The sequence below is a fragment of the Scaptodrosophila lebanonensis genome, unplaced genomic scaffold, assembly GCF_003285725.1.
Source record: "Scaptodrosophila lebanonensis strain 11010-0011.00,11010-0021.00 unplaced genomic scaffold, SlebRS2 tig00000131-arrow-arrow-pilon, whole genome shotgun sequence".
Lineage (NCBI taxonomy): Eukaryota > Metazoa > Arthropoda > Insecta > Diptera > Drosophilidae > Scaptodrosophila > Scaptodrosophila lebanonensis.
Window position 1 is genome coordinate 633,461 of NW_022060584.1, and position 72,089 is coordinate 705,549.

General features: G+C 37.0%; 1 protein-coding gene and 1 pseudogene across 1 annotated transcript; one reads left to right on the top strand and one right to left on the bottom strand.

Moving 5' to 3' along the window:
* Nucleotides 1–13,380: 13,380 nt before the first annotated feature.
* Nucleotides 13,381–28,820, top strand: LOC115629064 (developmental protein eyes absent). The gene is made up of 6 exons (XM_030525380.1): nucleotides 13,381–13,514; nucleotides 20,230–20,276; nucleotides 24,918–25,425; nucleotides 25,666–26,858; nucleotides 28,084–28,328; nucleotides 28,418–28,820. Exons 1-6 carry the CDS (start codon nucleotides 13,443–13,445, stop codon nucleotides 28,597–28,599), a joined length of 2,247 nt encoding a protein of 748 aa, XP_030381240.1. The 5' UTR covers nucleotides 13,381–13,442; the 3' UTR covers nucleotides 28,600–28,820.
* A 5,866-nt stretch (nucleotides 28,821–34,686) lies between these two features.
* LOC115629036 lies at nucleotides 34,687–35,702 on the bottom strand (annotated as a pseudogene).
* Nucleotides 35,703–72,089: the final 36,387 nt, after the last annotated feature.

Genomic DNA, 72,089 nt, shown 5'->3' on the forward strand with positions numbered 1-72,089 from the left:
GCAGCTGTTGGCACTTCAGCGCGTCGCTTTAATTTAAGCCCAAGGGTGCCATCTATACACAAACCTCAACATTAATAAGTGTTAATAATTGTGTTTTGAGTTGACACGCCCCAATGTGCGTATCCTCGCGCAACTGTTGCCAGACGAGGTTGCATCGCAAAGTAATGCGAGTCCGGATCGTGCTTACACGGAGCATTTGAAAATTCGAGGTCTTAGAACTTTCTGAACAACTTGAAGATATGTTGATGCAACTTTAGAATTGACTCAGTTCTATTTAAGATTTTGGAGTAACTGATTCTAAGAAGTTTTCCATATGGATAGCAGCAAACCGAAGAAACTCAAAATCAAGGCACAAGCTTCAAAACAATTCCACCAGTCTTTTAGTCGTGTTCTTGTTATTATTCTTCTCTGTGATGATCTCATCAAACTATAGATTTTTAAATAGGAATACTAAGCCGTCATCAATAGTATGTTTTAGTTTCAAATTTTTAAAACCGCACTAATTACTTTGTTTCATGAATGAGAGAGGCGCTCTATAAGTATATCGATATCTGATATACTCAAAAATGGGTTCTAATACTTACAAATTCCCAATTAATATTTCAAAAGCATTTAAGTTTGATGAATAAGCATTCTACATTATTTATGGATAATACCATTAATTTAAGTGATTAATAAGAAAAGTATCCTGTTTTGGAAATAAAAGGTTGTCTGAAACATTTATACCATATTCTTATTCTTAAAAAGATACGATTACTATGAGTACTGTACTATGTCTACATGAGCTCTAGTCCACTATCGTCACCATCCAACTATTTCGGAAGCAATCCTATTACCTCTAAATATACACTAAATACGAATACGTGGCTTATTCATAGGTTTGGTTTCAACTATGTATCTGGATATCATGACATTCTCTTTAATTTAAAAACAACACGTTTTCTTTCAATTGAAAGTTTTGTTTGTTAATCTACATATGATGGAAATAGGAGAAAAGAGCGAGAGTTCGTCGTATTTTTCAGTATTGTTAATCAATTATGAATTATAATGAAATTTCATTATTTTAAAGAATATGATTTTATATTCTTTATTTGGTGTTAGAGCCCGATGAGCACACAATCTTTAGAAGAATACATATTTTATTGAGAGTCAAGGCTTCGCTTTTCAAATTCGTTCAGAGATCGGTGATTTTTTTGTCCCCCCCTTTGGTAAAAGCTGCCTACGCCCTTGTTCTTGGATGCGCATGAGCTTGACTTCCCAAGAGCCAATAATGCTAGCTGCTGTTGATGTCCAGCTCGATGTTTTTAAGCTCACATTTCTGGTTACAATTTCTATTGCAATTTAAATATAAACCCAATAGTGGATTTGTGATAATAATCTATTAAAACCAAATTAGTCATCGTTTATCTAAATTGTGGACACTTTTTTGCAGTTGAGATAATGGCTTATAAAGTTTCCATCGTTGAAGAAGTACAAGTAATTGCAAAAAATAAAATAAAATTAAACAACTCTTGAGGAATTCAGTTTTGTGAATTCAACAGCAGTCTTTTGGAATTCAATTGAATTGGATTGGAGTTATAAACAAATGCGAAACTTGAGCTGCGGCTCTTCATCTTATTAGCATGCATTATCAAGCGATTGCCTTTAGTTTATGAGCAGCCCTCGCATTTCGAACAGGGCTTGAATTTCACTTCACTTTCACGAAAGTCAAATCAAGCCAAGCACGGCAAAGTTAGAAAGGCGCTGCGGCCCGCCAGACGAGCGTAACGCGCCACTGTCTACGATTACACACTTAGACGGAGCAAAAGAGAGAGAGAGAGAGAGAGAGCGAGAGAGAGAGAGAGGAGTGAGGAGAGAGGAGAGAGTGGAAGCTAGGATCCCTGGGGGAGCGCTGGCTGGCGTTGGCAACGATAATTTGTTATTGTAACTCGGCAAGTTTACAAATTCAATTTGTCAGCATTGCGGATACGGATGCGGATGCGGCTGTGGATGTGGATGCGGCTCGACTGTGGCTTTGGCAACTGTATAACTGGAGCTCAGTTGCTCTCTCCAGAGGGTTGCTGGATTGCCAAATTAAACAGCAAGGGTGCGAGGGGTGTTGGTAGCCCAGCAACACAGCATCCCAGCAACCCAGCAACCGGCCCTGCTCGAAAAGCATATGCCACTGGTGCTGCATACTTACAGGCTAAGCGCCTGCATTTGATTAGAGTGCGACGAGGCGTGAGTATTTAATATGTTGTTGTTGTCACGCGCATAATTAAATTAATTAGAGAGTGTGGTTGTCGAGCGGGGGGCTCCCAAAGTTTTCCCACAGGTAGGAACAACGCACACCAGCTTTTGACACCAGCACTCAAGAGGTCGGCGTGCTCGTCCATTTGTTGCTGTTGCTGTTGTTTTTTGTTATTGTTGTTTTTTTTTTGCTGCTCTAAGGATTTTCTGATGCTCATGCCAAGTGACAGCTGACACACTTCACGGTGGGTGGTGCCGGCTGGTTGCCCGGTGAACAGCCGGAGTCGCCTTCGGTTTTAATGAAATTCCCAACCGATGTTTGTTTGTTTGCTCGCTTGTGTTTTTCTTTCTGCTTAGGTCACCATGGCAATGCGCTCCCTTTTTCCATTTTTTCATTTTCAAAGCTATTTTCATTTTTTGCTCTTGTTTTTTATTTCGACTTCTGCTGGCGCGTGCCTGAAACACAAACAGCAGCTACGGAGCCGGTGCTGGGGCTCTTCGGATGCGCCTGCAACTGCGATCACAGACCACAGACCACAGGTTCCGCATAATTTTCATCGGAATGAAAGCATAAACGAAGGCCGCCCCGGTGGTCACTTCGTGTAATTCTTTTGAAGTGTGACTGACCGCCTAGGCAAGTGCACCCAAGCCGGGGTCCCCCAGCCACATAGACGGAGTTGCAATTTGCTGCTCGGTTTGTGGCAGCGGCGATTAACGATCAGCGATCAGCGATCAGCACTCGTAGTGTGAGGGCAGAGTCTTTGTTTTTCATAAGCATTCTCTGCATTCGATTCATAAACTGCTTATGAAAACGTTTTATGGCCCACCAACTAACTGAACAGCAACAATTTTTTCACATTGTTGTTGCTGCTGTTGTGTGGTTGCCCTTCGGGCTCATACTATTTGCAGTGTAAACAGTTAATGTAATGAATGAACTATATGCGAGTGCGATTTTAATTTAGCTGCAATGCAGCGTTAAAAAGAATATAGATTGTAGAATTGATATTTGATAATGATACTTCTATTTTAGAATTTAATTTGCAATGCATAACTTTTAAATCACATTTCATTAAATTCCAGAATTTAATTGCTTGTCTTGATTAGAAGTGACGCGTTGAGCCAAAGAAAATTTCTTAGGATACATAATCGATGATATACTCTAGCGCATCCTCATTAGATATTATGTAACATAAATATATAGCAAGTTACTACTCTTGAGTTCTTAGCCACAATCGAGCATCAATGCACTTGTCTTGTCAATGGCTTTCAACTTTCTTGACAAACTATGGATTTTGTAGATGTTTTAAAAGCTATTTCAAAGATATTTTCTGTCTTTCTCGAAGGCGTTATAGCATGCTTCTTCTTTGTCGATAGCTTCCAAAGGAAATCGAGCCACGTGCTTTGGTAGCATGCTTCTTAAATTATAGTCCGTCTGTTTTTAGTCGTTGATGAATAGCCTTTAACTCCATTAAATATTATTAGCAAAAGTAAAGGTTTTCTACCATTAGGGCACTTTTCTTACTTCAAAGGCAATTGCAAGTCCTTTTTTTTGCATCTTGCTTCACTTTAAGGAAGTAAAGCCATCCTCCAATGATGTCCTTCACACTGATTTGTCTCTCTAAATATTTAATTAACACACTCCTAAAACTTAGTTTACGCGATCTACTTCGATGTTGGTGCCTATCTTAAGTTTCTTCTATTAAAATGCTTACATTAAAGGTACGAAGGTATGTAAAGCTGCTAATAAAAGGTGAAGATATATAAAATTATATGGGAGGGAGTACAAATTGCCCTTTGAAGTTGTTTATTTATATATAAGATATACTTTGCAATGTCAATTATCTACTATTTTGGATATACAATTTGTAGAAATTAAAATCAAAGAATAACTTTATTTACTTTTTATGTTTTCCATTTTCCCAAATGATTATGGAACTGAAAGCCCAAATAATAGATTTGCTTCAATAAAGGCGTCTAGGTGAGGGTTTAAATGAAACCAAATAATTTAAATTCAATTAAAAAGTATACATAGTGTCGCATTACTGAGAATTTGAGACATATATTTAAAAAATGAATATAAACAAGGGAAAATACAAAAATGTAATTAAACAGGAAAAAACATTGTAATTAAATCAACATTATTTAAAGCAAAAAATAGATTCAGCTTCTATCGGCAAATAAATAATTCACTTTTGTTATTGAAGAATCTCTAATTGAGAGAGGAAGACTAATTAGCCATATTTAAACAAGGCAATTATTTCAATTACAAGGCGCCAAATCGTGTACGGCCCCGATGGGAGCGATGGGAGCAATGCCTCAACTGTTTGGTATTTGCTGACAGCGGATTTTGAATGGCACTGGGAATGGGACTGGGAATGGGGGCTGGCTTCCATTTTATTGATGTCAGCACAAATTTGCGACTTCTTGACCCAATTCCTTTATCGTTACTATCATGACGCATGCCATGGCGACATTTAATTTGCATAATTCGAATGCGAATTTCAACTATTTGGCGACAAGCTGCAGGCACGGCACTCGGGTGTTGCGCTAACAAGACAACTAACAACAACAACAACAACAACAGCCAGAACAGGCCATAAATGACAAGCGACAACAACAGCAACAGCAACAGTAGAGAGCAAGGCTTGGGCGGGGAACGTGTTTCAGGACGCGACCCATCGTGTCAGTGCGTGCTCACGCATGTGCCGGTGTTGATTCAAAATACCACGAGAAATCACGAGGCTGGCGTTAAATTTACAGAGCCACTTCAATTAGTTGCTATTCATTTTTTTGTCCAACTATATCTCTAAACTTAATTATGATATTTTCAACAAAAGCCATACTGGCTGTGTAAATGCATTTAAAAACAGTCTTTAAAACATAAACAATGCAGTTAAGATATTAACAAACAAGAAACACATTTTTCAATCACAAGCAAATATAAATTTCTGCTAAAAAAGAGTTACCTTGTTTTATAAATTTTATATAAATATAAATATAAATACATACACAAATAATTTTTAGAAGAATTAAACAATTTCTAAATATATAAAAATGTTTGTGCATCATAGTATATTAACATATAACAGATAGGCTCTATTTAGCTACTGAGTTCATACTGAATTTGCAAAGGCTTTAAAGCTTATCTTTTCAATTTTTAATATTTAATTTAAACCTTTTTATTGAAGTATATTTGAGATTTTTAAAATAGGAGCATATTCACAACAAACTCAAAACTTTAATTAATTGCGAAAAATAACTCTCTTTGCTTGGTATTTTATGAATAAAGTTTAATATTTAAGCAAATAAACAGTTTGTCGCCTTTGCGCTTCTGGAAACATTCAACAAGCAATGCAACGTTGAGAATAGTCAATCGAATAGATGGATACATATACACGTAAACGTACGTACATACATATATGGATGGATGGGATGATGGATTTTGAAAAAACATTCATTTCACAATAGTTCTGAATAGTTAATCAAATATACTATAAGTAGATATATAAAGATTCTTATAATCATATTGTAATAGCATTATTAATATATTTTAACTAATAATGAAAAAATAAACAAGTATCTGATTAAGTCACTCACCATTTGGCGCTCTTCAACAACACAACATTATTCGCCTCATGATGGAAATTCTGCCAGCTTTTTGAAAGATTTCACCACAATTTGTGGCCAAATGTAAATATTTTCGCCTCAGAGCTATTCTATGAAAATTATTTGTACCTACTTGTATATACACATATAGTACAAATATAAAATTACAATCCTCTCCACTATCTATTATTGAGTGGATTTATATAATTAGTACAAGTACAATTTAATATAAACCTTTTCATGTTTGGCTTGGCTTGCCAGTACAATAGTCTGCGGCTGATAGCTCTATCGAGGAGAAATATTGAAGATATTGGACTTACTAGGAAGGGTGTATGTCCCAGGAGACTATATGGCAAAACAATGATAATATTTGCGCAATTTTTGCTATTTTGGAAAATTTTGCTATATTTTGAAAATCCCACTTTTTGACAAGCAAATAAATAAATACATAATTGAATAAAAAATAATATTCCTTTAATATCCATATATTATACAGTGTAAGGTGAAAATACTGCCAAAACAAAACACTGTCTAAAGAAAAGAAACCTACCATATTTTTGTTTGCAGCAAGCACTTTAACCTCAAGAAAAACCACAAAAAGACTACCTATGTAGGTTTGTTTTTTGAATAGCTCTGGAAGTGAAACGATCTGAATTATTTCAAAAGTTATGGGAATTCTTTACTTGTTTCACAAATTCAATAAAATGTTACGGAAGTACAAGCTAAATGTTATACTTATAATTTCCATTCAATTTGCAAAAATTCTAAAAACAAATGTAAGCAGCACAAAGAGCAATGATCGAATTGTTTATGAAAAGATCAAATTATTTCATGGTCTGGTGTAAAACTCTCGGATGGAGAAACTTTATATATGGCTTATAATAAGATTTGCTGCCGTTGTTAATTTAGTTCTGGATTCGGAGCCGAATTATGCAAGAAAGAGTCTAACTCCAAAATTATTAGATCAATCCTCATGCGGCAAGTTTCCATTGCATTTTTAGTTACTGATATATACTATTTCCATTTTAATAGAGGCTGTGACAAAACAGAAAATTGAGTATTCGCAGTTCGTATTTTTGTAAGTCTATATCGTGTGTTTAGCCATTCTGGGCCGTCTTATATTAAGTCTGCTTCATGCCCATCGCTAATTCAGCGCTGCACAAAAAAGGAGGCCTTATCTAGATGTAATGCTCTCGCTCGCACCAACAACATTTGCCACTTGCCTCAGATCAAGTTGTAAAAATGCAACATACAACATGCCAGACCCAATTCAAACTCTACAGCACCAGAGTCCGGACTCCAGCTTTACACTCAGCCTCGGGCTGAGCCTCAGCTTGAGCCTCAGCTTGAGCCTCAGGTGTTAAAGGCTGCACAGCAAAATGGCGCCGAGTGGCAGAGGCCTGGCATTTCGACTATTTGTTGCTGGCCCCTGGCTACAAAGTGAGGTCTCCTGCAAGCTGCATGCTGCACGCTGCACGCTGCAAGCTGCTGCATAAAATTAATACAACACTCGGGAGGTCCAGGCCGATCAAAACTGAACGTAAATCTTAAACACTTCGCTGCCCAGCCTTTTGTCTCTCTGCCTCTGCCTCTGTCTCTGTCCGCCTGTCTGTCTGTCCGTCTGTCCGTTTGTCCGTCTGTGTGTGTGTGTTTGGCGATCGTCGCCAGATCGTGGGCTGCGCACGATCAGCACGTTCAGGGGCCCAGACTTCTCCGAGTCGTTGGTTGGGATCGTCATGAAAAAATGCAAAATGTGTGCTGCTCAGCGAAATGCCAGCGGCCGAGTGTTAGGGACAGGCCGTGGGCGAGGGAGAGGGAGGGAGGGAGGGAGGCGAGGGACACACAAATATCCGCAAATGCAGCAAATTGTGCGCAGATTTGTTTACAGCATCCATCGCCTTTATGGATGATAGTCTGTCGAGCGGGGCAGTGGGGGGCCAGGGGGGCAGCAGTGGCTGCTGATCGTCGTAGATATAATTGACGACATGTTGTCTCACGATCGTGCTAAAGCGATTAAGGCAAATTTAATGCCCCGACAGCGTTGCCAGCAGCAGCAGCAGCAGCAGCGGGTGAGAGTGTCAGTTCAAGAGTGGCTGGGGTGGGGGAGGGGGAGAGGGGGAAGGGCGGAGAAGCGACAGAGATAGCTTGAGATAAGGAACGAGGATATGGACGTGTGCGGCTTCATCTTTTACGTCATTCTTTTTTTTATGCCTAAACTCGAGATGCTAAAGCATCGATGGGCGATATGAAACAGATCGCCAATTCGAAACTGTTAAGCCTAGTTGTGGCCTTTTGACACAACAACACTAAATACTAGACTCATTTCTCGAAATATTGATGTGCTGTTTAAGCAATAGAGGCGATCTTTGCTGTTTAATATTTAAGTAGTTGCTAAGAGATTTAACAAAGGTTTTCAAAAGGCCCCCTAAGAGGTCGTATATTAGAAGCATTTCAACTCTTCTATGGAGGCAAATACTTAAGGCTTGGCTGCTGCTTTTAAAGAGCAGATATGAATAGATATTAATATAATATATTATATGATATTTATAAGCCAAAAGTTGCATTCACCCCACCCCAAACACTGCCCTTTTTAATAAGTAGTTCAATAGACCGTTGATGTGGAAACCCAAAGGAAATTCCACATTTTTTTCCACTCGGCAGCAAAATCCAGTTGTAGTGGAGGAAATATTTTATAATTAAGTAAACAAAAATCAAGAAAATGTAAATTGCTTTTTGCATAAATGTCAGCCTTGCAACGACTATAAGACATTAGTAAAGAGAACTCATCTATAAAGTTATTTTCTTAGTAGGGTTGTTTTCTACCTAATATATGGTATACACAATTCATTTCTTAAATTGGAGAAAAATGTGTGAAATGTTTCTTCTATAACACTAGTTCGCATAATACGTGTTGGCTCTATGAAATTATACTATAGTAAACATAACACTATCAAATTGTCTTGATTGTGATGAGGAGAACTATCTGCAGGTTTATTTACAAATGCTGCAACATTCTCATATATTTAGACTTTAAGTTCAGTTTTGAATGCTACAACGGACAATTGAAAACACACACTATATTAGTTCTGTAGGAGTTCCTCAAATTTGTAAACACCTTTATAAAAACAATAAATTACATCAAATCTGGAAAAATTGTGCATGAAAATGTCACATTAATTGTAAATGGCCATAGAAACAATTATGTATTGATACATAGTACTATGTATGTATAGCTATTAACCAATCTACAACAAATGTTTTCATTTCTGTTATACAACGTGTAGAGGCTTACATTTTTGCACAAAACAATCTCAAGCTACGATTATATGTGAAAATGTGAAGTTGTTTATATACTTCTGAAATTTGACACATTTGTTGGCAAAATGTTAGACAGTCTGACCATACCATTAGAGCACACTGTTATCAGAAAGCTAAAGATGAACGAAAATACGTGAACAATATATAGTTGTATTTATATGGCTGTTTATTAAAACCCATCACCATACAGGGTTTTTAACTCATAGCAGACAACTTATGGTATTTAAAACAATTCTCAATCGAAAGAACCTTTAACAACCTAATATTTTAGCTTCCTGTGGAGCTATAAAGTACATTTCAACTTGCTAGCCCGATTTGGAATAGTCTGTACCCATTATTTTTTTCGCTATAGCTATTCAAGTGAAATACAATTTGTTGGGCCAATAATTTCTATGAAAGCTATATGGTGTGGCATTATAAAACACCTTAAATAATAAAATTTATAAAACTTGTCATTGCTTGGACAGCACTTCGTTTATGAAAGAGTGCGCCGATTTTGATGAAATTTACGAATATTATAGAACACTACAGAAAACTCGCCAATACCCAGATTTGCTAAACCCAACAAAAAATGTATTTTACTTAGAGCGTTTCTTACACCGATCGTTCCTATGACAGCTATATGATATAATGCAGCGATTTTGATGAAACTTTTGATTGTGATTGAGTGTTTTAAAGAACTTATATAATTAAAATATTTTTATAAATAGAAACTTATCTGCTTGTTTCTTAGATTATGCCAATGATTATCAAATGGGATCTCCTAGACAGACTATGTACATTGTCTTGCCATTAAAAATTGATTAAAAGACATCTATTTAACATTAATTAAAAGCAGCTCTACTGTTTTGAGGCTCACACAATCATAATTATTATAAAAGCAGATCAATATGCACTTCTCTCCGTCTCAGTATGCGTTGTATATAAACAATTGTGCCAACATCGTGCATAGATATGTATGTATACTTGTATATCTACTCATTTTCAGTTTGCAACACCCAACACCCCTGCTTGTGTTTCTATAACACTTAATTTGGCAGAACGGCTAAACAAACATTAATGGCTAATCCAAACAATATGGAATTACACGTAAACAGAACAGGCGCAGAAAGAAATCTAAACAATATGCATATACAAGTATAGGCGACTAATATGAGTTCAGATAATACACAGAATTGGCAGACACACTCACACCCATACACCCACACACACACACACATATATATATATATACATATATATTGACAATCAGTCGCAATGGAATTCTAATAAAGCTTAAGGCTCTCAAGTCCAGCCGCCGCTGCCACCTGCCAAAGCGAAAAGGTGGCCGCAAACAACAACAGCAACAATGAGCCATATAGAAATCTGAGCTACAGTCACACACACACACACACACACATACTATACATACATACTATATAAATGTATAAGTATTTATATATAATTATTGAATTTTGTGGTCCTTTTGTCTGTCTCCCGTTCCCTCTTGATTTATTTTTTGCGATACTTCACAAATGTTTTGATTGAAATTTAAGACCAAATATGTCAAGTGACTCGCCAAATGTTATAAACAAATGCTTTTTACAACTAAAATTGGCCAATTGAGCAGCAGCAGCAGCAACAACAGAAACAACAGCAACAACCGTATTGGCATTTGCAACACGTTTGCCAAATTGTTGCGGAAGTTGTTGACGTCAAGCCGTTGGGAAACGCTGACGTGAAAGCTTCCGCTAATGCTTCATGTCTTAACCCATTGACCCAAAAGTTCTGAGTGTTCAACAATCGTTCTGTGAGGCAACCTCATTATGAAAACATTCAATGAAATGAAATGAAACTGTACTGTAAAATTATTTACAAATGTCAGAAGAAAAAAGTGGCTTCTAGAACTTGAAAATATTATTATTATTTTTCAAATCTGTTGCTCCTCTACTGTGGAGTTATACGGGTTGATTTTGTTATAAAAGGCTACCAGGCTTGGGTAAAATGATAACATTTAAATAAATTAAATAAATGCTATACCTGGCTCCACGAGATTTTATTATTTTTGGAGCGGAATGGAGCTCTAGGCAGGTCTTACGGCTTCCCAAAACTGTGAAACTTTGGAAACCTCCAAACAGTCGCTTTCGGAGTCCATTATAGCTGCCATTGTTTTTAATACTTTAGGAGTTTAGCATAGAAATCAGATATACAAGCTAGTAAATAATATTTTCATTAAAAATTAACAATAGTTTAAAAAAAAAATTAATATAACTGCGGATTGGATTTAATTGGAAATAAGTTGGAAACTCGGAAATAGTTATACAGAAATTCATCTGTGAATGGGGCATTTTTTGCATATATATTGTAGAGTTGGGGAATGTAGCTATCAAATAAGGCATTGAAATGGTTAATTAGACGAATTTTAATACTGGTTATAAATCTGGTCTTATTTCTTTTCGGTTCCCCAATACTTATAAAGGGGTTTTGCAAAGTCTAAGAGAAAGATAAAACTTAGGTAGAGCGTTGTTCCCGCCCCTACACTAGGCCTTAAAAAGCCCATTTGATGCCCTTTTGGTTGTCTTTACTTAAGACAGAAAAGTTCATAAATATTTAAGAAGAAAATCAATGTGTTTTTTAAGTTTCTTCCGAAGAACTTTTCAAGTATTATTTTAAGACAATGTGATTCAAAACTAAACAAATATTATGTATGCCCTATTCCTTCAAAGAAATTGTTAGCTATTTGTGCATATCAAAAAAAGCTAAAATTTATGCGTTTTTCTCATCTATGATGTGCGAACATATATAGGGGCTGCTAGAAATTAATAAGGGTGTTTGGAATTATCAATTTTAAGTAGCACTGATGTTGTCGATGTTGCTTCCCCTCCCCTTCGGTTCTTATATCGGTCGTTGCTTCTTCTATGCCGCTGCCAGGAATATGAGAATGAATCAAATTTTGGTTTATGATTAGACGCCAATTAGTTGATGGCACTCGTTCTATATCGCATGGCCGCCAACAAATATCCATACATAGATACTCACACGTACATATATGTTTGCCGAACTTAAAACCATTCATATATGGCCACACTTTGGATCGTTTTTCATTGTGGTGGGGGGAAGGGGTCCCATGGGCCTGCAGCATGTGCCATGTTTGATTTAATGTTGCGCTTTAAATTACCCGTCTCACAAATAATAAAAAACAAACAAATGACTGTCACAGAAGGAAGAACTGAATAATGAAGAAAAACTTCAAAAACTTTCAAACGTTTTGAATTTCCAAATGGCCGTCCGCATGCTCATAAAAATCGTTGGCGGTTTCGATTGTAAATTGATTTTCAGTTCGGTTTCAATGGCAATGGTGTGGCAACAACAATTATTCATTTGTATGATTAGTTTATTAATTTGTATAATTTGGTTTATTAATGGAAATGGCGAATGTTGCTCCTCTGCTTCCTCTTCGTTTTCATTAAGCCATTTGAATTATTAATTAATTTATGCGCATTTCTCAAATGGCGACGCTCGCGGCTGTTTGATTGACAGTGCCATTGTTTCAAAAACGAAAAAAAAAATGTCTAACAGTCGACAGCAGCGGCGTCGGTGACGGCGACGGCAACGGCAATGACGACCCACCCCGTTGCTGGGCCTCAAAGGGCGGAGCCAACCAACAGCGCACACACACCATTGTTGGTAGTGTGTGAGCAGTGCGGCAATAGCCTCAGTGCACCGCTCACTCAAACTCGTTTTGAGTGCAAACAAGCACCAATGCAAACACTCGCTGTGATTTGTTGCACTCAGAGAGTGCCAGAAAGCGCTCAAAGCGACGTCGTCGCCGTCGTCATCGTAGCCGCTGGCAACGCTTCCTTCAGGCGAGCAGCGGGCCAGCCAGCAATCAGTTGAGTCGAGTTATTCAGAGCGAACGTAACGTGCGACGGTGGCGGCGACGACGACTAAGAAAAGCAAACGAAGAAGAAGAAAAACAAAAAGAGAGTGCCTAAAGGTTCTTATAATTTCGCAAAAGCTAAAAACATTGGTGGCTAGCCAGCCATTTAAGTGCGTGTATTGCATTGGTGTTGCTGTTCGTTCGTGCATTGTTCTTGTTACTCTTGTTGTTGCTGTTGTTATTTTATGTTAATCAATTGGCGCGCATTGAATTACAAAACATAGGAACAAAATAACAAATTAAGCAAAAGCCAAAGCGCAAATCGCGTGCTCTGCGCACTACGCGTGTGCGTGCGTGTGTGTGTGAGTGAGTGTGAGAACACGTGTGTGAGTGTGTTGCGTGGGCGTAGAAATTAAAAACAGCACGCAAAATGGTCACCCTAATGCCCTATAACTATGCAGCGGCACGCTGTGGATTAATCGACAAAATGATAGAGCCAAAGGTAAACAAACAATTTCAATTCAATCAACCATTAAAATTGTAAATGTTTTTATGAATTTTAACAAATAATTTAAATTCAATCTACCATTAAAATTGTAAATATTTTAATTACATTCTTCAATAAATAAATTAGAGTCGGCTTTTGACGGTGCATTGAATGCTGGAATTCTAATATTAATTCCGTTCATAATTTATTTATTGCCTAATCGCAAAGTTTGCTTGTCCATGAGCAACAATAAAGCACATACATATAGCATATATGTACATATATGTACATATGTACAAGTATATAGTAGTGTGGTTAATCAAAGGCTTGTGATTTGCTTTCCTACGCAGCCGTCGGCGGTTTTCTGAACAGTTTTGTGGCTTCGTCGGTGGAGCGAGTTTTTGTTTAAGTGTCTGTGAAGTTTTCCCTGATGGTTGTCATTGTTTAGTTGTTGTTGTTGTTCAAATTGTGGCTTTGAATGCTATAACGATTAGTTAGGACTAGTGTTAAAGAGCAACACAAATGAATCATTAGTCGAAGTTAATATGGAAACTATCAGATGGAGATAAAGATAAATGCCAGAATTGCCCAAGATAAGATGGCGCCATAGCTTGAGGATGCAGATGAAGTTTAATAATAAGACAGTCCAAGATAAAATGCAAATGATATGATCTGGGCAATAATTTGGAGATGAAGTTAAAGATAAATGTTGGGGCTTACTAAGATAGACAGGAATCTTTCAAATATGCTTCATATAAATGGTAGAACTGTATATAACATGAAATAGATAAGGTTTGATAGTTTGAAGATGAAGTTGATGATAAATATTACCAAATGTTAGGGAGGACTCTTTTCTAAGCATGGAGTGCTGCGTTTGGAGTCAATCTTTGAAATTTGAAGAATATAAAGATATCGACAAAATATGTAGTATCTTAAATAAAAATCTTTTATAATAACAAATAATACTTATGTGATATATATAACTGAATATATCGACAAATAAATATGTACACAAAACTATAGATGATTGCCAACTGTCCACTAAACTATAATTAATGGTACCTTATAACTGTTTTATGGCTATTCTACTTGTAAGTCAACATTTGTAATTTAAAGAATTCAAAGATGTCGACTAACCGATATTATAACTCCAAAAAATTCGAACACTATGATGATTTACCAACTCACTACATCAAACAAAGGTGTCTAATGTAGTGGTAGAACTGTCTTATATATAATTAATTGCTACGTTTTAAGTAATATTTCAAATTTGAAGAATCTTAACAAATCTAAGCCGCTAATCCATCATTTAATTCCATAAAATACGAAACGATACGGGACTGTAAACTTTCTATTTCAAAGAAATGGTGCTAAATGCTATTCTAAGAGTGTTTAATAACTTCTTAAAGGAATTAAAGGCATAGACTAAACGATATTTTTATTGCTTTTAAATTCATGAAGGGGTATAGTCCAGAAATAAGCGAATTTCTTAAATATAATATAACTATCAGCTAGAGATATACTACATATTTATATATATAGTATCTCCAATATAAAGGTGGAAAAAACATTCTTATAAAAATTTACTTTAATGATACGTAATATTTAGGAAACAATTTACTTTGTTTTTCATATGATATTACTTCCATTTTTGTTCATAAAATAAAATGTGTTTTCTTTTTAATGATCCTTAACATTTTTTCAATTCACAGACAAACCACAATCAATTACAATTAAAACATTAACTTCATAATCATAAACAAATTTCGAATACAGCAGATCTGAATAATGTCTAAATGAAAACAATAAATTGAAGCTTTTCTTCTGAGCAGTTAGCCAGAAATTTACTGTACTTTTTAATAAACAACAATCTTAAACACCCTGGCAATAACATTTTTCTATTAAAAAAGTTAATTATCGAAAAATGAGTAGCAGTTTATATTTAAGCTGCCAAATATTCGTCTCCTATAAAATAAATATAACCACCATACATAATTAGTCAGTTAGATAATTTTGTAGCACATATAATCGAAAATAAAAACTTAATCAAATCCTAATCTTAAACATACTAACAAACAAAAGTCAAATTTTCAAAGCCGTTTATTGGATTTTATTTGCGGATCCCATTAAAGTCTTGTGAATTGAACAAGTCTTGGTCAAAATGTAAATTTGTTTAAACATATATTGACTTTCTTTGAAAAATGTAAAGTTTCTAATACTTAAAAACGATATTATGTAGTTTGCTGGCAATTATACGATTACTACATTTGTCTGAAACGAGACACTAAATAATATTTAGTATCTTGGAAGACTTTTAAAAGCTATCACTGCAATGAAAATGGTTAATATTTAATTGCAATGCATAAAGAGTAGCATCAAATTCTTTTGAAAGGAAAACAATATTAAAAACAAAGTTATGTTGAAGGAAAAAGGCGATAGAATATTTAAAATTCATGCTTTCTTGTTTGTCAAGCTTTCAAAGTTTTGAGTTGTTGTGCAAATTAATTGTGTAGCACTTTAATTTTAATTACAATTTTCATTTAGCATACAGTTTCGAATCTAAATACTGAGTGATTAACCACAAAATATACATAGTCATACTTACAATCCGATAAGCCTAATGCATATTTCTGGACTGTCTAGGACGTCCTGAAATTTAAATAATTTAACTCTTTTTTAAATGGCATGAGAACCGTTTCTGAATCTGTTCCTAAAAATTACAAAAAGCAAACGAAATCAAACCAAGCAGCCCATTAAACAGCCGGCCATAGGGTTTTAAGCGCTGCTTTAGTTCATCATAGTCCTTGTAATCATTGTTTCCAGTCAACGATTTCAAAGTGTGTTTACTTTAATGGTGCAACAAATGAGGAACGACAAGTCTCGACAACAACAAAAACAACAACAATAACAACTACAACTACAACTCGAACTCCAACAACTTTTATGACCCGCCGCAGCAGCAGAAGCCGGAGGCTCAGTTTTGGGCCTAAAACAAAGAATGGCAGAACCGTGGAAAGGGCACGAAGCGGCCAATGGATGCATGAATGGACGAATGGCAGTCAAGTTTAAGGCGAAATATTAATAGAGCATAAATAAGCAGCCGCAGTCGTCGGGCTTTATGACAATTTAAAGAGCTGCTGCCAAACAAAAAGAAACCAAAAACAAACCAAAAACAAAAAGGCAACAGAAGAGTGAAGAATAAAAGAGGAATCAGTTCGGAATGACTTCGACATTAATCACATTTTAATTAAGTTTAAGCCGTAATCGTAAAAATTAACACGCCATAATTCAACTGCGACAATGCGCGCTGCATGTAATTTATGTGCGGCGGGGCTTCCCCCACTCCCCAGCCCCCTCCAGCCCCCAGCACCCAGCCCCTTCGCACACGATCGCTCTCAGTCAAAATATTGATTATGGCCACAGCGATTGACACTCGGCGATTGTCCCACGTAATTAACGTGCCAAAGTGTTAAGGCGCATAGGTCGGCCGAAAGGAAAACACAACAAACAACAAACAACAAACAATATATACACATACATACAAGTACGAAGAAACAGAGGGAGCAACAATAACAACAAACAGTTGAAATGTACAAATTTTTGTTGTTTATTTCGATGTTTATCGCTTTTGGGGCTTAGGGCCAACAACGGAGAAACTCAGAGAACTTCAGAACAACTACGCGGGCGAGTTAATAAAAAATTTGTCGTCGTCGTCGTCGTCGTCTACACCTTCATTGTTGTTGTTGTTGCTGTTGTTGTTGCTGCTGTTGTTATTGTTATTGTTGCTGTCTTTTGTCTGCGCTCTGCTCTGCCCGGGCTCTGTCTGTTTTAATCTTCTTCTAAAGCAGCAGAGAGACAAAAGATTACGATCACAGGAATTTCGTTAAAGATGCTCAAACAGGTCTTTATAAACACACACGTGCATACATACATACATACATACATACTAGTGTGTATGTATATATTTATAAGTATGTAGGCTTGATGAGGCAGCATGGGTTGTTGTTGCGTTCCTTGTGTTAATGTTTACGTTGTCAACTTGTGCCATAAATTAGTTTAGCAAAAGGTACGTTGCGTTTTGCATTTCAGTTGCCGTCCAGTTGCCGGCAGTCCAGCTGTCCAGCAGTCCGACAGTCCGCCAGTCCCCGTCCGGCAGTCACAGCCGCAATCGCAGCCCCAACAGCAGCTTGCAACACGCAAGCGCAACAGCTTCCACACGTAACAGTAACATATTTTTGACAACTTCAGGCATCAGAAGGCAGCCGGGCAGCCGGGCAGCTGGGCAGCGGACAGCTGGCTGCGCGACGCACGCGCGACTTGCGACGCGTTTTTAAACGCTACCGTTGCTGCCTTCAAAATCGCACATACACATCCACACACGCACGCGACTTCAATTTGCCAAAAAAGTGGCCGTGTGTGTGTGTGGTCAGCAAGGGGTGTGAGAGGGAGAGAGAGAGTGAGAGAGAAAGAGAGAGAGAGCATGAGAAAGCTGTGTACTGCCCACAGAGCCCAAGGCAGCAGCCCAGCAGGCACAAATATTTGCTGGTGGGCTGTCAGGCGGCACAGCGCTTGTCAGCGCATTAGAAGAGCTTTGCGAACAGTGAGGACTAAATAAAAAAGAAATAAAAATTAATTTTTAATTTAAAACAAATATGAAATTTAAATTTGCGAACAGTGAGGACTGTCTAAGGTCAACGCCCGAACTCAAATAAATAAAAAAGAAATAAAAATTAATTTTAAGAATTTATGAAATTTTAATTTGCGAACAGTGAGGACTGTCTAAGGTCAACGCCAGGAACTCAAATAAATAAAAAAGAAAGTTAATTTAAAATTTAAAAAATTGCGAAAATTAATAAACCTTTATATTGCTTATTCAACAAAAAAGAAGTCAAGCAGTGCCCCCTTCTGTATTCAACATTAAACCCACATACTATATTCTGCCACTAAAAAAAAACTTTAGAATTTATAGAACGAAAAAGAATTTTAATACAGCAGAATAATTTGAATTTGAATAAAATTAGAAAACTCACGATAAATGCGTTGTGAAATGTAAGCTGTGGCTTAACTGAGGCTTAAAGTACCTATTGCATAGTAAATAAAAATTAAAATATACGAAAAATAATTTGAATAAAACAAGCATTGAGGTTTGCGCTTAAGATTTGAAAACTCACCACAAGTTACGCATTTCTGAAATGTAAGTTGTGGCTTAAAGTAACTGTTGCTTAGTAAAAAAATTTAAATTAATTTAATTTAAGTAAAAGCTTGACATTTTCACTGGTTCCAGATTGAAAAATGTGAAAAAATTGATGAAAACTGAATTCTACATGAATAATATCAATAATAGGCTTTAAAGTATGTATTAAAGCCTTTTTTTTGATAAATCTTTTTCTATATAAATTCTAGTTCGACTAAATTTGATTCTTTTTTCATAGATTTCTTCATATTACAAATTATTTTGTTTTAATTTCATTTTTATTTTATTTAATTTATTTTTTTTCAGTTTTATTTGTTCATTTAAAAAATTCTTTTTATGCTTTTTTCTATTCATTTTGACTTTTAATATTGATTCAAGATTTTATTAAAATTACTTTTTTGCAATTCAAGATTGTAATTTTTTCTTGTTATATTCAAATTCAGTTTTCTGCATTTTTTCTTATTTTTATTTACTTTTGGCATTTATTTTTTACATTTTATTTGTCTGTTAAAACGAATTTTTTTAAAGTGTTTGTCTTGCATTTTTGAATACACGTATATATACTTGTACTTATATATATTTGTGGCGAAGAAATCCCAAGCTTCCTTTAATGAAGACGTAATATACATACATACTATGTATAACTAAATATTTCCCTAAATTAAATAGATGATTGAAGGAAATCGCAATAAATGACGGCATTAGTTGACTATTTAATCCATGTCCAATAGCTTTCGAAAGGAGTTCTATAAAATGGCAAACAATTAATCATAAAATTAGAAACTATATACACAACTTAATCTTTATATCCGCTGATAAGGTTTACGGATTAAGCTTTTCCAATAGTTGCTGCAGAACTTCACTGCCTTTTTTGGAAGGCTCTTGAATGTGCATGTTTTTCTAACACCCTAGCCAGTCAGTCCTTCTGGCTGTTCTTTATCGGCATTGTATCTGCAAGCTTCTGCAGAACATCCTACCTTTATTTTATTTTTTCGCCTCTTCTCATCGCTCGACTACCTGCTGTGCGTGCGAGTTCGGAAAGAAACCCTCAATAGGGTTTCAACACCAACCAAACCGCAACGAATTGTCGTCACATGGCGACATCGTCGACATCGGCGACATCGGCCCCCAGAAGGTAATGGTTATGGTAATGGCGCCGCAAGCAACCCAATAAAAGTTTTCCCACGCACCGTCCAGCGAGTCGATGGAAATGCTGACTGCGGCACTCAGACGGCAATTGCGAATTATGTAAAATGTGCTGTTTTCTTCACTCTGATTGTCTTCTGTCTGCACTGTTTTTATTTTCAAACAGAAGCCCGAAGACTACAAATAAATAAAATGTCGCTAAAGTGCAGAAATCGGCATTTTTGAATGCGCACTGAAGGTGTCGGCGCTGCCTCACTCTTTCGATTGTTTATAAACAGATTTTGAGTTCGGCAGCAAAAATCGCGCAATTTCCCCCCACTTTTTATATAATGATGAGGCCTGCAGTGCTTGTGAGTGTGTTTATTAACGAATTCTTTTCATTACTTGCAGGTTAAACGTCCCAAAACAGAGCATACGGATACACATGAACGGAACCGGTACGTACTACGAATGTGGACCGTTGGCCATAAACCATATGCCATAATGCCTAGTTGTAAGCGTAAACGATTTGTAACAGTCGGAGCGCGATTTGCCTCTTTTTTCTTCACACTTAACGGCAACAAGTGCCCATAAATTGTTTGACAAATTTCAATTGCTTTCAAATGAATTCGAAGGCAGCATTTTGCATGTCTGCATCTGGGTCCCTAAGTCCCACACATGTGCAAAGGAATTCAAAGAATTCCGAGCCGAGACACATGAAAGAGCAAAAGTGTCAGCACTTAACACTTGGCAGCCCAGCTCATACGTGTATATGAATGAAATGAAAGGAAAGGCCGGGAAAGGCGAAGGCGAAGGAGCTTAGGCTTAGCAGAGAGAGAGCCTTAAAAGGCAGCAACAGCAGCAGCAGTAGACCTTTTGTTTACAAAAATATATAGTATACTTATGACAATAATTGAATACTTTATTATTTAGGCACAATAGTCGGCCCTCCTGCCCGCTCAGCGCACGCGCCCTTCCCCCACAACTCCTTGACAGCGGCTAAGATAAATGTCCCCAAACTTGAGGTGTCGAATTCCCGGGGAAATTGGGCTCTAAATTTACCAGCCATCCTAATTATTATTATATATTCACTCTCCTTCTTGTTGTTGTGGTTGCCTTTGTTATGTGAAATTATGGAAAAGGGGAGAAAGAACTCTTTTATGATACATAGCGGGGCATAAAAAAAATTGAGACATAAATCTCTGCATGGTTGGGGCATAAACGACGCTGTGAATGCGCTCTAAGGTGGCAAGCGATCCGATTGAAATGTGTTTCCCTTTTCGAATGTGTAGCAGACATCATAATTTGTAAATTGGAAATGCATTTAAACAGTCTTTTGTTTGTTTATTTTCATTCACTATTTATTGCGATTTATTCTTTAATAAACGGTCGATAAAAGCTCTTCACTTAAGTTGCTTAGTCAATGAAATCGAAAGTAATTGTGTAGAGAGAACAAGTTTTTTTTTTAATAATACACAGATATTGACATATCTCTTTCTTTGGATAGTTGGAAATTTGAGTTTTCAATATATATTCAATATTTATTTATGCCATCCACAAATAAATGACTTCGGATTCTTTAATCATTACGAAAGAGTGTTCTCCAAATACCGTTATACTGTAATGCTTCGGAATAAATATTCAAAATATAAATAAATTAAAGAAATATAGAATTAGTAGTGTAGGTCGATTAACGATGCACAGCCAACCTGTCACCAGAATAGGAGCATAGTAGGAGTCGTCTCTAGAGAGGTCAATAGTAAGAATTTTAAGAACATTTTCTTGCAGCCGATCTGTGAAGACATCATAAGTATTAGCGGATTGGAAACGTCTATAGAGGCTGTGGCAGGTTACGCGCATGCGGGAATTAATAATTATCGCATACTCCTCAAATCTACTAATCAAATAAACTAACTGAGTGAATCAAGAGCCTCCATAATATAAGAATAATAATTATGGCACTGAAAAGTGAATCAGACAGGAGCGAGTATTCTTTATTTTCTTCTGCAGCTGCAATCTTTCCAAAAAATTTATTTTTCTATCGAAAGGGTCTTTAAGGGGTTTTCGCTTAGTTTGAAGGCAGTTCAAAGTGGGTTTCGAAATGTGCACGAGAGTGCTGTAAAGATTTACTACAAATTTTAAAAATAAGGCTTACAATATTGCCTTACTTAATTAATTCTATTCACATTTTATTAATAACTTATTTGTGAAACTCGACAATTTTTTTTCGCAATTATATCATGCTTTAAGTTTTCAAATATTGTAAATAGTACAAGTTCAGAATTAAGTTCATTTAATATAACTCGGAAAGAAGGACTTAATTTTCATTGAACTTGAAATTAAAATAATATTGGCACTACATTCTGCATCTGAAAGTTTGAAAGATCCTCTTCATGTGGGGCAGCGCATACAAAATTGATTAATTATGCGGAGCAGAGACAACAACACACACACTAAGCTATACATATACTTGTATGTATATGTATATTGTATATAGTCGTATATAAACAAATGAAGAGTCAGCTGACTGGGTGTCTGTCTGTGTGTCTGTGTTTGTTTGTAGCCATCTAGTTACTATAACGGTGTTATGTGTGCCGGTCCGTTCGTCCATTCGTCCGCCCATCAGACGAGCAACTCCATTTAATTGCAGACGAAAAGGATTAAATTACCAGCACAGTTCCCAAAAAAAAACAAGAGCAAGAAAAAAACACTCAAAACTGGCTACAATATTACATTTATTTATTGAGGCCTCGCATCATTGATTGAGTTTTGTTTTGTTTCGTTTGTGTTTCGTTAAAGTTTTGATTTATTTTAAATGTTCGTCTAAATGTTGATTCGATTTTTATTGCTGGCTTCGCTTGCAGCTAAGCTCGCCTTCAAGTAGTTAAAAAATAATTCTAATTTGAAAAGGGCAACAAGCCAAGTCACATTTAATGTGCGACAAATTTCTTAACAACATTTGCTGCACATATGGAGGAATGTCGGTACTGCGGGACGGACGGATAGAGGGACGGACGGACTCGTACACACACGTTGTCAAGTGGCTCGGTGCCTCGCCAAAGAGGCATTTCAAACAGTTTTCCCTCTTCCTCTTCTTTTTGCCCATTGGCCTTACAACAACAACAAAAGGCAAGTGGAACAATATTTATAACACTTGACAAGACTTAGATGAGTGGCCTGTGCCTGTGCCTGTGCCCGAGGCTGCGACACTCTTGACTTAGGGCTGCCGAATATCTGGCATATATAGCCTTATAGTCGACAACTGCGTGCCGTTAATTTTATGAGCATTTCAAAATTATTCGAAATTATTTTATGAGTTGGCCTAACGAGCCTTTTTTTCTCTCTCTCTCTCTCTCTCTCCATCTGCAGTCTTTTTCGAGGACCTGCAAAGGGTCTTTTTGAATATTGAATACAGTTGATTCCTTTTTTACATTTATTACAAAATTTAAACGCTATTCGGATACAGTTTTTGGAGTTTTTGGACCAGGGTTTCTCCTAAGATAACGCAGTACTTGAACATTTTGAGCAATAAATTCAAATATTTTTGTATCGTATTCCCATTGATTTGAACATTTTTAATTTTCAAAACTAAAAATGAAAGCATATTTTAGATCAGAGCCCAATGTTCTTTAGCTTGAGTCCTTCCGTCAAGTTGACAAAAAATCTTGAATTTCAATTATTTTTTTCCAAATTTTTTAATAAAATTTAATAGCCTTTTAGAGCAGAACATTCAAATACGAAAATAAATGTTTTTTAACGCATCTCTTTCCACAATAAACATTTGTAAGCTATGGCCACTAGAAAATAGTTATTTCTTTTTTTATCGTTTTAAAATCGAATTAAGTTACTTACACATTTTTCAATTATAATAAAATATATATACAAGTAATCGTATCTCTGCAAGCTCGAATAAAGCCTATTTAAACAAATTGTGTCTATTTGTAATTCATATTGAACAATTTTTCTTCTTAAGGGGAAATAAATTGCTTGGAAAATTTTTGATGGTCCTGCTTAATTAAACTTTGACTGGGATTTTAAATATATGTGCAGTTCTTTGTTTTACGGAGCTTTGAAAATGCAAACCGGGTCAACTAAAAAATGTACGGCAGAAAAAATGTTTCAAAATTATAAATATATTGCATTGTAATTTGTTTTCTTTACAAAGTCTGTTGCCAATTAAATACTGTCTAAGTAATATACTAAGCAATATACTATAATTATTATTTACTTGCTTTATGCTCGTAAATTATTCGAAAGCCGACATTTTAAATTTTCAAGATATACGCTTTGGCACCATTTCATCTTTGCTACGAATTTAAATACAAATAAATTAATCTTTGTTGACCGATTATTAAACCACTGACATTCGAAGAAGTAGAAAGCTAAGCTTTTTAAAAAAAAAAACATAACATAAAAAACATAAAAATTGCCACAATAGTCGACTAATTGCTAGCATTTTCGACTTCAAACAGGACGATTTATGCTCAGAGTTCACAAAAGTGTAAAACTGAGCGAATCGAGCCTTGCAGCACCCAAATAATCCAGATATTTTACTTTAACTTGACAAGCATCCTTGCTTGATTTGGCTAAAGAGTATTTGGGAAAACATCGCAAGAACCAGATTCTTCAAGGATGAAGTCTTCGTGTAGACGAAGGATGCTGAAGTGTAGATGTTGAAGTGATAACTTCTTGAGGTCTGAATAAAAATCTTTACTTTTTTAAAAATGGTGGTAATTCGATTAAATTTGAGTCTTTTTTATTTTTAAAAAGTTTAATATTAATATTTACAGGTATTTGTGAAATAAATAAATAAAATCTATTCGGAATTCAGACATCCAGAATTAAAGAAATGGAAAATAAATACTTAATATCAATAAATAAATAATACTTAACATTAATATCAGTTTCTGATTTTCAACTTTCATCTTAAAGCATTAATATTTAACGAATAATGGGAATATGAAAAAATATTTAACGAATAATGCGAATATGAATTATAAAGCATTGCAACTAATCTCGAAAGAATGTCTATATTACAAGTTGAGTTTAATTACTTTTGTTAATCGTTGTTTCTTCCTCTATTCTTTTATCTCTTGCAGGCTTTGCGCTCAGACCATTACTCTGTCGCAGCATCAGCAGCAGCAGCAGCAACAACAACAACAACAGCAGCAGCAGCAGCAGCAACAACAACAAACACACTCACATCTGCAGGCAACCAGCAGCGGCAGCGTGTTGGCCAGCAATGGGCCGAGCAGTGCCGGCCTCGGCGTGGGCGTTGGAGTGGGCGTGGGCGTGGTTGGCCAATGCAGTCCGCTGGGCCTGCCGCCACAGAGCCAGCCGCTGCAGCCGACCATAAGCTCGCTGGCCTCGCTGAGCGGTCATTATGGCAGCAGTGGCGCTGTCCTGGGAGCGGGCTTGGGAGCCGGCCTGGGCGTGGGACACACTTCAAATGCCAGCAGCTGCAGCTTGGCGCCCGCGCTCAGCTCCTTCGCTCAATCGGCCGCCAGCAGCTTCTCCACATATCATCAACAGCAGGTCGCGGGCAACCCGCTGGACGCCGGCGTGGACGCCACGCTCTCCCATTGGCACGATAGCAACGCTGCCGCCGTGGCTGTCCAGCAGCAGCAGCAGCAACAACAACAACAGCAGCAGCAGCAGCAGCAACAACAACAGCAGCAGCAGCAGCAGCAACAACAACACCTGCCTGCAGTCAAGTCCGAGTCCCGTTCGCCGGCACATGCCGCCGTGCTCGACAACGGCGTCTCGGCGACTGCGGCAACATCGCTGGCCGCCAGCTCCAATCTCTATAGCTGCGACAGCGGCGCAGCAGCGGCGGCAGCGGCGGTGAACAGCTCGGCGGTGGCGGCGGCAGCAGCGGCGGCCGTCTACGACGGCAAGCACGATTCGTATTATTATTACAACAGCATGCAGCAATATACGCCGCCCTTCTACTCCAGCTATGGGGCGCCCTATGCGGCAGCCGCCAGCTCGGCCGCCGCCGCAGCGCGCTCAGCCAAAATGGAGCCGAGCACGGCGGCCTACTTGGCGCCCAGCTATGCCAGCGGCAACAACAACAGCACCAGCTCGCAGCTGTACAGCAATCCGTATGCGAGCTACAATAATTTTGCCCAGTTCGGGGGCGGGGCAGCGGCGGCGGCGGCGGCGCAGCAGGACTACAGCGGCTACTATAATGATCAGTATGGGAATTATTATAATCCGGCCAATTATTCGCCGTACGCCGTGAGCTCGCCCAGCTCGAGTGCCAGCCATGGTTTCCATGTGGCCGCCTCCTCCAATCTGAGCGAGAGCCCCACAGACACGCACTCAACCACGCCCGTACATCAGGCGACCCATTCGCCGCACTCGCCCCTCGCCGCGATCTCGCCAACCCATGCGGCGGCTGCTGCAGTTGTGGGCGCCGCCGCCGGTGGTGCGGTTAGTGTGGCCGCCGCGCTCAACTCGAGTGGCGGCAGCGTGAGTAGCGCCACCGCCACAGTTACGTCGGCAGGTCCTGGGGCTGTGCCGAGCAAGTCCACGCCCACGGGCAAGAGTGGGCGGGCGCGTGGACGGCGCCATCAGCAGCCAAGTCCGACGCGCAGCACCGCCTCCGATACGGGCAATAGTTCGGATGTGAAGCCGCCGGAGCGTGTCTTCATCTGGGATTTGGATGAGACGCTCATCATCTTTCACACCCTGCTATCGGGCAGCTATGCCAATCGTTATACCAAAGACCACAGCACCCTGATGACCATCGGCTTCCGCATGGAGGAGATGGTCTTCAATCTGGCCGACACGCATTTCTTTTTCAACGACATCGAGGAGTGCGATCAGGTCCACATCGACGATGTCAGCTCCGATGATAATGGACAGGACCTGAGCACCTACAACTTCGCCACAGACGGTTTCAACACGGGCACCCCAGCCGGCGCACCACCTAACCTCTGCCTGCCCACCGGTGTGCGGGGCGGTGTCGATTGGATGCGAAAACTCGCCTTCCGTTATCGCAAGATCAAGGATATCTACAATGCCTACAGAAATAAGTGAGTATGACGTTTTAACTACTGGTCAGACACACAAACAATTTGCACACAAAAAAGTACACTTAAAGCCTTCACATACTTGTAGAATTTGAGAATATGTATTTAAGTAGAGGTTTGTTGTGGTCAGACACACAAACAATTTCCACATAAATTTGTCAGGGCATTTGGATCAAGATTTGAATAAAAGTACAATAAAATCTTCACATACTTGTAGAATTTGAGAATATGCATTTAAATGGAGGTTTGTTGTGGTCAGGCGCGCAAATAATTTGCACACAAAGTTTGTCAATTACATATACAATTCTAACTTGAAGCATAAATCTCAAAGAGGTTTTCTGTAATATTTTATTTAAGTACAATTAATTAATTCCACATAGTTGTGGAAATTGACAAAATTTGTGAACAAATTGTTTGCCTGTTTGAACCCAGCTAGTGTTGACAAAGCATTCCATCTTCTTGACTAAAAAAGGGATAAAAGCTGAGCTAAAATCGAGAATTTGGAGCAAAATTCCCACCTGTATTATGAAAATCAATTAATTTAATAAAGAAAAAACTTTTACTTTTATTGTTCATATCAGTAATCATCAAGATATAATGAAACCAGTGCTACTGCGGTTCATATTTTAATTAACTATTCTATTGCATATGTATATGAATGGTCGTATCAAAACTATGGTTTGACTATATACTCCTGAGGATAGGGATCCTTATATATTTTTGAAGTACAAGTATTAACAGAAATTAATAGTCAACAAACAAAAACAGCCAAAATGTTGCCTATGATCGGGAATTTATGAAACCACCACTTAGTTTCAATATCGCCCCATCTTTTCTAAATTTCTAATATATTTTGATCTAATCAGTCTAGAGTATGAATAGCATACATAAGTACTTGAATATATTTTCATCATGTATTTATGAAGCCTAGTGTTAACTAACGAAAGTCTACTATACTTATCTTTAATTATATACACGTATATTGTTAATAACGTATGTGTATTTAGTTATATTCATAAAAGTGTGTATTATTATTATTATTTTTTTTTTAGAAGATCCTTTGATGAAAATTGTAGGATGCTGATGAACATTTGAGCTCGTTAATTTTTGCTTCTTATATAATTATTTATCATGTTTATCGAGGAAAAGCAGTCTCCTTATTAAATAGTTAACTATCCTTTACTAAAACAATCCCTCTCTCTCTCTCTCTCTCTCTCTTTATTCGCAGTGTGGGCACCTTGTTGGGGCAGGGCAAGCGCGAGGCATGGCTGCAGATACGGCAGGACATCGAGGTGGCCACCGACAATTGGGCGAGCCTGGCCCTCAAGTGCATCAGCATGATTGCTCAGCGCGAGAACTGCGTCAATGTGCTGGTCACCTCGACGCAGCTGGCTCCCGCATTGGCCAAAGTGCTGCTCTTCGGCTTGGGCAGCATCTTCAGCATTGAGAACATTTACAGCGCGCACAAGATCGGTGAGTGAAGGAGAGCACGAACTCCAGCTCTTCTAATGCATGCTAATCGTCTCTCTCTCTCTCTCTCCCTGTCTCTCTTTCGGGTTTAGGCCAGGAGACCTGTTATGAGCGCATTGTGACGCGCTTCGGACGCAAGAGCACGTATGTGGTGGTCGGCGATGGCGCCGAAGAGGAGGCCGCTGCCAAGACCATGAATTTCCCCTTCTGGCGGATCTCGGCACACAGCGATATACGCGCTCTCTACACCGCCCTCGATATGGGCTTCTTATGAAAGGCTTGCGGGCAGAAGCAGAAGCAGCAGAAGCAGCAACAGCAACAAACGCTACAAAAACGCACTGTGAACGCATTTGGCAATTGGACGCGTTTCGCGCGCGTTTTCCCAATTCGAAGACTCGATGCCGCAGTTGGAGTACAAAATGCCACTCTAATTTTATTTATGTTTATTTATGTGTGTGTGTTTTTCAAAACAACAAACAAAACAAAACTGTAAACCAGCGCAAAATAATTTAATTATTTTGTTTATAAACAATTTATATATATACATATATATATATATATACATACATATATTTTAAAGCCAAGACTTTTTTGTATTATATAGTTTTAGTCTAACAGACAGACGAGCAACAATTTTAAACGCGCAGCCGCATTATGCAAATTGTTCAGAATTATTGTATATTTATTATTAACAACAATAACAACTACAACAACAAGAACAACCACAATTTATAGCACCATAGTGTAGCAAAAGAAATAGAAAACGTTGTACGGAAGGAAATATTGAAGGATGGATGGAGGGATGGATGGATGGGAGGGGGGATTGGAGCAACAACAACAAAAATTAGTTTAAAGTTTTAGTTTAAAACGTGAAAATACATAATAATGATAAATGCAAATTAAAGTTTAAAGAAAACAATGTAGTATTCAAATTTAAAAGTAACTATTATAGCTGCATATTAAACAATATATTTAAAATATAAAACAAACGAAACGAATAAAACAAAAAACAACGCACTCTATTAAAACAAAAACTACAACTTGGCTCGCTTTCATTTAGCAAATGGATTTTTTGTATGGCTACAATTCACATCTCTGCTTTATCAAGGACAAAGGAAGGAAGGAACTACAAATCAGAGAATGGTTATGAAAAAGAGTTGAGGGGTTGTTTGCGGAGCTGAACATGAAAATATGGTTCTATCGATGTTTTCATATTTGACGGACAATTACTTCCATCGAGTGTTTCTATCGCTTCATTTCACATCTCTGCTTTATCTAGGAAAAAGGAAGGAGAGGCAGAGAAAAGCGATCCTTTAGCGACCACTTAGCACCTGTGAATGGACAAAAACAAATTTAGCATTTTATGTTCACACCTAATAGTTTCGATTAACCCTCTGCTATCTATAGTATTTATAGACCTATGTGCCCGCTATGTAAGGACGTCATTTAACTTGGTGTATATTTTCATTTTATTATCATTAGATATATCTTATTTTGACTTAAATTTATTATTTTTGTCGAAGTCTTCCATTTCTTCCAATTTCACTATATTTTCAAAATAACAAACTCAACAATAGCTCAGACACACTTGAAATTAACGCAAATGGTGGCAGACTTGGCTTATTTACCACATGGTGAATCACACCCACCACATGGTATAAAATTTGTTGTTTAAAAAATAGGCAACCTGAAAGGGGTTACAGCGCCACCTATGGTTAAGATACATGTCAAAATGTCAAATCTCATCTCTTCTTATCATTTGCTTCGTACAGTGAGCAATAAAAGTCTATGTGCACAGTGAAACACTGTGGAAACGTAATTTCTTGACGGGCGAAATGCAGTCGCGTTAGCCAATCGTCGTTGTTATTTATAAATAAAATCTTTAAAAGGCAGCTTTTTAAATATTACACTAAAATATTACTGAAAATATTATATATTTTTAATCGACATGGCTTCGATTGTGTAAATCGGTCTAGGTGGGGATTTCTTTAATAGCTGAGTTTAATTATATAGTATATGCTCCATAAATAAGGAAATTCACAAAATATATGAAAGGGAAATTTTAAAAATTCTACAAAATACAGTGCTGGACACAAATAAAATATGTCTTAACGGGAACTTGAGCTTCGAAAATTCGTACGAGCTTTCTTTGCGGTTAATATTTTGTTGTTAGTTGCTCTTTTGTTACTATTTAGTAGCGTGCTTAACCCTTTTGGTACTACTGGTAGAATAAGAATGCATATTAAAACGGCTACAATGAGAGCTTTTCGGTACATATTTACTTTATTTGTAAAGAAAAAACGTATATTTATTAAATAGAAGTAAGCGACTTAGAGCAAAGGCCTTAGAAAAAGCACCTCTTTCATATCTTAAGATAAGTTTGTAAAAGTCCCGTCTGATTTTACTAAGAAAGCTCACATCTTTGCCCATCTGCAGGTGTATCGTAATGATAGGACATCTGATCGAAGAGTAATTTTTTGTCTCATTTATAAGTGTCGGAAATGTACAATACTAAATAAATATTGGGCCTTTCCTGGATCAAAAATTTGTATATACTATGTACGTGTATAAGAGTTTTAAGATGGTTCAAGCCGATTATACTGAACGCTGTCATATTTTTTGTTATCGGAGTAAACTCGACGTGCTAATACCCCCCAAATATTTGGAAAGGGATTTAGATACGGGCAGCACGGTGGCCAGTCCACAAGTCCACTCCACAGTTTGGCGGCTTGTATATATTTTCGCATTTTTCCTGTTTTTCAGCAAAAATGGAAGCCAACTGCTGCCCAGGACTCTTATCCAAAAGTTGTTATTCTAAAAAATGGAGATCCTTCTTTTAATCACATCAATAATGTCGAAAACCATCCTAAGCTGTTCATACTGGGTTTCAAAATGTCGGCAAGATATTGCAAGCGAAACGAGAGGCGATAGTAGTTGTGGAATCTTTTTGAACACACTTCCAAGTACGAGTGAGTGTTCTGAGCTAAAAGAAGGTGTTAATGTCAGTAGAGTTTCTAGACTTGTCTAGGTTTCGTTGGAAAGATCAAAGTTGTCCCGAGGGCGTTACATTTCTGATCACTTTTGTCGCTTTCCAAAAGTCTTGTTTCTCTGCTGAATTTATAGTTTTCCCTGCCAAAATTATAGAACAGAAATAGCACTTGTTTGGGTTCGCCGCACAGCCTGACCGCTCAATTAGTAATCGCACAGAGCCACAACAACGACAACAACAACAGCCACAACAACAACAATAGTAGCAAGGTGTGAAAAAATCACATCGAACAGTTTAATTGAAAATGTTGCTGCTCCATCAGCGGCATCCGTCGTAGGACGGAGTCGTTAACTATGATTTGCAACAACCGAGGTCTGGTTACGTGCTGGATGTGGATGTGTTGCTCGTGCTGTTGTTGTTGCTGTGCTGTTGTTGTTGTTGTTGTTGCGGCACAAAGGTGGCAGTGTGAGAGGATAATGATAATTTCGCATGACGCGTTGCGTTGTAAAATTTTATCGCCAAAACATGATGCGCAAATCAATTTTTATTATTTTATCGCCGCCTGCTTAAGCAGCTTACAGGAATCTCTCTGGCTTTGCTGAGAATCTAAGCCAACTAAGCGACAATGAGCAAGTACCCCACGTCTATTCCTAGACTCCATAGTTGAGGCAATCAGCGCACGAAATGGAAAAGGAAGCCTTACTTACATACCTACTTACTGGCCCCGTCCTGGCCGCAACAATCGAATACGATTGGAGTGGCGATGGCAGAGTGAAGCCAACGACTCACGCTTCCCGATAGGTGCAAGGGCATACTAGGAAAGTCCACAGATAAATAATTAAGTACATCTCCACGAGTTTTCTTAATTTTTGACTTTAGTTTAATTAGATACACAGACTTAAAACAATACATTATTTAGTAAAACACCACAGACAAGAGAGGGGACTTGCTTAGGAGTTTCTTTTGTGCATCGAGGAATCATCTTTTCTGGAACTGCTGACTGAGCCCATAATAACAGCTGGTCCCTAATTGACAAAATGTTAAAAAACTTGGAAGTCGTAGCTATCTATGGAAATACTGTTTCCAACACGCCACGACTATCTTCTTGTATATAGGACTTTCCTTAGCATATCTTAGCAGTAATTTATCCTTTTTGCTGGAATCTAAGAACTAGGTACTTTTGCGAAAATTCCCACAACTGGTCCGCATTTCAAAAAGTTTCTGCACTAATTGTAAGCCTCATCTCCCTCTAAAGGTTTTCAATCGGGCTCAAGTCAGGAGACTAGGCATATTGTCTTAAGCATCTCTACTCAAATTGAGCCATAATATCTTTTATAGATGTATAGACTTGACACTCTACCAAGGAAAAAGCCCCAGACCATAAATGGCGGCTTTCCTTATTTTTTCAGATTTATAACTACCCGTTTCTCTTTTATACTACAATGCCTTTTTCGGCCCACGACGGAATTAACAAACCTTTGACGCAATACTGACCTAATCCTTGATAGTTAGGAACTGTACTTTTGTTAATAATTTTTCATCAAACAGTATTGCTAAATGCGACAGATCTATCCTATATTTGTCTTGTAATAAACATACAAATTGACAAGACAGATTTAAATGCCAAGTTTGGTGTCTCCAGCTGTTAGGGTGCAACAGTTCTCGATGGTCATACAGTCGAACAGACGGATGGACATGTAAAGCGTTTCCTTTCAATATGGTGCTGATATGGAAGTACTTATGTTCATACATACAGACGAGTCAGTACCTATAACATGGGGACTCCTTCTACAAACTAGTTACAAACATTTCGGGACAATACTTTCTTGTATACCCTTTCACCCTACCATGGGGTAGCCTTAGAATGGCCGCCAATCATTATCAGGGTGCATTAGCTTGTGGCTTGACTTGTGATTGATTTCGGTCTGTCCTTGAAAAGGTGCATTCAAAATGCAAGGCTGCCCACACCTCGGATGCTTTTGGGTGTAGCTCAAGCCATATTGCGCAATTTAATTGCGCAAATGCAATTCGCACATCGCACTGCAACTGCAATTAGTTTGTGGGGCAGGCTGGGCGTGTGGGCGTGCCATTGTTTAGCGAGCAATTTCCAAATTACTGATAACACAGCCAGCGTCGGTCCAAATGCTGTTGTTGCTCGGTTGCTCTGTTGTTCTAGTTGTTGTTGCTGCCACATAAATCACTCAGACCGGTTCGCACCGATGGCTCAGAAATGCGGCTAACTGCGTGCAAGCGCGTTGCTCTTCCAATGAAGATATTAGGAGTTTAATTGTGAAGTGCATGGGATGTTTGAAAATTTGCATTTGCCTACCTTGCAACACTTTTCAAGGCGAGGCTTCCGTTTAAAGCGTGTTCCGGATACGACAAAGCTTTAATAACACATTAGATTGCAATCTAATCTAGCAGAGTGGTTGAAAGAATGAATGTTAGCTTCGAAATGCCATATAGTTCCTATGGCAGCTGAACTATAAGTATACAAGTAGTAGTTTTCAGATCGTTCCTTTCACCTCTATATGATATTGTAATCGATTTATAAAGGAAACATTTGCGCAGTTTGGCTTCAGAATACTAGCTAATCTTTTCTATGGCAGCTACATACTTGTCAATGATTTGGTTCGATTTTGTTTAAATTAAAGTGTATGTTGCATCATTATATAAGACCACCACAAATTTTATTTGGCTAAGATAACTAATAATAATATATATATAATATAATATAACTAATATAATATAATAAATAAGAATAAAAGTATTAATGGAAAACCAGCCGATAGTTCCTATAACAGAATAGCAGCAATATTGGTTATATAAGAAAACTTTGCAATATCCCTTATTGTTCCGATATCTTCAAAAACCATAGTTGTTTATACAAATATATTTTACCAGAGAAATCGTTCTATCTCAGCTATATATTGCAGAGTTCCGATACGACTAAAACCTTGCCCCTTAGTTGCTATTATAACCATGGTTATAAGATGTGGTTCAATTTAGAGTACACGCTGGGAGATATTGTAAGAAACGCTTTATTATCAAATTTGAATAAGATAACTTTATCAACAAAGTCAATGGAAAATTGGTCGATCATTTCTATGACAGCTATAGGATACAGGCGTCTGCTTTGCTTTTAATACGAGCTTAGGATGTGTTATTATAAAATAATACCATACATTAAATTTGTTTGGAATAAACCTAGAAGCCATGGCTAAATCGGTCGATGACTGTTATACATAGGAATTGAGGAATAATCTGCCCAAAGATATAGTAATAATTCGAATTTCAACGCCATAGCCTCGCATGGGAGAGTTCTATAAAATAAAAACTGCCTCGCCTCTTGAAAATAAAACGCACTCCCTATACGGCTATCAAGAAGTATAAGTATGCGAAATAAGAGCATTACATATATTGTCATGGTTCTAAATACTTATTAGCATAGGCCTTGAGTCTTCAAAAGGAAACCCCGAAATGTGTGCCTGCCCCATCCGGAATGGTGCGTCAGATACAAATAGTGGACGGCGAGCTCCGATGTGTACCCGTCTGATTTGAATTGACGGCCTTTGGTGTTTATATATCCTTGTACCAGTCGTTTTGCAGACGCATGTGTTCCTCCTCCTCCGGGGTGAAGTCGTTTTTAAGGCCAAATTCCTGACGCAGCTCCTCAGCGGATTTACCTTTCATCATATTGGCCACAACCTTGGTGCCAAGGACCAGTAAGCCCTTGATGTCCAAATAATCGGCGGCCAACAACATTTCAAATATCTCCTGTTTGTCCATTTTAATGAATTGTCGGTCCCAATCCGAAATGTTTTCGGCACTCTTGTTGGAATCATCGCCACCTGTGGGCTGTGGGAGATCGTCCTTGTGGTGGTGAGCCCACGTGAGGATCTTATCCAGAAGGTTTGAAGAAACTTTCGCCAATGGCACTACGTTATTGATAGCGCTCTCCTCTCCCTGCTCCCCAAGAGTATTCGCTAGCATAGAGCTTAGAGTGCCTGAGCACTTGATCGTCTGAACATCGGTCTCAAAAACAATGCCATCGGATGACTGCAATCTAATGGTCGCCATCTTTCCAGACGATTTCTGAGAATTGAACACAAGCCCATTATAATTAGTCATACATATTTATCTATGTACAAAGCACAAGACTTTTTGTCAGCCATCATTTAGAGCTTTCTAATTTGTTACTGCAGTTTGTTTATCGGTAACTAAAGCCTACGAAAGTGAGTTTGCCATTAAACTTACCTGACGGACTGATTTGTGAAGAAGTTACGAAATAGAATGTGGGTTACCCCGTTGGCGATGGGAAGCAAACGAAACAACTACCGATGCCACAGTATCGATACTACTTAGCATCGTTAAAGGTGGAACACGTCTTTTATTTGGTCTGACTTATCCTTTAATTTTTAAACAAACTAAATGCATAACAATTAAATTTAAAGTGTTCATCTAAAGTTATACTCATATCGATAGACCATCTACAGTCTTTTTGGTTCGATGACAATTAAGCGCCAGCTGATAAAAATATTGCAATATACTAGACAAATACTCGATAACGATAACATACGATAGGCACTAATCGCGGCTAAGGAATGGCTCAGCTTGTAAACTAAAACTGAACAAGTTATGTTTCTGTATATGTTTTATAAAATAGTTAAGCAAATTCCACTTTTACCGCCTTTCTTAAAGTTTTTGAAAGGGTTTTAAATGAATATTTTATTTCATTTTCAAATTTGGTTGCTTTCACTAGAAGAGAATATTTTTCATAGTTCAGGAATTAGAAGCAGTTCCTGTGTCGAGTTGACATCTAACTAGTTCATTAGCTTTCAGTTCTTCCAGTTTCTAGTTCACAATTGTTTTTTGTGGAATGGCTTATTATAAAGCCAAAGTATTACTAGAAGAATGTCTTTACCTTTACATTTGATTCTTTCTTTCTTCTAATAAGATATAATCTAACTAGAGTGTCAAGCTCTATTAAATTTATTAACCAAATTCGACTTTCCACTTAACTACTCGGAGATTTCGGAACGATACACACTTTAACAATCCGCCGAGACTTTCCGCTGTCGGTGGAAAAGTAAATTGGTGCTTTCCCTTCGGAAGATTTCCCTTTAGACCATGCCTTTAGAAGATCCACACTTTTAATCATTCTTTGTTTATTAACTTATTAGCTTGTTTTGAGCTTTATCGAACTAGAATGTCTATTACTATTCAGAGATATCGAAGCTATCAATCCATTCGCCAAGATCTGCTGGTAGTTGAAAAGTAAATTGGTGCTCTCCCTCCAGCAGCTCTCCTGTAGAAGATCCATCCTTAGAAGATATCTTTTCTTTGCGAGGTAATACTTAATGCCAAGCTCTATTAAAAGGGTTAGCAAATTCTTCTACCTACTTAGTTACTGGAAAATATCAACACAGTATTACTTCGACGGGACTTTTCGTTGTCAGTTGAAAAGTACATTGGTACTCCCGCCTTAGAAGACCACCTTTCTTTATTATCTAATAATAAACATATAGTAAGTAATAATGTAATATAACCATATAATATAATCTGTAATAAGCCAATCATAAGCTTTCTCAAACTGTAATTCTAAGCTCTATGGGATAGTCTCCGCTTATTATTTTTTCTACTCAACTAGTCGAAGATTCCGAAACTTCGGCACATTATCAATCCGCCGGAACCTTCGCTCGCAGTTGAAAAGTAAATTGGAGCGACCCTCCTTCAAGATATATTTTAAGTTAATTTAAAAAGCCTATCAAACTCTAGAAGAGACAAGTCTACATTCCCTGGCGAAGGATACATTCCTTTTGGCTTGATATTAATCCCATTTAATTGTTAGCAGTTACTTCAAGAGATGTCATGTTAAAGTCTAGATGTGAGCGATGAGTTTGATGAATGGGGAACTTTACGAACCACCCTCGCTGGCATATGCGCCACACGGAACGCGCAGACTGTCGGCATAGGGTCATAAATTAAGCTGCGTTTGGCTATTTTTGTGGTCATTAGGCGCGGCTGCAGTTTGTCTGCCTTTGCAGCCTCGGACTCTATTCCAACAACAACAACAACAACAGTAGTTGCAACAACAGCAACCACAACAACAACAACAGCAACAACAAAGAAGCTGCAAAGACAAATGCAGCGAACTGCTGCACAAGTTTTAATGAAGTTTCGACTTAAAGTTCTCGACTGGACTTGGACTTCATGCGGAAATGGCATTATGAGTTATGTCTTGGCTCAGCAATGGCTTAATTTTGTGGCTCTGCCTCTCTCTCTCTCTCTCTCTCTCCCTGTCTCTCTCGGAGCTGCGATGCGCCCCAGTCTGTGCTACACTTCAATTAACATAATTAATGTGCGCGCTTGTCTCGCGTTTGCGCCTCTCCAGTATTTGACAGGCTCTCGACACCAGGCGCGTGGGTTTCCAGCTCGTTTTCTCTTCGCTTTTCACTTTTCAACGCTCTCAACTTTTCAGACACTTATGGGAAACTTAGACGAATGTGTAGTTTCTTCTACTTCAACCGCACACACACACACACGCGTTTAGCATTCTGTATCTGCTTAGCTTAATTGACAATTAACTGAAACGTCTGCGTCTTGTTTTGCTGCTTCGGTCAGCCTTGGCCAGCACTGTGGAAGAAGGTGAGGCTTTTTGGCTTAAATTCTACACTCATTCTTTTACGCCTAATTCTGTTTTTACACGGTTATGATTTAACACGGTTTCAAAATTAAAAATGTTCTATATGGTTACACGATTTTATTCCATTTAGCACGATTCATTTTGCACATGATCATTGTCTTTTTTACCACTTTTTCTGGAACCAATCGACGGTGTAAACACAGAATTAGGCGTATTTAGAAAATTTTCTATTATTAATTAATGTTCTTCGTATATTCAGAGAGTAAAGCCTGCCAAATGAAATTTTTGTTTGGATTTAGAAAGGAAAACTTCTGCTCCTCACTGTGGAAAAGCTTTGTTAAGAAACATAAGAAACGATTTCTACAAACCACAAAATTTCCCCTCATTCTCAGTTCGAACAATCAAACCTGTGGGATAAAAATTTAATAAAATAAGACTACAAAGCAATATATGCAACCTAAATAAAACGTAAACAAAATATCAACGTAAATAAAATATCCTCGCTACCCTACTCTAATGCCAAACTCTGTAGTTGACTCAGTCCGCCGGTCTGATCGCTTAGGAACATACTACATATACATATAGTATATTAAAGAAATCGCCTGCTCTACTCCCACTATGTATACAATGTCAAGAGGGAGGAGCACATAACCAGATTGGCTAACAGTATCTTCCATATGACGTTTGGAACTTGGGTAAATTCTAGAATCTTAATTATGTTGCATACAATTATATATACTAGAGAACCGTGCTATCTATAAGAAAAACTACGTTTTAGTGCCTCCACAAGAACCAATAATATAAATAATTTACGGTACAAGCTGCTGTTTTGAACGTCAATTCTTTATTCAGGCTACAAGTATTCGCCTGTGAAATCAACTACCACAGCATTTAAAGAAAATTAGTAGACTATTCAGGGATAAATTAAATTTGTTCTTAAAAAAAAGTGTAACCAACAATATAACATATTCTTGTAATAATTAAGTAGGTTAATCAAATCGTCTTAAATGTTTTTCTATGAAAATTGTTTGTCTTTGTGACTAGGGCAGTAATTTATAAGAATTTTTCTTGTCGCACTAGGAAATAATAATAATAAATAAATAAATAAATAAAGCAATAAACTCCCACATAAATTCCTCAAGCTCAAATTTTTTACGTCAAAAAAGTTTTCCTAACTCGGACCTTCAACTGATTATTTGAAAGTTACAATTTATATAGACACTAAAATTGTACTCCTAGGCAAATGATTGACTTAAACAAGCATACAAAAATATGACCAAAGATAATAGTTATTTTGATTAATAATTATAAAATGCAAACAACATTTAACATGAATCGGTTTAATTAGTCATTATCTAGGTGCTTTCACAAATCTATAACAAAAATTCTGAAATCTCCTGCAAACCATCAAGAAATAACTTAAACTAAGTAGCTCTAAGCTTAGCTTAAGGCCATAATCTAAGTTCGTATAGTGGTTGCACATCAAAAAGAAGCTCGCAATAAATAGAAATACACTTAGTTAAAATTCCGAACTTGTAATTAATTGTAGACTGCAATTATACCGAAGTTCTTAAAACAATGAGAGTAGTTTTGTGTGAGACTATACTCTGGTCGCATTGATTTTATCAACATTTATGATATGGAATTAAGAAAGGAACTAAAAGAGAGAAAGAATGAGGGGCATTAAGTTATTGGCTTAGTGTGCTTTGTTTTCTTGTTTCTGGTTCTGTGTTATGTTATTAAATAATTTATTATTATTAAATGTTAACCGTTGAATACTTGTATATGTTTAATAGTTGAATAAATCAACAAATAAAATAAAAGAAACTCGTGTTGTAAGATAGGAGAGTCAAGCTTGGTTATTTCCGAAATCCAGACGGACTTACAGACAGATGGTTCTTTCTTTATGTGGCTCGGAGAGAGATAATTGCATATATTCTCATAATTCTCGGGACAGAGAACAGGGGTTTTTAGAGCGCAACTTTATCAAAAGTAGAGTTAGAGTTGTAGTTTAAGGTCGGTTTTTCAAATGTACGGCCATTTTTTCTAAGTCTGCCCATAATGTAAAAATGGTAATCTCTAGTGTTGCCTGATGATCGAATTTGTTAAAATAAACACCTGGATTCGATTAAGAGTAAAATATTTGCATTCTATTTTCAAAATTCCAAGCTTGAACGAGATTCGGAGAAGGATTACTGGACCTGGGACTGTATCAGCAACACAGGAGGCCAGCAACAGATGGCAGGCCGACTTATAGTACACATTATATGATATTCTACATTCGTCATTCTATCCATAGTGCTTAGTTGCTGAATCGTAGCTTTCAGTTCTTTTGTTTCCTATGATCTCCGCGAAACAATGCATCATTAAATGTAAGTCTAATTGTTTTGTCTGCTTAATGATTTGCTGCCGAATTTGAAGCTTAGCGAGTACTTCATGTAACACAATTCTACGATTTAAGTACCAGGGCTGTCCGAATTATGAGTAATTTTTATAGATAATCTTCTTGCATTTCAAGGTTTTGATACGCCTCATAGTTTTTTGGCAGTAAAAAGCTGAAGTTTGAAGAGCTTCGTAGTAGCAGAAATTTTAGGTCTACTGAAACAATTTCTAAACTTTAAAATATAAAGAGGTGCTTTAAGATTTTAAGTGCGAAAATTGGTTCCATTTTGCTAAATGTAATATAATAATCAATCAATAGTATTAATTAAATCCGATTTATAGTTGGCATGTACCGGTGTTTATGCTCTAAGGTGTAGAACGTATTAAGCGGGCTGATTTTACAAAAGTTTTGCAATGTACGAAGTGTAAAATAATTAATCTCAAGATTAATCAAGATCAAGATTTTTTCACAATTGGATGCTTCGACTATTTAACCCAATATAACTTTTTTTTTGTACTATTGCTTATACCCTTTACTTTTACTCCTTAACCTCATTTACAGCATATATGTATGTATAGTTAGAAAGTAAATATATCGACATTCATTTGATTGATAAAAAGAAGATTTATATAAATTTATATATTGTATATGTTTTTCGAAGCTTTTAAAATGCAATATTTTTCAAATGTACAGGGCTGCTACATAAATATCTTCCAGCCAAATTTCTTCTCTTTTTCGGTTTAAAATCTCTCCGAACTCTCAAACAAATTGTGCCCCATAAAATCAATCGTATAAATAAAAGCCCTATTGTTTTTCAAATAATCTGTTTGAAAAATATTTGACTTACCTGTTTTTAATATTATTAAATTAGCTAATTATTAAATCTGCAGCTAAAACAACTGAACAATAAAAATATCAAATTCTTCCCGATTCAACATTAATTATTTCCAATTTCGAATCATGCTAAGTGAATCATACTTTATGAATTAAATGAAAGTTCAAAATAAAACTTATATTTGACGTTATTCTGGTTTTAAATAAGTACCAATAGGCTGGGTATTAGTTCAACTGACTCGGCATGTAGGTTGTGTTATCAAAAAATGTGAATGATGATGAATGGTAATAATCGATCAATGAGGAAGAACCAGCCAAGCAAAATGTAAGTACATTTATTTAATTAATGAATTTTATTTCTAATGAACGTAGAACGGATTGTTGTTGCTGCAGCTTGGAAGGTGTAAAGGGTTGGAAGATCTGGAGATAATGTAGCAACGAAGGGGTTTTCAAAAGCATCCGATGCTGAAACCTCTAGGGATTTCTATGAAAATGATGATAATAATGCATTTCCTGCAATGTGAAAATTATGGAACCCCATCCCTGCATCTCTTTCGATCCTTCTATGCTTGAATTTTCCTGTTAACTTAATTATTATTTAAAATATTTACATATTTATTATTATTAAAAACATCTGAAGCCGATACCTCTATGGATTTGAATGGCAATGCTGATAGTAATGCATTTGCTGAAAGTGTGAAAATTATGTAATTATTATTATGAAATGTGAAATTATTATGAACTGCATCTCTTTCGATCCTTCTATGCTTGAATTAAGTTTACAAGACTTAATTATTATTTACATTTTTTGTAATATTTATATTTAATGATTTTATTTTCGTTCTACATTACTAGTTTTAATTCCATTTTATTTTTGGTTTGCATAATTTTAATTCCCTCCTTTCGATTTCTAATCCGTTAGCTCTAATAATGTATCTGAGCATTCTGTGCTGTGAGAGAAAGGCCCGCCTTTAAGCAAATGAAGTTCGCCATTTAGTTGAATTCCTTATTAGATACCACTCTCATTTTGTAGGCTTTTCTACTGTTTAAGTTCTCTGTGGATTTCTTTTTCTATATCACCAGCTATGTTTTTCGGAAAATAAATAAATAAAGATTTACATGCTACTTGTATATTTTCCAGCCATTCACAAATTTCTATCCCCATTTAGCTTCCCATGCCCACAAATTTAAGAGCGCGCCCAAGTTTCTAAACTTTTAAGTTTCTTTTAATGGCAACTGCCTACGATAAGAGGAAGCAGGCATTTGAATTACATTTGAAGTTTTACTGCTGGGAGTTGGCTACACTGGGATTATGTCTGTTATTTGCCATTAACTTGGCCGGCGAGATCAACTCGAGATAGTTTTAAACTACTTTGCGAACTTTATTTACATGCCAATTGGCAATTGCAATTCTCCGCTCCGCTCCGCTCCGCTCAGCTCTGCTCAGCTCTGCTCCATGGCGTCCAAATGGCGCCTGGATATCCCAACTTTAGCCTCAACTTTGGGCTCGCCGCATTGTTTTCTAAACTCAAGGCGAGACCAAGACTCACGGGCAGAGTCAGAGTCTCTATTTTAGTCGCAGTTGTTGATGACTTAATCGTTGATCAGATTGCGAGCTCCAATTGGTGGGCGTTAAGATGATTTATTATGCTGATTGGACACGCACTAAAAGATCGCTGGCTTAATACGAATTTATGTGAGTTTTATTACAGGCCCAGTTGGAATGAGTTGAAACCAGTTGTGTGTGTGTCTCCCAATCTGTCTGTCTGTCTGTCTGTCTGGCTGTCTGATTTAAAATGCGCTGCCCTAGTGCTTTAATTTCTTCTTCTGCTTCTTCTTTTTCTTCTTCATGTGACTTGTGGCCTCTTAACTGCCGCCTGGTGGGCGTTGCAATGTCATCGTCAACACACAGGTGTCCTTGTGGTTGCCTCGCCTGCCTTCCTGCCTGCCTGTTGGCCTGCCTGGCTGCCAATATATCATCGAGGCACAAGAAGGAGCAGGCAAGGCGACAAGGAGGCTCAGCTGGCACGGCATCATCTTTTTTAACGTTGCCATTTATTTATGCTGCGATGACTGCGTCGCTCAGATGCTCGCTATTTACCGTTGCCTCCTCCTTCAGGGCCATGGCCATGCCGCCCACGCCACGTTCTGGTATTCCATGCCAGCCCTTTAATGAGCACTTGCTCTCGCATTCGTATCATATTTCACACATGTCTGCACCTCCCCCGCACCTCCTCATCCTCCTCACCGACCTGCCCAGCCTCGGCTGCTGGCGCTGTCAACACCTTTGGCCCGTTGTCAGTTTTGGAGTGCAATTTGATATTGTTTTCGAGTGCACTTCGCTCGCTGTTTCTGGCTGGCTGGCAAAAGAATTGCTCAAGTGGATTGGCTGTAGAATGTAACGGCGCTTGTTGTTCCTACGATGCCCCTTTGATTTAACCCGCACGGAAAGATATCCACATTAAAATATATCGTAGACTGGCAACAATAATCGAAAGCTATCTATAGAAGTGCCGGAGAAAGAATCGTTTCATTAATTTCGACTAAATGGACGATTTCTTCTTCCTTTAGAGCTTTATAGATTCTACTTCTATATATACTAAGATTTCCCTTTTATACATACATAATGCTCGATAATGATATAAGCTTTAACTTCTGGCGAGAAGGTTTTTATTTTTATTTTATTATGCATTTTTTACAAAAGTAATTTTAAACGCATAAACCTACATATAAAAGTGCACCTAAATAAATGCCCTTTACTATTTTTTAGACCGATTTTAAGGCATTGTTGATAACTTAAATCGTTCGATATGTTGCTAAAGAGGAGAACCCAGAATTCTATTGTAAAGCAAAACTGAAAGAAGAAAGTACAAGTACCTGAGAATTGATAATGAATATAATATAATAATAAATATAATTATCAAAATATTAAAACCTTCAGAAACGCATATGTTCAGGCTAATCAAAATGTGTTGCTTTGGCTTCAACTCTTAAAATAGATATTTTCAATTCAATCCATATAGGCGGCTTCTAACTTTAAGAAAGTTTGAACCAACCCAGGTATTTAAACAATAATAATCACTTCTTTCGCTTGAACGAAATAATCTGCCTACCATATACATTAACGACTGATATATCAGATACTGATAAGTGAAATAAACTGTCAGTCTTTCCGTATAATCATGAAGCCCATTACTGTGATTGACAAAATTGTATACCAGAAAAAATTATGATACAAAAAGGAAGGCTTGAGAGACCAATCAATCGTATGGATTTATTTAAAGATTTAAATAAAGCACATTCTTTTATGATAACCTTTTCCAGCAGATAAACAGATTCAGATGGATGCACGCTGAGAGGAAATCAATCGTAAAAGCTGCCTGACTCCAGTATCCAGCATCTTCCAAACGGATGTGTTCGCCATAAAAAAGGAAGCGAAAGAGGCTTCAAAACTACCGATTACATAAGATTTTATAACCGAGCCAGGCAGTAATAAAATCCTTGCAGGCGCACAACAACCTATTGGCGAGAAAATCATCAATAATAATAATATACTATACATATCTAACTAACCTAACCTATGTACTAGAGGTGGAGAACTACCATTGCCACTATCAATGGTTGGGAGCCATATACTTGTAGTAGCCATGCACAATAGTTTTTCACAAAGGCCGTTTACAAAAAAAAGAAAACAATGAATTCATTAAAAAGGTGGATAATTGTAATTTAAATTCAAAATTAAACTTAAAAGGTTAAATCATTTACATTTAATTTAGGTAAAACGACGCATTTCCCCTGCATCGAGCATTGGAAATTGCAGCAACAGAAACAAGAATGAACCATAAATAAAAAGGAGAAAATATTCAAAAGAAGAAAAGAAAACAGCCAAAATTCTGAAATACTTTAAGCTGTAAGATGTTAAAATGCTTGCCAAGCGGCGGAAAGAATACAAGACGTGCGGTAACACCTCCAATTTACAAGGCCATTTAAAACCCAGGCTTCACTCAGGCTTTGGTCGTCTTGCTACCGAATCCATCACCAATGCTATAGTTGCAACACATTCCAATCCATCAAGCTCAACCCGCAACCTCAGTGGGATCTGAACGCTTGTTGGGTGAAGCTGGCAAAATTGTTTATATTTATTTTTATAAATTTTTTTATTTTTGTTGAAGTGGGTAAGTTGAGCCCGCTCGCCTCTAGCAATGCTTTTTGTTTTTATTACCATTGTGTTTGTTATTTAATTTAAAACTAACTTGTATTTTTAAAGATATTTGCTTGAATCGTTAACTATCGATGGTGCCGTCTATTTACATATATTTACCAACCTCTACTATCTACACTCAAACAAATTTGCATTTATTTTGAATTTTGTTTATTAATGATTTGTGATTTGTGTATTTTTACTTTTGCTGTGGTAGTTTCTTCAGTGAAGGATATTTTACGGTAGTTCCCCGAATTCCATTCCTAAAATCATCAGCCATGTCTGTAGAATTTAAATAAGTTAGTCAAACCAATTTAGTCCTTTCTGTCAAATTTCGAATCGAGTGGCTAACTGAAAATGTGGTGCTAAAAGTTTTGGTTGTTCTTTATAGCGTTTTAGTTCTGAAAACTAGCATTCTTAGAATGAAGGAATCGTAACAAACCCAGTCTTCTAATATGACTTGCCTCGCCTCCTGACTTATTCGGCAGTAGTTGCTTTGCTGTTTAAGGTCTTCATAACTTGTTGTGACTGAGAGAAATTATGACAGCGCCATTGCCATTACATTGACCCTTCCATCATCCTTTCTGTGGGCCGAGTTCATTGCTAGAGTGTTGTACGCTTAAGTGGACAATGATCTCTCAGATTTTGAAGCCGTCCTTTGAATTGCAGCCTCGCAAGCTTGCTTCCGCAGTAAAAGGCTAAGAAACATCACTCAACATGCAAATCAATTGAAAGCATAAAATGGCAACATAAATAAAAGTGCAACGAATGCCACGTTAACGGCAACTGTAACTGCAACAATAGCAACAACAGCAACAAAATCAACACCAACAAACTCCCACAAAGGAGCCGGAGCCTTTTGGAGCTGGAGCTGGAGCCACAGTCGAAGTTGCAAGTTGTGTGAATTTATTGCTTAATCATGCGCCTTCTTAGCTTGCCTCGCGCTGCTGAAATGTAAATAAAATGCAAATGATTGGTGGACTGCAGAGCTCGCCTTTACCTTTGCCAGTGTGGCTAACAAGCCGAGTGTTTGGCTAACTGGACTTGGCCCCGGCTCGGCCTCTGCTCCGGTCACATTTTGGTGGGCGTCCGGTTGTAAGTGGGTCGACGTTGCCGGTAGCGACAGCAGCTGAAAAGTTGCAGCAACAAATAAGACAAAACAACAACTTTGTGTTTTGTTTATTTATTTGTTTTATTCGCCGCGTGGGTGGTTGGTGGTTGTTGGTTGTTGGTTGGCGATGGTAAACGTCGCAATTAATAGTATGAGTGGCGCACAATGCATGAAATAACACCAACACCCAACAACAGCAACATACATATGTACATACTCGTGTGTAACAGCAACATAACAGTGTCGGCAATAACAGCAACAATAACAGACAGCACCAATCAGCCACATGTGAAAGTGCAGTTCAAAATGTCTTAATACTTAACAATTTATTTGTAATTTTAAAAAGTGTAATACCCTTAATTTCCCTTTAAATTTATTTGTAACAGCAACATAACAGTGTCGGCAATAACAGCAACAATAACAGACAGCACCAATCAGCCACATGTGAAAGTGCAGTTCAAAATGTCTTAATACTTAACAATTTATTTGTAATTTGAAAAAGTGTAATACCCTTAATTTCCCTTTAAATTTATTTGTAATTGTTAAAAGTGAAATAAATGTATGTTTTAATCAGTATTAATAACTTTAATTTCCGTTAAAATAGGACCAAGGGGTCTAGTTTTAATCATGTCGAGCTAAGCTTCTGCACTAGCCAGCCCTAAAGTTCACAACTGGTTCGAGTGTCTTCAAAATGGCAATGCAGTAGAGCTGCTGCCCAAGCAATAGTTTTGAAATATTTTTGAAAACTAGCAATACTCAACAAAAACTTAATCATTAATCAAATTAAACAATCGAGACAATCAAAATTAAGATCGGTCCAGGCCAGTCGTTATAGGGAACAACTTATAGCTGACAAAATTAATTATATATTTTAGAACCAAAGAAATTTGTATTTATTATTAAGTTTATTTTACTTTTTAAAATGATTGCAGAGCAAAATAAATTTATATTTTCACTTCATCTATTCAACGACTATTGATAGTTCAGCTTGTACTCAAAAGCAAAATTTATATAAAAAAAAAAATAGAAAATGAAAAAAATTATACTATCAATAGTTATTAATGTATTACTTAAAGCAAAACCAAAAGAAAGCCGATAAAATCGATGAGTCGTTTTGAAACAGCTTCTTTTTAGCCTTGGTTTCTATGGTTAATTAGTTATGTGTCCCACCGTAACGCAGTCGATAGTTCTACTTCCTCAAGCCCCGATCTTTTTATTTTGATGTCAAGTCTTTCGTTAATTTTGGTGAATTAATTTAATTTGAGTTGTCTTGGTCTTAATATGAATATTTGATTTTTCGAATATCCGATTGTATTTTACGAATGTCTATAGTTATATTAGTTTTCAAACAAATTTGAAAAAAAAAACTATCAAACCAAAACTATATCTATAATTGAAGGGATTATATTTTTCTTTTAAATCGAACTTTTCTTTGCACTGTTCTGTTATTACAGAAATGTTAAAAGTTAACATAACCGTAGGGAACAACAAGAACAACAACATGTTCTTTCGTTACTAGCAGCAACAGTTAATGTTAAAAGCAGCAACAGCTTGCCGCCCACCCACATGCAGGCAAACAAAGAAACACACACACGCTGGCCAACATGTTCGCTTCAAACTTGTTGGCCTCGCCGCACAGCAACAGCAACCAACTGTGCCCAGTTAACAAACAACATAAGTCAGTTAGCAAACAAGTTTCGTCGCGTGCGGTAGTCGACTCGCTTTTCGCGTATACGAAAGTACAGATAATAATTGCAACAACAACTACAGCAGCAGCATCGACAAGAATAAAACAAAAACATAAAACACTACGTACAACAACAGTTAGTTATACTTATAGTGCAGCCCGGGCATATTAACTAATTGAGCAGCTAACTGTAAAGCACATGTTATACATGTATGCACATACATATGTACATATGTATAAGCTGAGCCTAGACAGCATCATGCAGGGGTTTGTGCATTCGCTAAGTTTCTAAATTGCATTCAAACAAAAAAAAAAAAAAAATTAGTTCTTAGAAAAGTGTTACTTCTGCAAATTATTGCATCAAAATTATTGAAATTTGCTCGAGCGCGTTTCTTTAATATTTAAATGAATATGTGTGTGTGTGTTTGTGCGTTGTTTTTGGCGCGGCAGTGAAGCCAAGTGGCGAGATTTAAAGTGAAGAGTGAAGTGCTTGGCAGGCAAGTCAGTTAGCCAAGTTAGTGTTCCACATCGTTTATAGAACGTGCGAAACGCTTACAACAACAACAGCTAAGCAAATTACTAGCTCAGGCTTGAGCAACAATAGCAACAACAGCAGCAACAGCAACTTCAACAATAACAGCACCTGATGTTTGCTGCAAGTTAAGTGGAGCTCTGAATCTGAATGAAGAAATTGGTAAGTGATGAGGTGTGAAATGAGCCCCAATTGCTAGGCTTTTGTGACTCTTCTTCCACTTCTTTTCTTTTTATGTGATAATTTTCCATGCGATGTTGTCTTCATATATCTGTGTGTGTGTGTGTGTGTGTGGGAACCTTGGGGTGTGTTCAACAATTTAGACCAGAAGCTGTGGGATTTTGCATTAAAGTCAATTTTTCTTTTAGCACCTTGCTAAGTGGCAGTTGACGTCACGGGGAAACCAACAATTCAACGTTACAAATTACACAACATTAATAACATTTAAAAGTTTTTAGTGGCACTTTTTGGAAAATTAATTTTAAAATGGCGACTTGTTTAAATTTTATTTTTAATTTGAAAAAAGCAAACCATAACTTTTTTGAATTGTGTTCATTTACGTATGAAATTTGTGATGCTTTCCATGTTATAAAATTATTTTTAACAGTTTTCAATGTTGATTGGGAATAACTTTCAGATTGCTAGATTTGCTATTTATAATAATCTAACAAAATAAAAGACGAAATTACAAAGTGCATTAGTTTTTAAAGCTTTTAAAATTTATCATATTCTAAATTTGTTCATTTATTTATTTGTTTTTTTTTTTAACGAAAAGAAAACTCTTTGGCCTGTCACTTAAAAACTTACAGCTCCGTTAAAAAAGATATATTTTCTACAATAGAAAAAAAGTTTTAAACAAAAAAGCGTAGCAGTTAGCGACGAGAAAATGGACAAATATTAAGCTTTCATTGAAATATTTTGGAAAAATATATGGATTATGAAGCTGTAAAATATTCATGCAGCTTAATACTTTCTAGCATGTCCTTTTTTGCAATTACCAGGGAATTGCGAGCAGGCCCTTTCATAACCCAGACACGTGTCCGTCCCCGAACCATTTACGAGCAGTTGTTTCGGGATATTCGGGACTGCTGGCACACCCATTACTTTTCTTTTTCTTTATTGAATATTTTAACATAAGCATGTTAATCCTTTCTTGTTGAACTTTTTCATGACATTTCTTACGTTGGCATTTTAAACTGAACTATAATATGTTCAAAAGATTTTCTTGTACTTGCAATTTAATTTACAACTTTTTTGGGCTTTACAAATCTATAGGAGCTGTAATCATGCTGGTTTATTTGCACATTTCTTCCATAGTTGCGCATTTAAAGGAATCATTGTAAGCTAAAGAGAACACTTTTTTGAGATACCTTAAATAAAGACATTAATCTTTTGGGGCTATGGGTGAAATCAAAATAACCTAAAAAGTTTATAAGTGTTGTAGTCTACTTACATCGTTAACTTACTTACAAGTAATCATTGGAATTGTTTAAAGTACAGAATTATATATAATATAATAATTATAGAATAAATATTTTAATTATTTAATTATTACATTACCATTAAACAACTTAATTGTAATAAAAATAAATGTTGTTCCATTAATATAATAACAATTTTAATAATAAAAGTGATAGAACTTTTAAAGCTACATATTAATAATCAATAAATTCTAAGCAATAAAAAAAGACTACCGCAAATAAAACTTTTAATAATTATAATATTAAATTAATAATGTAATAAAACAATTAAGCACCACGAATAAATAAATATTATTTTGATAATAGAAACATAGAAACATAGAAATAAATATAAATAAAGTAAATTAAAAAATGCATAATAATTGCAATAAATGTATTCTTCAAATAACGCTAATAATCGAACAAATACAAATAAACGAACAAATACATGAAATAAATAAGAAGAGAAGCTAAAGTCGGGTGTCCCGAATTTGAAATACTCTGTACATGTGTGTAGAATAATTATGCATGTCTATGCGTGTTTGTGCGTGTCTGTGTATGATCGTGTGCCTGTGCAAAGCAGCAACAACAACAACAGCTGCACGCAGTATTTATATATGGCAATAACTTCCTGTTTAATCGGCCTATCATTATGAAATTTGGTATTCAAACTAATGCAAAATAATCACTAACTGCAAGTATCTGCCAAATTTGAGTTCGAAATTCCAAAAATTGCGGGAGTTATGGGAAATCATTAATAATTCAGGTACAGAGTATACAAATTAAATAAAGTAGTTTTAAAATTTGTTATTAGACTATTAATTATATTAATATGTAAATTAATTTTTTTCGATTATTATTATATTTATTTATTTCGAAAACTTATATAATTTGTATTTATATTGTAATGATGTTCGAAATAATTAAGACATAATTTTATAAAATTTTTTTCAATATTTTGTTATACTATTAATTTGTCAAAGTTATAAACAATCCACATCTGCGTACGGTTTTGATCAACTTAGGAAATAACAATACCTAAATAAGATTATTGGTCTGTTTATCTGAACAGATATATATTAAATGTAAAACACTGACAATTCTATTCTCAATATTGATTTCAGCGGGTTATCCTAACATCCTACGATAAAATGAAATAAAAACATAATTGTGAGTCTATTAGTCAAATGAATAATGTATGCTTTGTGAATGTTGAATGAATTAAATTTAATTCAAATAGGAGTTGTTTATCTGCTTCCATCACAAGTTTCTTTATTCCACGAAAAATGTTTTTAATGAGCTTCCATCTTTTCAATTCACCAACAAATAAATTGCTCTACACATTGACTGAGTTCTAAGCGATTCCCTATGGGGATGTTGAGTATAAAATGCGCATAATCTACATCTTCTGCAGAAGCTAAAGCGTCGTTTCCATAAGTTTTGCTTTTGATGTGTGTCGCCACTTCTGACCACTTGGTTTTCCATCATCTGAGTGAGTCGTGCTTAATTTTGTAGTGCCATAAAGCCGCCTTCCTACTCGAGGGAACGTGCCGGCTCATTTGCTTATGCAGAGCTCAGCACTCTAGAGCTCTTCAGAAAACTGCTCACAACTCATACTAATACTTTAGCACTCCCAGGTAACTTGTCAAATGTTGTTGGCTGGCTGCTCGCCTAGCTGGTCTCTCTTATGCAACAGCAACAGCTCAAATTAGCCATGCAATTTGTATTTAACAATTTACAACGTCTAGCGTTAAATTTTGTGAGCGCAAGAAGCGTTAAGAACAAGGAGCAGCACCATGAAGCAGAGGCGTTTGTTGTCAGCTCGCTAATAATAAAACGGCAAAGGATTTAAGGCAGCAGCAGCAGCAGCACGACGACAGACAAGAGACAAGCGACAAGAGACAAGCGACAAGTTTATCACTTGTTAACGTAAAGTTGCAGACACGCACAGATCCAGCCCAGAGTCCGTACCGCAGCAGACCGCAGACTACTACCAGACTGTCAGACTGGCAGGCGTAGATGGGCGCGCCAGATAGCAGTGGCAACGTCAGAGCAGCGCTATGCAGACAAGTCTGTCCTTCAGGTCTGACTGTCATTTGCATAGCCATGAACGCTGCCTTGCCTTGCCTTCGCCCGGCCTGCGACTTGACCAGGCTGGCAGCTTCCTCTAAGCTCTTGAGCCCTTTGCCTTGCGTCTTTAAGTGGCCGCTCCACATGCAGCTGACATTTATGGAAGTCACACTCAAAGACAAAAGCCAAGACGCCCACACGAAGCAACACAACCTCTCCGCTCCGCTCCGCTCCGCTCCGCTCCCCTTCCCCCCTGTGTGTTTAAAATAATAGCAGCGAATTGTTGAGCGACAATAAAGTGTCAGCAATTGTCGTTGCTGCGGCAAAAAATACAAAAAGAGCAGACAGGAAGCAACCGCTGGCTGTCAACTGAAAATTACGTATACGCAGCGTAGCGCAGCATCCAAGCACAAGTTGAAACAGCAACATTGAAAGCCACAGCAGTGGGTGCACAATGATTGCAATACTCTTTAAATAACTTGCCTGCGGCTCGCCAGCGTGTGGGCTCTTTGACGCTGACAACTGTTTTATAATTATTAAAACCGAATCAAAAGTGTTAACAGAGATTTAACTGAGATGGAATTATTTAGCAACTTGTATTTGTTACTTATTCCTATTACTGAGATATGTGTAAGATATGTCGTAACAGATGACACACAATTGTAAGTTTATTTCGTGCACTTTGGAAATTATTTGTATTTATCTGTTAATCATCTCAATGATAGTTACAATATACTTAGACATAAATCGAGAAGAATTTAACATGGCACAAAGATATATTGGTAAGTAGAAGGAATGAGTTTGTTGAAGCATTTAAAAGCTTTCCAATTCTTTCGAGAGGTAATTATTAGAACGCTGAGTCCAGGACCAGTTGCGATTTCTGTCAAGTCATCGAAGGAAAAGTACACATGGAAGAAAAAGGTAGAAAGTGCCGACAAAAGGTCGGTTCTAGATAATAGTAGTAGCGAAGAAACATCGTTCCAGCAAATGGCACATCAAAAGCATTGGTATTTAAGTCACCTGATGGGACTCGAAATCAGGCTTAACCGTATGAAGAGCAAGTTTATTACAAGCCCTAAATGGGCGCATTACTTTGTATAGCTGCCATATAAACGATGGCTGTAGTATTCGTAGTATTAATGCCAAAAATTTGCTTGCTTCTATAACTTTCCTGTACTGACTCATTAGAATAAGAAAAACTTGTGCAAAGATACTTAAAAACTGCTTTAACTGATGGTGGAAAGTTAGATAATTTATATATGCTACGAGATTTAATGAACGCTCTTCTTCTTCTCATCTCACTAATTGAACATATCGCTCCCATCCCCTCCCCCAGCCGCATTCACACAAGTCTAATCAATTATGAACACCTTGCACATTTGAATGACACCCGCAGCCAGTTCGCCCCTTTGCAGAGCAGCCAGCCACAATATTGATCAGCCAACACCTCCGTAATGCTTGGCGACTTGTGTCCGAGGGGTTTGTTAGCCCCCTACCTCCCTCCCTTCCTTCCGCCCTCACAAGAGCACGAATTTCCCACGGTGGCGCAGAACTAGCCGAAATCCATTTAACTGAATAATTGAAATTGTCATTAAAGCCGGCACTGCGGATGGGCAGACTGTCATAAAGTAGGAGAGATAAGGCCGCCAGCCAATAAATGAGGCAAGAGCTGAAAGGAAAGCACACGAAGAAAACCGATAAAACAATTACAACAACAGTTGAACAATACGCAATAGCCATGCGGAAGCGAAAGTCGAATGCAAACCAAACCGAGTGCGCGTATCAATGAAAAATTATGCATGCGGCGCACAGTGGTTCAGCATTCATGGTTTTGGGAACGAAAATCAACAATCGGATTACAGCTTTCGAAAATACTTTAGGCTTGTGTTTAGATAATAACTTATTATTAATAAGCATTCCAAGTTAAATCTAAGTTTCAGTTGTAGAGACCAAAGCAATTGTTATTCCAATAAGTGTATTTACACACTCGATATTTTTTAATGATTTTGATTTTATGAGTAACATTTTATTGTACATTACACTGTTATTTTGGTCGACTTAGCATAATAAGTACTTATTTTTCTGCCTTTTCATACTCTGTAAAAAGGTTTCTTATTATCGTCGAATTATTTTTATTTATTTTTTCCCCTCCTCCGGTCGAGAGGTTCCACAATACTACCCATAATTACAGAGTTACATAAAACAAACGTACATATATATTAAATAAATCATTTTCTACTTACATTTTTTAATTCATCCAATTCGGTTAATTCTGGGAAGTACTACGCCCACAAACAACATATAATTTAAAATGAAAATTGGCTATGCAATTTCAGTCCAATTACTTTTTCCAAAAAATAAAATAAACTCGTCCTTTCTCGGACCTAGGAGAATCTGGATGTCAACTTTGGTTATTCTAGCTTTTATAGTTTCTGAGATTCTTGCGTTCATCCAGACGGATGGACAGACGGACGGACATGTCTAGATCGATTTCTCTCGTCATGCTGATTCAGAATATATATACTTTATGGGGTCGGAGATGCTTCCTTCTGCATGTTACATACTTTGCGAAAACCTAATATACCCTTTTTACCCTGCGGGTACAGGGTATAAAAATAATAAAAAATCGAGTCTTTACAAAATAATATTCAAGGTTGATTCTACCGTTCGTCAAACTATAGCAATTTTCTCAATCAAGCGCCCTATAAACCAAAAGCATTCGCCGCCAACAAACCCTATTGGCCGCTTAACTAGAAAACAGTTAATATGTGTATTTCAAATCCAGAGTTCAAAGCCTGAGCTCACGAACCGTAAACAGCAAATTGCTGACTAGAAAGATCTCGCCTGCTACTGGAACCAACTTCAAGAAGTCGGTATATTTTTCCAGTTTTCTCTCGACCGACGCTGATCTCCCAGACACGAGCAGTGCGCACATTTCTGAATGAGTAATTAAATTTTAACTTTTTGGGCCATCCGTCAGTTTTCCACGCCACTAAAGGCAAATAAAATACAAATAAGCTTGTGTTGAGTTAAGCGACTAGCGGGACAGTCTTGCTGCTGCCATTTAGACAACCTCTACAATGCCGGTCCCGGAACCGCCGGTCTCTGCTCGGTCAAAGGGCAATTTACGCAACAATAGCCTTTATAAAACCCATCACCCAACTAAAATTCTAACAGCTTAAAAACAAACATTCGCATTCAGATCAAATCAAATCATCAACATCTTTCATTGACAATAAATGTTCAGCAATATATTCAGGAGAATTAGCAGCCGTCTTGGAAGTCACCATGAAAGCTACTTTATTCAGACTTTTTATCTGCATTAAAATCTAGGAGGAAAATACTGTCTTCTATGCTAAAACTAGTTGACAAACAGTTGGGTTTTGTGAATAAATGTAGGCTATTAACTCATAATGGAATGAAATTTTAAAAGCTCCATAAAACTTAAAAAAGACCAAACGTTTAACTTCACTTTGCAATCCATTCACATGATATTTAATGTTACCTAAAAAGTACATAAGGTCGAGTATTAACCCAAACATTTGTAATATGAATGCTTAGATTCTATCACCGATACCTTTTCAGTTAAGAACTTGATTTCAAAGCTCATTCTTAAGCAAACTACTTTTAAGAAATAAATACATTTCCAATAATGCCTGTACAGCACCTCCATGTTCAGCATTGTTGAATTATTCTGCACCCTTTCAATTAAATTAGGAATTGTTAGTCCAAAAATTGTTGAGTATTTCAAGCGTTGGCAACTATTTAACTTTCTGCCCCCCAAAGCATCAGTCTAAGCTCTGTTTGTCCTCTGCAGACACCTGACGTTTTGCTTTGATTTGCACAAAGTATCTGAAAGATACAATTGCATGCTCTTGCTCTACGCAACTTTAATTAGCAAGACAAACAACGACCTTTCTCTCTCTCTCTCTACCTCTTGCTCTTGCCTCTTTCTTTGATTTTCCAGACTGCCGCACAGCTGGACAGAAGTGGCAGCAACAGCAACAGCAAGCAGCAAAATTATTAAAACAAACACCGACCGATCTAATTTAATTAAAATTTATTTCGCTTATTTGCGTGTGGGGCGAGGGGAGCTCGCTGCGAAAAATCATTTACCAGCTAATAGGAAGTGGGCGTGTCCGCCCGACCGCCCACAGTCGCAAGCAAACAAATATGTTGCTTCAACTACCTAACAGCTATTAACTTGGCTCGCCACATGCTGCGTATGCGCAATTTTTGCTTTTGACAGCAATTAAAAGACCTTCGCTCGAGTGGCAAACAGTTCATTGGGCAGCCAGGGGCTGCTAATTGATTTTCTCTAGGCACCATGCCCAGCTCGGGTCGACCCGACGTCAACGCCAGCGTTGACGCAGATGCTGTTGCCAAACGCCTAACGCCTTGGCCGAATCGAGCGGCTTGGTGTGCTGCTGTTTTTGGCATTTCGTGGCCTTTTTGCACGTGTCTGCAATTGAATGGCTATAAATTTTCCTTATACTGAAGCAACAGTTGCCCACAGCGGCAACAACAACAGCAACAGCATCGCCAGCAACAGAAACATTAAAGGTCTGGCCTGGCCAGACCAGCTCTATGCGGTCTGCGGTCCTCTTTTTCGGCCCAACTGCCCCAGTATTTGCTTTAGAGATGAGCGCGTTGCTTTTTAGCTCACGAGGCTGAGGCACCTCTCATATCATGAATCAATTGTGGGCTTGGCTGTAAAAAGACTTCTAAAGCACCTGCTTTTCCCGAATTTAATTATAATTGACATATCGTTGCTAGCATTCTGGATGAAGTGCATACTTTTTTAAAATATTGACGAATAAATTCGATTCGATTCGATTTATAAAACTCTGTTGGTGTTTCGGATTTCCTAGCATATTTGCCAAAAGCTAATAAAATAAGAAAGTGAAATCAAATTGAATTCTAAAAGTTTGCCTATCAAAAATATTTCTATACTTTGTTCCTTTTGAGAGTGTTCTGCAAACTGTGAATTTCTAAAGAGATGTTCACGTCTAATGAAATCAATTAGGATCTATGAAAATAAAGGGGTTGGCAATAGTTGTGAGTATAAAACATTTTGGCCTAGAATTTGTCATATTCATTTTCAAATAATATACAAGTATTTACTTATGCTTTTACCATTGGTATTATTCTTATATATATTTTTATTTAGAAATAACTTAGTCCATGTAGTTATTTAAGTATGCACATATTTAGTAATGCTTTATTTAAAAATTAATTATTTTGGCATTTTATTAATTTTGAAATTCGATTTTCTTTTCCTCTTATCAATATAATTTACTTTATATTTATATTTTTTTGAGTTTTGAGTTGTGTTCCTTTTTGTTTAAAACAGTGTTTTATTTAATAAAACTCTTCACTAAATCCATTTTAGGACTTTGCCGGCCAATTAAATCTGCTATAATTCAATTTACAGCTCAAGGAACTCAGAGACTTACCCAATTTCCCCTTAATATTTTTTTGGTGCAAAGTATTGTAGCTAAATTACTTGTCACGCGCCCATCTCTAGCCGTACTCCATCAGAATATCTGGCTTGTTCAATCGCAACTCAAACAACGAGCTTAACAATGCGCTCTCCAGCTGCCGCTCTCTCTCTTTCTCTCGCTCTCTCTCTCTGTCTCTACCTGTCTCTCTCATGCCAGCAGAGTCCAAAAGTTTTGCTCTGGCCACAAGTTTTGTAAAATTCCTTGTTATGCTTCATTAATTTAATTTTGCTTTCAGTTTTCAGTTTTTAATACTGTGGGCCAAAGGCAAACAAACAAAAGGATCGGGGTGGGGGCTGGGGTTGGGGTTGGGGGCATCGGGGTCGTGGCAAGTTGGAGCGGGTCGCTGTGGGTATAATGTTGAACCTCAACGACACGCTTATGCTAATCTGTTCGGCTGCCGGTCTCGAGCTTGGCATGCTGAGCACATTTCCATGCGAATTTTTCATAATTTTGTCGCTTCCTGTTGCCTCTAAGTCAAGCAGGAGGTGGCCAGCTATCCAGCTTGTGTTTGTGCTTGGTTCTTGTGTATCTTTTCGTTTGGTTTGTTTTCACAAAAGATATGGACAGTGTGCTATTCTCTTCATTTGGTCGCCCCGAGGGCAACCTTCCTCCGTACATTCTCATCTCATTCACTTCCAGCCGAATGCTTTCCACTCACATGCCTCAACACTTTGGAACTTGTGTTAATTTTGTTTGTCCAGTTTTATTTATTTAGTGTCGGTTTAACATTCGGCATTTAACCTTTTTAATAACAAATTAGTTGTGCAAAGTTTACATGCGACTTAGTAGTTGTTTTGGGTCCTCGAGCACCTCCTAAACACTTAACAAGACACATCGTTAAATGTGGTACAAAGGTAGAAGAGCTGAGAAAATCTGTCAAGCGTGCGAAAAGATGTCAAAGCGAGAGCATCCGTTGAATAATTTATTAGTTGTTTGAGCACATTTTTCTTTTCAAATAGTTTCTACGGATGGCAATCGAAAATCAAATGGATTGTGGCTGTTCCATTGCCAGAAACACACATGACAGAGCATCTCGGTTTAGACTGTTGATGTTTTATTTAAATCTAGTTTCTCGCTGCTTTTTAAATCCAAAATACAAGTAGAACGGCGTGCGAAAAGTCCCGCAAATGCTTTCATGTTCCTATAGTGCAAAGGTTCTTCAATATACTTAATATGAATCGCTCACCTTTCAAGCTGTGAGTAATTTATCTCTTCAACTCCGCTTACTCTTTCGTTTCATGGGTGTTAAATAATTGTTCAGGGTTTCATATTTGTGGGTGTTTTCGTTCTACGGATCCAAATATCACAACATATTTATGTACACGTATGTATGTGGAACTAATATCTTCAAAACAAATTATGCGACAAGAATCGTAGCATTCAAATGATGGCTACATGATGTGTTGATTATTTAAATGAAAATTGCAATTGTGTATATGTTTGACAATATGTAGCTACCTCAACTACCTCAAAAAGCTGCAATTATAGAATTTTTGAGGCCATAAACATTTTAAAAAACTCCTAAGCTCCTCTGCAGCAACTACTCACAATTCTATCTTTCGAAGATAAACGCGAATGATCAAGAAAACTATTATACACGCGTCGTCACGTGATAACATAAGTATTTCAAATAAATAAATGTGCAGCACACAAAACATAAAATACACTTGTAATTAAAAACAATGCATATTTTTCGATCTGTCTGTGCCGACTTTAACGTTAAAAACGTAATGTTACATAAGTGCTTTTCTATAAATTATAGGCAATACGTAAACAAATAAAATTAAAGTTCACACACAAATAAAACCGACCTGATTGCCATTTATTAATGCATTTATACGATTGCTTTTATAAATTTTTGCTGTTCTGCACAAAGGATTTCAAACTATGCATAAATTAGAATGCAACCCCCATTGCTGCGATCCATTCACATGTACTATGTCAGATGTGAAGGCTGATTTATAATTTTTGATTCCTTGTTATAACTTTTATATTTTTAAATATATAAATTTGGGACCAGAGAAAAAATACAAACCTAATTTATAAAGAAGCCCAAAAACAGACTAAAACAAAAATATAATTTTCAAAAAATATGTTATAATGTTGAAATTTTAAATATTTAAATTAATTTTTATGGGATCTGAAAAATTAAACAATTTTACAGAAACTGCTGCGAAGCAGTTTTAGATTTGTATGAATAATGAATTTTGTTTTTGGGTTTTTCGGTTTCGGTATAGAAATAATTATTAATATTAAAAATACTAATGAGAGACCGGTACCATTTCTACTTTCGTGACGTATTTATAAGCCATATTCTTATTGAAATAAATCAATAGCACTTAGTTAAGTTAGTAGTAGTGTTTTTTCCAAGGTTCGCCTGAGTGAGGAACTCAATTTTAACTGCATTTTATACTCTTTGTTAAACATGAAAACAACAATTAAGACAGAACCTCTAAAAGAAAAGGTTAGTTTACCTCGCATTGAGAGCTAACAAGAAGCATTTAAAGCATTTTCTTTGCCATAAAATAGACAATTAGAAAACAAAGAATACTTAGAGCAGAGCTCCAGTGCAGTGCTCGTTGCACTTCAGTCGCTTTGTTTTTTTTTCTTTCTCGTTTTTGAACATCAAGCATCGAGTACTGTATTTAATAGAAGTCGTCTGGGACCGACGAGTGCCTGACACGCTTTGTCAAACGCTTGACTGAGCAACAACAGCACGATTTGTTTGCAATCATCATTCAATGCTCGGCACTTCAGTCGCCAGCAATCCTCAGCCCCAGCCTCAGCCTCAACCTTACCCTTGCCCTTGGCAGGCCCTTGCCACCTGCCAGTCAGTCACATGTTCAGCCACAGGCGCAACCCTAAAGCTAATGCAACATTAATGCCAGTCCTCTGACTGAGTCTGGTTAAGGCAACAACAACAGCAACAGCAACCAAAACCTTGCCGAGTGCAGTTCATTTGGCCAAAGTTGTTGCAGTTGGCAGCTGGAGTTGTTGTTGTTGCCTGTATGTAACGGCCAAACAATTACACATACAAACAGGAAAGAAACACAACAACACACACAATAGCAATAGCAATAACAACAACAACCACTACATAGCAATAGCAATAACAACAACAACCACTACATACCATATACAACAACAACGTGTACTAAACATTTTTGACCAAGAACCTTTCACTCGGCTTGCATTGCTCACACGCTTGCATTCTGGGCTCTACACTGCAAGAAAACGGGCTGCACTTGTGTCTAGATGGAGAAAAGTCCTTGGTTTGAACGCAAGAATTCTTATTTGTGACTGAAACATTAGCTTAAAGTTATGTTTGTATCGCAAATATGCAATATACTATATAGTTTGTTTCTATAATAAATTGTTTTTTATACTTAATTGAATTTGAAACACTTTTAAGCTTAAAGTTGAAATTTAAGTTTAACTGAAGTTTGGGCTTCACGAATGAAAATTACAGATTTTAAAACTACAATGTTCTTTTGGATAGTGAAGGGTAATTTTCAACTTGTATCTAAGTTTGCAGTTTTTGTATTTCGTATATTATCCATCCAGCTACGTCTAAAATAAATTGAAAGAAATTGCGCTAGAAAATCGTAAGTGTTTACATTCGACGTCATTATTACGTTTACGTCATTATTTCCCATTTTTACGGTAAAGTTGAGTAAGCCCAACAGTTAAATACTCTTACCCTGAACTTCTGGTAAAATGTTACGAAAAAATTGTTGGCCATAGTACTGGATTGAAATTATTTCGTTAATAAAGGCATAAGGATATAGATTATAAAAATAAACAAAAAATACAGCAAAGCACAGAAAAGTATGAAAAGTGTACTGCTTTGGGTAGCAACGCTTACGTCATTAGTGCGCTTACGTCACTAGTAGTTGTACATTTTTATGAAACGACCAGCATTAATTTAGTGGAGAATACACTGAAAAGGTTGAGCAGTGTATTGCAGGTTATTGCTTTGGTTTGCATATGTTTAGCAAAATGAAAGTTGAAACTAGATTGCTGCTCAGTGTAGTTATGTTCCGTACCTTTTGTCTACGTTTGGGCCATGGGCCAATGGGCCTGCCTCTCCACGCCGCTCGCCAGCCGCACTCTAGCGGAACTTTGTGTCGCATTATGCCGTGTTCTGTTGTCGTGGCTACAACATGTTGCCAACAATGTTGGTTACAATTCTGTACCTCTTTTTATAGTTTGTTTGTGTTTTTGGCATCGTGGAAATGCAAACAGTGGGTGCAAGCAATGCATAGATACAAAAGTATCTGCAATTGTGCAGGCAGGCAGCCAAGCGACCGAAGCGAACTGTGTTCTAAGCACACAGATACACACACACACACACACACACACAGAGAGACACACACACAGACATAGAGGGACGACTAATTATGCTCGTTTGCGCTTGGCTGGCAACGCTTCCCACTCCAGCTAGATGCCACAATCCACAATCCTCCCTCGCCCCAGCTATGATGAATTTCAGTATTTGTTGTACGACACTTTTTGCTCATTGTATGCGTTTTGTATTTGATCAATAAATTGATGGCAGCTCATGTTTAATTTGAAACTCAATACTTTTGTTTTGTTTGTCCAATCATTACCCGAATGTAAATGTATCTGTATCTGTATCTGTTCCTGCACCTCTCCTGTTGGGAATTGCAAACAGGTTTGCAAATAATTGAGCGAATTAAATGGATTATGCATTCGAAATGAAATCAAATGAAATGAATGGAGTAGAGTGGAGTGGAGTGGTTCGCATTGATTTCTGCGGATTGGGAGATGCTTTTAACTTTATGTTATGTTTATATCTGTGTTTGTGTTTTATATAAACGCTTATATTGTTATTACAACCTCCTGGCCAATGGGCAGCTTTGTGGCTGCCGAGTTCACCAACTATTATCGGATAAATAACGCTCGAATGAACTGAAATTATTTGAACGTTTTCGAACGTATGCTATACTTGCGAGTATATACACGTATAAGCTGGCTTAGTTAGAGGGCATGTGTCTGAGCTTTGGCAAGTTATTTGTTTTTATGAAGTGGAAATTAATTTTTGATTGCCCGCACAATCGCATGCAAGCGCACTCAATTATTTCTTTCAAATATTGATTGCATCGCTTGCAGGAAAGTTATTAATACATTTAATTCAAATAATATGAACACACTTAATTAAATAACTGAAATAAATATTAAGCTGGTTTGGAGACATGAATCGAAATGGATTTTTAGTATTTCCTCATGTGTTCTTTCTAGTTGATCACCATTATACATTAGATCTTAAATTATATTTGAGAGAGATTTACAATTGTTCCACAGTACATTCTTAATTCAGATTGGCTTGCATTATACGTTTCGAATAACCTTTATACAAGTATATACATGCAGTTATATTTATAACTAAACATATAACTAACCCATATGTTTGAAGCATATTTGTCATTTCAATTGGATTGGAAATTTTAAATGTTATTTAGTTAGCCAATGCTCTTCCAGATTGAGAACCACTTAACATGAAATGCTCGTCATTTGTATTTAATTAGAGATTATAAATTATACCTAATACCAAAGATATTCAATTAATAAATGTTTCAACTTTGCAAGTCTTTTATCAATACCTAAGGCTGTCCCTTAAATTGTTTTAAAATCTACTATTTAATATGAGGCCACAAGAAATTTTTTATAAAATACTTTGGTTTTTAACTTTGCAAACAAGTGAATAAATATTTATTGTCTTGAAAGAAATGTAGATTCAACTCAACTTAGAAAATGTGCAAATCAGTTTCTAATTTAAGCAGAAATTGTTGTTAATAAGTTCAAAATATAATTAAATAAGTTGTTATAAGGAATTTTAAAGCAAACAAGTCCCTTAATTTATTATAATAGTGCGCAGAAAATGAATTCAATTGAATATCGTTCACTTCTACTTTGCTTGAGAATACTTATGTTCATGATTCCCCCCATTAGTTGTAGTACTTGAAAACTATTCTTCTTTTAAAGTATCGTCCTTTTCAATCAATATACAAGCACTCTAAAAAATTCAAAATATAAGCGGTAATAAAAATGTAAAAGTAAATGTGAGTTAAAGCTATTTGTGGTTTTCTCTGGACACATTTAACAACACAAAACTGAATAATAAACGTGCATTGGGCTTGTACATAGTGAAATAAGCAATTTTATTTGAGTTTTATTTACATTTTGCAACTTGTTTACTATCATCTACATTTTCTATTTTTAAATGTGAGGAATACAGAATATTTCGCAGATTGTTCAGTAACAAATATTTACTTTAGCGCCGCTTTTTTCATAACAACTGCAATTTCATCGGGAGTTTCTACATAAATATAATCACATCCGGACTCATTGCATTGATTGCAATCGACATATCCTCAGAATACGCAAAAAAAAAAAAAAATGGATTAAGTCATTTGCGCGATGTCATTCATAATAGTTCAAAAAAGTGGACAATCAACGATGTTATCAGAATAATCTTTAAATAAAAACTTTTCCGCAAATTTAAGATATATGCAGCATTTTTCCCTAGTGTGATTAGCAAAGAATTCTGGTTTCGGAGCAGAATGTAATTGGCCACAGCTTTGGTAATCCCATTATAGCCAAAAAGGAATGTTTCAAACATCAAATAATGTGACACCTGCGAGGTAATGGAAAAGCTTCTATTTGACTTTCAGCTGCTCAAAAGAAAACCGCAACTCGAAGACATTTCCCAACACTGCTCGTATATGAGAGCGTTAACAATTTTATTTTACAAATCAATCATAGATGTTGCTCAACAAAATCAATGGTAGTCTCTCTATTGATAAACATTTTCTATTTCAAGCATCTATGTTGATTAGCGATGCATCGATTTTTTATAAAGAGACATCGATGTACATCAACATCGATGTTTTCCCTTCGACTTACATCCCTAATCAATGGTGATGGACGGAATACACGAGTTCTCCAACACTACTCTGAATTGGTTTTTGAAGTTCAAGGCGTTTATGGCCAGCACTTTTGATGATTCAATGTAAAAATTACACATTTCCACATATGCATGTATGTATGTATATCCGCTTTAATAATTTACAAATTTATCAGCCCATAAAGGCCCCAATGCTTGCGTCATAAAACTTTGGCCGATAGCGTTCAAGTTGAAATGCGATTATCTATTATGGAGGCGGAAAAGCAATAACATTATGCACTTCCCCATAATCGCCATGTTCAATCAAATGTCATAGAGTGTGAGTATGAGAGAGAGAGCCTCGTAAAACGCTAAAAGGCAGTGCCATAAAATTAAGCGCAGTTCACTTGCCGCGACCTGAGCTGCCGGCTGCCGGCAGCCGACTCTGACGACGACTAACCATTATTTGAAGCGGCGCATAAAAACTGTGCCAGCTTATTTGGGTTAATCAAATTTAGTCGCCGTTGTTGTCGTTGTTGTTGACGCTGTTGTCGTCGCACTCGTCATAAAAAAGCGCATGTGGGCATGTCGAACGGCGGCCCATTAAGCACCTGTGCCCGCAGACATGTCGCTGGCAAGCAGACAGGTAGACAGACTGAGGGCGTATCTATATCTGTAGCTGTATCTCGCGGATACATTCTACATGAGTCGCGCGTAATGCTCATTATCAACGCAACGTTTGTTTTGCGCTCCGCGTATTTGTATCTTGCAGATACAGCTCGCGAACGCATTTTACGTTAATTACACACAGTCGTCGGCGGCGGCGTCGTCGCACAGTCTGCTTTATAATTATTTGGACAGCGAATTTGCAAGCAAACAAATGCAAACCAACCAAACCAACAGACATTTGTACTTACATATGTATGTACATTTGTACTTACTATATACAAGTACAAGCAAGTATGTTCGGCAGATGTGCAGATATTTTGCATAATAACCAAAACACATGTGTCTGCCACTCCCCTCTGCCTTTCTGCCCCGCTACCCTGTTCCTGAACCCTTGTCTGTCAATGTCGCGTCTAATGAGCTTTTTACGAGCTGTGCGCCGAGCTTGGCAGCTCCTGCATGACAGCCACCGTTAGCATTACCATGCATCGTGTAGTTCACAGCGCGGATTTAAAACCGCGTGGCCAAAACGCACTCACGCAATTACACTGTGCTGAATGGCTTAGGTTGTGTGGCAATCTGGGCTGCCAATTTTGCTTTTTTCCCGTCAAATCTGGCTGTTTTGAAGGGCTGGTGCGGGAAAAAATTGAAGCTGGAATTCTGGACTTTGGCTTTTTCCCCGCTTTTTTTAATTTTGTCACCAGTCACATAAAAACTATAATAAACTGGCGGTTCATCATTATTTCTATCGATATTTGCCAATACCCCCACTAGTTTAAGGCAAATTATCATCTCAATACCAATAGTGCGCACCAATACTTAAATGCTAAATTGTAAAATGACAAAAGAATACACCTAATTCTGTTTTTAACCGGTTTTGATTTAACACGGTGTGAAAATTAAAAATTGTTTATATTGTTACACGACTTTATTCCATTTGGCACGATTACAAATACAAATTGAATAAATAAAAACACACACAGCTGACGAACAGCGAAAAACCATTCTTTTGTGGGTCGTTATGCACATTATATGTGAGTTAATAAAATAAACATACCCTTGTTTTTTCACTGATTTTAATAGGTTTTTGTGAACAATGTCTGTTTGTACATGGTTTTGATCTGGAACCAATCTACGTGTAAAAACAGAATTATGTAGTACCAAACTGCCGAGATGCTTGGCTAAAAAGCGAAGAATTCAAGGCTTTGATTTGCAAAGATGGCACGGACGGGCATAGGGTTTACTGCAGCTGTTGCAAGATCACTATCACAGCCAAGCTTAGTGATTTGAGTACTCATGCAACTGCCTAATAATTATTACAAATGCGAACCTCGCAGAACTGAATGATTTAATGTAAATATCACCTTACAACAAATAAATGGGTTAAACCATAACCGGTTTTTTTTCTATACATTTTCAGCTTTTTTTTCCCCCTTCTTCCAGTTAGAAGCAGCTCTTTTTAAATTTAAAAAGTGGCAGCACTGGTGGCAATCGTTGATGGACGTGAGAGCCAAAAAGTTGCATTCGAGTTGAGTGCGATTCATTCGACAACTTCATCCTCATTTTGCCTCCCTCCCCTTGTTTTTTAAAATCACCACAAATGTGAAAATCACTCTTTTGATCAAATAAAAGGCAACTCGCCTTAGATCAAACATTTATTTTGAAAGAGAAGTGTTTCTATTTGAACTAAAATTGGAACTAAACTCGGTTTAGATCAGCAGATTTTTATGCAAGACTAATGGGACAGGTAATAAGATCACCCGCCTATTTAGCACCAGACAGCCTGCAATATTGTCAATTATCTTGACACTTAGCTGAGCTTACCACCAGATTCATTGACCGGTAGCATACGAGTATATGGCCATTGCTCAGCTCTTAGCAAAACTGAGAGCCCACTCACCAAGATAAAACATGTCAATAAATTAATTAACTATTAACTAATTGTTAAAAAATCGTTCAGTTTCAAATTGAAATATAAACCTTTAAAAGAACAAATGACAAACTCTACTTGTCTATATTGAGGAGCCTTGGAACTACTTTAGTGAAGCTGAACCTAAATTAAATAACTGTTTATAATAATTAATGTGTGTAGGTAAGGACTTCAACTTAATTTTCATATACTACACATTTATTAATAAATTTATGTATAAAAATTGCTTTTAGTACATGTGTTTTGTTTTTTTTGTAAATATGTCTTTTACTAGTCTATAATCGAAACATTATTTAAGACAATATCACATATTAGGGAACATTAGATGGAAATTATTATTAGATATTATTATATTATTCCAAAACTATTGAAATCTTTTTTTTAATTAGACATTACCTTTAAATAAACATTATTTAGAGCTTTTGAAATACTAAAACTCATAAAAATGTAAGCTCAAAAGGATTGGGAAAAGCATTATATGACTTTTATTAGATTATGAACTCAACCAGCATTTGTTTAATTAGAAAGATTGCGACACTTTCTGCTCATGATACTTAGAAACGAATTTCCTGCAAATGGTTTGTGCGGCCCCATAATCGTCTACTCAAGAAATAAATGCTTCATATTAAAGTGCTAATAAATTCAGATCATATGTGTATATTCCATTAAGAAATTCCAATCGTAATGGACTCGGTCTATAAATTGATTTTCACCAATTTATCGTTACAACTACTTCGTCACTCATTTTCCATCACAGAATTGCTGCAACGATTGATTGATGGTTTTCTTTGCTTAGCATAGAAATACTAGCAGAAGGTATTTTAATATTGGAAGTATGACCACAAATATTTTTCAAATGCCTGCTGGCTGGCCAGTGTTTTCGGAGCATTCAGCCGCGCTTGGCAACAACTCAACTACCACACGCGTCAATCACACAATTGAATTGGATTTTGAGGTTTCCGATGGCAGTTCTGCTTCTGACTCCTCAACTCGGCTGGGCTCAGGTCGGTCCGACTTGGCTTCTAGTTGCTGGTAGGGTCTGCAACAAAGTCTGCGGCAGCGGTGGCGTCTCTTGACTGCGGTCTCCAATGCGGGGCCCATGCGATTAAATGACAAACATCAAAGCATCGAGCCAAGTGCGAAGGCGAATGCGAATCCGAGTGCAGCCTGATGATGACATTTGACGAGCTGACTGCGTTGTTGGCAGCTTTGATTGACTGCTCGACTAACTCAGCGTGCAATGCACTGCGGAGCGAATCCATCCTACTCGTCCTACTCGCCCTCTGCACTCCCGGCCAGCTTCTCTCGGCCGCATTTTAAATATGAACGCGTGCGCGTTACGCTTTCAGTCAAGCACAACATCAATGGCTGACAAGCATAAATACACACACACACACACACACACTGACACAGACTCAGAAATATGCATAAAACAAAGCAAGCTTGTCGTTTATTTGTAAAAGATTTGCATAAGCAGAGCTACAAACGGTTTACAACTGTGTTCGCTGCCAGCGTATCTGCCAGATACTTTCTGTATTTATGCATGAGTCTGAAACTATTGTCCGTATCGCAAATACTCGTACTTCTACGCGTACTCATTGCTTTTGTGTCGAGTTGGTTGGCGCTGGCTGGCTGGCTGGCTGACTGGCTGGCTGGCCGCATGATCTATGCCATCAAAGTCATAAGCGGCAGTAATGGATGCGGCAACAGCGGGAAGCCAACTAGCCGGCAATAAACAGAGCGCGCAACATGCAACAAGGCGACGAGGGCTGATTGAGCACTTATTGCCCATTATTCGCTCATTGTTGAAGTTGCAACTACCATGAGTATTAATATTATTATTATTGCCAAACGATTTCAATTGCTACTCGGATATTCACATTGTTTAAATAATTTGCTGACAAATAAGAAACGCACGAATGTAAATGAAATAAAATGTCGATTTATTGGAGTTGGATTGAGAGCGTGCTTTGCAGCCCCACAGCCACATCTAGGCTGAACAGATTATTCAATAAAAATCTAGCATCCGACTTAGCCAGATCAGCGGCCAATTGGGTCTCTTATTTTCTGCGTATTGAGAACTGATTTAAGAAGTTGCGGATTTAAATGGCGAGACACAATTCAAAAGAAGCAGTCGAAAAATTGTATGAATTTATAAAAAATCAGGCAAGGTCTTTGTTGAAATTAATGGAAATAGAATTAATAATCTCCAAATCACATATTCAAAGCATGTTAACCAAGCAATTGAGTCAGCGATAGCTCCGTTCGTGCTTTGGTCCACAAATTGCTCTTTTTGGCCGGCACTTGTGACTCATTTGTTGACAAAAACCATAATTTTTACCACCTCCGCAAATCAAGAAAAAGGCTTTTACCATTGTTCTGAAGGACATGCTGGCTGACATCACACGTTCAAGATGCTTGTTGATCGTTGTCTAGTCTAGCAAAACAAAGTTATTTTGGCAAAAATATCCAGTGTTCTAATTTTGAAAAAGTTCTATGTACTTTGTGATTATTCTTTAGGCCAACAATAGCAACAGTTAATTCGATTAGTTTCACATGTGGCTTGAAGCTTGAATTGAAAAGAAATTGAAATTATTTAGATCCGAAAATCTCTTGATAAATTGTGCGAACTGGACATTAAATTATCAGTTCCATCTCTCTCCATCTTAAACGGCAGGACTTTATTGTGATATTTCAATGAAGTTAAGCATAATTAATTGATTTAATTGAAGACTTGCAATAAAAGCTTCAAAAATATATACAAATGGAAGCTATCTTGCGTACAAATGAACATCGACAAGATCGTGAAACGCAAAATTTTAATAGCATTAGTAAATACATTTATAATACTAGGTTAGTTTTAGGCAATCTACCACAAATAAGTATGCATAGTTTTATCTAAGCAAGTAGGCACAAACATATTCATTTAAAGTTTCATATTTTACACATTTGGTTTTGTTTTTTCGTAATGTCTTAAATTCTTTCTTTTGTGTAATGTAAATAGCTTTAATATCTTAAAATAGAGACAGCAGGTCGAAAAGGAGCTCACGCATGCTGTTGGCCCGAAGATCCTCTTGTAGGATTTGGAGCTGTAGCCAACATTACTTTGTTTTCTTTATTCTAGCTAGATTTACAAGCTATCGCTTAGGAAACCCTTTAAGCCTTCAAATACAGGGTACACAATATCCTTCTGCTTTCGTATGCCAACACACTCCCCCACACGAATTCCTGTGCGCATTTTAAAACCTTGTACATGCACTTCGTGCTTCAACCGAGGCAGCAGTTCCATTTGCTTGCCCACATAATAATGTTCTTTGCATTAAATATGAAAAATCAATTTCATATGCCCTGCAACAATGCCGCACATACACATAAAAAACGGAAAAACACACACACACACAATCTCTCCGTTAGCCATAAGCGTATAGACATCAACACCAGCCCGGCTTGCCTTCCTTGCACTTGAAGTGCAATATGCAATGCAAGCTCCTTCACCTCTCGTCCTCCTCCTCCCCTGCATCCTCCCCTGCATCCTCCCCTTCTTCCTTCCTTCCTTCCTGGCTTTGCCAACATATTATTTTCTTTGCTCGCATATGCCTTGGCAGCATGTGGAGGCTGCGGCTTGGGGCTGCGAGAGGGTCACGGCTTTGAATAAATATAAGTTGGTACAAGTGTGTGTGGCCAGTGGCATGGCTCTATTACCGCTTAGTAAGTCAAGTTTTTTATTATACCCTGCAGCCCAGGGGGATCGTCTGTCAGTGCGAACCGCAATATCTATTGGATTGCAATGGAAAGAGCCATCAAACTTGGTTTGCAAAGTTGTCTGATTCAATTGCAGCTTGAGTTTGTTTATTTATATATATACAAGTATACATATTTTTATTTTTAATTTTTTTTCTCACTCATAAATATATTTATAATTTGGTTTTCAAATCAGATCACAACATCTTGGAGCTGCTGTGGGAAAAAATGGGTAAAAATTACTTTAATTACGAAAATCCTGTTTATTTCAAACGATATTTATCGCAATTCGTTGCCTACTGGTTTTGTTACAATGGCTTAGTAAATTTATAAATTTAAGCAAAATCGATGCACACTAGCTGCTATAAGTAACAAATGTTGCGATCTATTTATCGAGTCTGCAGTGCTTTTGAGTCAAATTAATTCAGTTGTTCTTCAAAGACCTACAAGATCTTTTAAGCCATTAAGTTTAAATCACGGCTAACTATGCTTTACAAAATTCGTTTCAGGTTCTTTGTAACAAATACAATCAATTTAGTCATCTCTTTGGCCCTGAGAGCTCGTCGATTTGATTAGATTAAGTATACTACATGTTCTAAGGTTAAAATATAAAATATTTTAATATACATTTTTCATACTTTTGAATGAAGATTTATTGTTATTATTTTTCAATGCTTCCATGATTTTAAATTGTCCGTTCTTCGTCAGAAGTAAATAAATAAAACCTAAGCCCAAATTTTGTATTGCTAGTTTATTTACTACGACAATATTAAATTATAATATTATACCAAGTGTAATAATCTGGATTTATAGAAATGTTTACTAACGAGTGAAAAACAACGGTGCCAAGCAAACAAACTGTTCCTTCGATCGCAATATCTGTTTATTACGATTATCAAACCCAAATTTGGTGTTAATACATTTTTTAAAATATTTTTTTTTTTAACTTTTTTCATTTTAGATGTAAAGTGTCGTTCATGCACGAGCTTAGCTCTCGAAATTCCTTTCGTTCCAGCATTTGCATAAAATGTGCAACTTTGGCGACTGCAGTTCGGTTTTACTCTCTGCCTCTCTCTCTCTATCTTTTTCTTTGTCTCTCTCTC

Coding starts and splice junctions, on each gene's coding strand:
- LOC115629064 (XM_030525380.1), top strand. CDS start 13,443: ATGGTCACCCTAATGCCCTATAACTATGCAGCGGCACGCTGTGGATTA. Junction 13,515..20,229: donor ACAAAATGATAGAGCCAAAG/GTAAACAAACAA, acceptor CATTACTTGCAG/GTTAAACGTCCCAAAACAGA. Junction 28,329..28,417: donor TTACAGCGCGCACAAGATCG/GTGAGTGAAGGA, acceptor TTTCGGGTTTAG/GCCAGGAGACCTGTTATGAG.